Raw genomic sequence first — 72,089 nt, forward strand, 5'->3', positions numbered from 1 at the left:
TTTGTTAAATGTTTCATGTCACACTGCATATTCTACAGAACTTCAAAGTGCTGCACCACTGTAACTTATAATCTGGAAGAGCAGCACTCAAAGGCAGGCACATTCAAGTGGAGTGATGGCAGCTGAGTACCACAACATAAAATGAATCAAGCCTTAGCAAAGGGCCAAATATGACAGTAAGGCAAGTGTGAAGTGATGCTGTGCCTATTTAGAAGAGGACTTTGATTTTGACAGTCCCTTCTGCAACCTGGCTCCACTGCAGATTATAGAAGGCTGGAAAAATGTATAAGGAAAGTTATCACATTCTTTAAAGCACCCACCACATGCCTCTCACTCTTTTTATTATCTTGATCCATCCTGCACCAATCTTCTGCCACTGACAACAGCCGGTATTGCATGCTTTCAGAAGCTATAACGACAGAGCAGATAAATGGTTTTCCCTTCAGTGATACACCTGTCCAGGAGGTAATTTGTCAGGCAAACTGCAAAGTTGATATGTTTATGAGCTGCTATGTGTTTTGGAGGAGGGGAGGATGGTGGGAATTTATTTGTTTGTTCGTTGGTTGGTTTTGGTGTGGATTTTGTTTGTTTGTTTGTTTGTTTATTTATTTATGATCTAGCTGCCTGAAATCATGAGACTCTTCTGCAGCGCACTTTTAGACTGACTGCCTTGAGTAGTTTTGATCTATCAACAAGTTTTTTCTTGCCATTATTAACTGACTTTTTTGTTAACTTATGAGTGTGTTGACCACTACAAGTCTCAAAACAGATCCTTGTAGGATTTGTGGCAGAAAAATGTTTCCTCTCTTGTGAAAACTGAATATTTAGCCCATTTCCTATGTTTAAATAGTGATTATTACACAAGCAGATGCTCTTCTTTTTCCTTTCACATGGAGCAACACAAATGTGGGATCTTGTCTAAGATTTTCTATACCACTTTCTTCCAGCCTGGGGAAAGTAAATTACCTAGTTGCTGAGGATTATAGTTTCCCACATGGTTAAGAAATGTCACACATGATCTATATCGAATTTTTTCCTGTGAGCATGTCCAAAACACACCAAATACTTAGGTCTGGCTTTTTCAAGTCTTTGCTCTTGGTGCGGTGTTCAACTACAGAGGCATTATTCCAGGCATAGCAGAGTTAGTAGGCTCAAAAGTCTCACAACAAACACATTATTCTGAAGTAAGTTTGTTACAAAATCACACTGTCTTCAATGCTGACAGAGGCTATTTCATTTTTGCTGAACAGTGTGCAAAGTAATGAATCCAGCAAAGTTACATTATACAGTCACCCAAGGGGGTTCTCCTTGTCCTTGCTGTGCATACAGAAATGTGCAGTCTAGCAAGTAACTTGTATGTGGCTGCATATTTTATTTTTCCTCTAAACACTGTGCTGTCAAAACGTATCTATCCTGTCACATGGAGCAACTGTGTGTCAAGTTATAACTAAATCCCTTTGCATAATATGAATATGAATATGGTACCTTAATTGCATCCTCTTTGAGTTTCTTTTTTTTTTTTTTTTTTTAATTGTCTTGATCACTTTTGGTAGCATGTGATATCTTACAGGCTCATCCCACAACTTGAAGCTTAGACAGGCTCATCTAGCTGGATGCTTTTATAACCGGTGGCAGCTGTGTTCATTTGTAAGCTGGCATGCCTGCATTGCTGGGCCTGATAGTTGGCAACTTCCATGAGAAATCCAGTTGTTTTTATAAACCTGGCATTTCTGTACTGTCGTCCATAAGCTATAGTATGTTTCTCCTTGTCAATAATCACAGCCGATCTGCACCTTATTCTTTGGGTGTCATTTCCATTTAATGTCACTGTCTTTAAAATATTTCTAGTTTTTTAATTGTGGTTTCCCTTAGAGTTATTTTCATGATGGACACATTACAGAAGCTGCATTTTTACTGTATGAGCATCTTTGTCTTGGTGATCCCTCGAACAGTGATAACACAGAGGCTGAGGAAACAAGTTGTCAGCAGATGTGAAATTTTACAATGTGAATAGATTCAGTTCCCTGTCCTTGTTATATTTCTGATACAGTCAGAAGCAAGACACTACAAAATTACTACAATGAAATATACATAGATGAAAGAGGTAGGTAATAAGGAAATACACATCTGTTCCAACTTCCGATTTAAAACAAAAATCTAGAGGTGATTAGCTATAGCTCTTCATTTTTAGCATTCTGATGTCTTATCGGCTCTGTTTTCTCAAATCTATAAATAGTGCTTCTACCTTCTCTAAATTTTAGACAAATTTACTGTAATTGTTGATGTTATCTCAGAGGATTAGGCAGACAAAGTGCTTTGACTTTCAATATAGCAGGAATCCTTAGGGACACCTATTCACTACTGCATTATCAGACTCTTCTTTTCTGTCTTCCACCATTCCCTCTGATACACCCAAGTACATGTCAGCAACAAATAATATTAATAATGTCATCAAGTCTGACAAGCTTGTCTCGATTTTGCTCCTGTTTGTGCTTTTTCACATTGCAGTACTGAGGCATGTTAAAATAGCAAGTTATTAGTAATCCTCTAGTTGCTTCCCGCAAATCCTCCTTTTCCTGCTATGTCCCCAGAAGGATAGCTTGGGGACGAAGCAGAATGCAGCTGAGCTTTACAACATGCAGGAGAGATGTCCTCAGAAATTTAGTGACTTACCCTCAGGAGTGCAGCACCAGAACACAGAAGCATGAAGATGGCTTTAGAAAGGGACTGTGAACATCTGTTGCTAAGCTAACCCAGATGCTCAGGCCCCAGTGTCAATTATCCGAGTTTATGCTATAGTCCAGGCATGTCACAGATCCCCTTTGAAAAGGGGCCTTCAGTTACTAAGTGATGTCAGAGTATTAGTAACTTTATGATCTCAGCCTACTAACTTTTGCCCAAATCTGGAAGAATCGCTGTAGATTGATGAACGAAGAAACACTGGTTTAGGCAGAGAAAGCTGTAAAATCTTTGTATTACTTCTACTATAAGCTCTATTTTAAAATGGTTATAAAATAGGGAAGCTAGGAACACTGTAATATGTGTATGTATTATCTTATAAATTTCCTGATTCTCAAAGGTTGTGCAAAAAATATTGCCACTTGCAGATGCGTCCCACTAGAATGTTTAACTGGAAATTGCATGCTGTTTTATCAAACTCTGGTTGTTGTACCTCCATAATTAGGGCAGGTAATAGCATTTTTGCTTCTTATTTATGAATCCTCCTGTGAGAACTCAAATAGGAGAGATCCCTTCTAATAACACATTTGGCACAGTTCTGAGGAAAAAGATGCCAGAAAAGCCTCACTAAAAAATTAAAATATTTCTTCTCCACCAAAGCTCTACCACCATGCACAAAAACACAGAAAAGAGGGCAGAATGAAATAGATGTGAAATGGGAGTGTCCTTCAGAAGGCATTCTCAAGAAATAAAAGAACACATTTATATTTTATAATGTAGGCCCCAATCACCAAAGAAAAAGCATAAAATTAAACAATTCCCTATAGACATTCTGTATGATAGCACTGCTTTAATAATTAAAACAGAAGTCTTTTTTAAAAGAGCTCAATGTACGGTTCCCTCCTTCCTTCTGAATTCATTACCCTGACTGACTGGGAGAATTCTACATAAAGCAGTTCAACGATATAGTAGCAGCTATATTTTTTTCTTTAACTTCAGCTTTCTTCCTTTATTCATGCTCTTATCACCCTGGATTTCACAAGATGATCTGACTGACCGCCTTTGAAAGGCACAGTCCAAGTAACATGGCATTTTCCAGAAGTGCACACATAGGCGGAAGGGAAGCCAAGTGGAAGATCCCAGGATTTCTTTAGACAACTGCTGTCTTTTTATAGTTTTGTTAGGTCACATGGAAAACTGGGCACCTTAAAACACATTTTTTGCACATGAGACTTCATGCATTTAGATCTGATTATGATTTACAGGAACAGTGCATGTGGCTCTGATATCCCATTTTAAAAGGTATGCTTTCTACATGGACTGGATTTAAAAAGCCAGCACAGCAAGTTTCTCTGCTACAAATGGGTCTGCTGGTCTGGCATAGTCTGGATTTTTGGAAATACCTATTATCACTTGGGTGGTTATGAATTCTTTCTACATCAGTTTGAAAGCTGTCTCCTTTGTGTTCTCCTGTGCCCAGATGTGGGAACTGGCGCCATGGGTGCTGCAGAGAGCGCATGCAGCCGTTTGGTTGCTGCTGTTGCTAGTGTGTGCCTCCTGGTTATGACCAACAAGAAACCCCCTCCAGATGCAAAATGCCCCAAGCCCACCTATCAAGAGGTTCCACTCTAGTTCCCTGACACAGAGGTCCCCACCACCATGTCCAGCTTCTTGAGAGTGAGGAAACATACCAAAACTGCATCCCTGTAAGTAGAGGGAGGTGCTAACTTCTGCAGCCATTGCAGTCATTTTGGATTAGGAGTTTGGGGCCTCTGGTAAATCAGAAAGTTTATTTCTCAGAAGGACTATGGGAAAAATTGTCACTTTGTGTGTCAGAGAGGGATTGGTTAAGGGTAGGGATTATTTTGGTTTGTTTTGTTACTTAATCTAGCAAGCACTGATGGATACATTTGGCAGTGAAAATATTTTCTGAGGTTGGTTTGAGAGCCACCTTTGGTGACTGTTTTGTTTTCCTGGTAGTGGCACAAACAGAAGTGCTGTATATCCCGTCAAAGCACAGGTTAGTAGGAATACGCAAAGAATATGAGTTTTTTTATCACCTCTAATTAAGTAATTATGATCTCACCAGAAAAGGATACTTACAAGAATGTGACAAATGTTATAATACATAGAAAGGAACTAATTTTCTCAGTGAAAATAAATAGATCTTGTTAAGAACATAAACACCTTTTGGTCTTTGTACTCCTATGCCAGGAATGTTATTTCTCAGATGACATTTTTACACAGCGGCTTTGCTGTAGAGCAAAAAAGTAACTTTGGGGATAGATACTCCCTTTAGTTATTACGTAGGTGGGAAAGCAAGCTTCCTGAATTTGAGGAGGTGAAGGAGTCACCTCCACAGCCCATTTGCCTTTTTAAAACACTGTCTCTGGGTAACTGGGACAGTACCAAGTATCCTCATATGTTTGCTGTTAGACTTGCTACATTGCTAAAGAAGGAGCCTTGGGAGCTGATACGGAATGTGAAGTGCAGAAATTCATACCGTTCCCTATTATTTATATAATGCAAAAGCCAGGATCGTGTAAGCAGACTAAATAGATTGCCACTCAGACTGCTTGCTAGTATAATACATTGGCACAGCCACAAATGGAAAACTGTGATGAAGAAAAGCAGAATCATGTCTCCTTTTCAATGCTACCTGGAAAAAGCAGATGTTATCTGTTTTCTCTTTTCTTTTTGCTGATTCCATTTTCTATCTAAGCAATACAACAATGCATCTGAATTCCTTGTCATGCCCAACTACAGTTCTTGGGATTTATTTTTCATGTATTGGAAAACCCAGATTTGGCCATAGGTTTCCAAAATAGCCTTCTGCCTTCCCACCAATACGCAAGTTATTATACTACCCTTAGTGTATTGGAGAAGCCATGGTAATGAATATATAATTTAGTAGAGATATTCTAAATATTTTTTCCTCTGTGACCTTTCCTTAAACTCACTTTCTCCTCTGTTCATCTCTTGTGAATGTGAAACACGATGCAGTGAGAAAGAATTCAGTATGAAGTAGTTTGATAACATTACCAGCCAGTGTACTAGCTATTTTTAGATGTATTCTTTCATATTTCACTGCCTCTATCACTTTTGTCTGCCTTGAACTCCACAAATTGGTCCTGGTTATATCCAAAAATCACACACTAGAAATGTGATCCATTTAGTAATGAACAAATAAAGGAAGGGGAAGCCATAGGAAAATTCTCAGAACAAATCCACTTTTCTGTTTTCTATTAAGTATTTTCTTGTGTCACATGGAATACTAGGCACCTAAATTCGTATTGTGAAGTAATAGAATTTGAGTGTGAATCTCCAGTGTCCTCATATGACTATTTACACCCCCTGTTGCCTGAAGAAAACGGCATGCATCGTGGTACAGTTGACCCCAGCTGTGCCATGTGATCACTGTAACTTTCCAAGAGGGCTGGCAAGCCTCACAGTTCTGTTCTCATTGCCTCCCATTTAAAGAAAACCCTTGCTGGTCAGAAAAGCTTCTCTTACACAGGAATTAAAAAAAAAAAGGGGGGGCAAAAAAACCCCACCAAAAACAACAACCCAACAAGCAGCTGCTGAAACCTTTTTATTTTCCTTATAGTACTGATTATTTTGCATTTAGGAGTATCAGTGTTCATTTTGTATGTGATAGTATATTTCCTTTTGCTTATGTGTTGATAGGGTGTGATTTTGTATTTCTTTTATTAAGAATCATTATTTTTCAATAATGATTTTAGCATGTAGCTCTTTCTAAAAGACTCAAGGTAGACAAGATGATGTCTGAGGAGCCCACAATGCAAGTTACATTATAAGTCAATGCAGTAGCTTTTCAGGTTTTGATTTTGCACAAAAAACTGTCTCAAAGGGTTTATGATTAGTAAGGGAAGTAGTGTAAGGGGTGAATAAGTTAAGACATGGGTGACATTTTGTCTCTCCAGAGAATGTGTTAAGAGGCACAGCAGTTGTTATATAGGTATGGCATATTGAAGGTTTATATCATTGGACAACAGCCACCCTTTGTAAACCACTGTGATGATCAAGAAAATACACAACCTGTTCCTGAAGCCAAGGAAGAAAAGCCTACAACTCTTTTTCTTCCCTAAGCATCCTTCCACATACATATTCTGTGGCTGCATAATATAAACAGAAATGGATCTTGACTAATCTCAATTTTCAAACATTTAAAACTCTTTTTATTTGAATTTAGCAAACAGCAAGCAAAACATAAATAATTCTTAGATAGAGCTTAAAAAGGGATGAAAAACAGAAGCCTCAGAAAAGCAGTGTTTTCAAACTCCTGTATGCAGAAGCCAGAGTGATCATAGGCCACCACTGCTGAGGTGGGTGGTGCTTTCAATACCAGGCTCTTTTAGAACCACCTCTACAGAGACATAGAAGAAGAGAGGAGGAAATGCAGTTCTGGCAGGTGATTATCACAAAGCAAGCCCAAATATGAGGTTGCTGTGCTTCATTTCAGCTATCCTGCTTCTGTCAAGTCAATTTTTTTTTTTTTTTAATTGTGGCTATAATTTTAGGAAGGAGAAATAAAATAATGAGTCCACATACCTGGAACATTAGAAAGACTGGAAGCCAACCAAGAGGAAACAGTACCACATATTCAGCTTTAGCTTACCGAATCATCCTCAGTACACTATTTTGTGATAAGTCTGAAGCCACAGAGGCTTTCTTTTGCTAAGACCAGATCCTCCTCAGTGAGAAAAGTTCCAAAGCCATTTGACTTCGTATGCACTGAAGAATCATTGAGTTAAATTGGATTGCTATTCTCTGGGATACACAAAGGTATGACGAGTCTCTTTTTTTTTTTTTTTTTTTTTTTTTTTTTTTAAAGAGGTCAGGCATTCAGAGGTAAATGCTCTCCTTCTGGTTCTGTGAAGGGCTTTTACATTTCAGCGGTCATACCATTGTAGTGAGTGAAACCAACAGACCATCTGGTCCTGTATTTGATCTTTGGTAATGGCCAGTACCAGATGCTTCAGATGACGGAGCAGCACAATCCACTGCCGAATAACCAGTAAACAAGAGGAGGTTTTTTTCAGCTCATGTCAATTAGTGACTCGTTGATGCCTTATAAAATGAGTAATTTTTATTTTTTGTATTTTTTATATTATCAAATAATCTTAATCTTATAATTGTTCAATACTATTTTGGTTTTGGATTCTTGGAATACTGATGGTGGAAATATATTTATTATCTGCCTCCACCTTTTTCAGGAGTACATTTTATTTTTCTAGTTGACAATAGAGATGATCACAGGATTTTACATTTTGTGACATAAAGACAATTTTCAACACAGCATAACTATTCCAAATACATTAGTAGAGATACAGTTAATTCATTATTCGTTCCATTGGCCATCCTGTTCTTCACCTCAGACTTGTTGTTTCACTCCAGTTCAGTAGGAATTTGCTTTTATAATGATTAGAGTAGCAGCTGGAACAAAACTTAGTAAATACCATATCCAGAAGTAAAAGAGGACTATGGTTGGATGGGTCTCGTTTTGATGTGGGCCAGACATAATAATTTTGAAGCCTAAGTTAAAATTCAGGATTATTGAGCCCAATTAGTATTTCAGATCCCCAAAGCTTTGCTGATTCATTAGTGCATGCTCCTGCAACCTTTGCCACAACAAAGTGCTACCTTCATTAGTAGCTCTTGGTACCATTGCAGTACAAACTATTTCATAATAATTTTTAGTTTGCAGGGTTGTTTTTTTTTCAGGAATAAATAATAACAAGCACAAATTGAGTACATTTTAGGCTGTTACTTCCAGCTAATGTCTTACAATGCACTGTTGTTGGCCACGCAGTGGGATGTTCTTGGTCAGTAATGGTTTATGTATTTTATCTTGCTATTTTTAGTTTTTTAATCATATCACTGATCTTTTGTTTTTATTTTCGTGACAGAATAGTGAACCCTTCTATCTCATGAGATGAAATTTTATATGCTGATTGTCTCAGAACTGAAAGAATGAGTCAGAACTTTAGACCAGAGTCTCTGTATCATGCATGTATGGTGGGAAGAGCTGTGCACACTCACCTTTCTAACCAAGCTGTATGTGAATGAGGTTCAATGATCAGAAATGGAGACAATGGTTCACTGGTTTTGGTGGGGATACAGCTGATTGTCTTCATAGCAGCTCTTAAGATGCTGTGTGTTGGATTTGTGACCAAAACTGTTTTGATAACACAGTGATGTTTTAGCTATCACGGAACAGTTCTTGCAAAGGGTCAAGGCCTCTTCTGTTGCTCAGGCTGTGACAGCAGTGAGTGGTCTGTGAGTGCACAAAAAGCTGTGAGGGGACACAGCTGGAACAGCTGACCCTGAGTGACCAAAGGGATAGCCCAGACCATATGATGTTGTGCTCAGTGATAAAAGGAAGAGGAACAGGGGACATCTGGAGTTATGGCTTCTGTCTTCCCAAGTAGCCATTACATGTGATGAAAATGGCTAAACACATACATGCCAATGGGAAATAATGAATTAATTGTGCTTTACTTGCATATGTAGCTTTTGCTTTACCTGTTGAACTTTCTTTATCTTGACCCACAAATTTCTTCCCTTTTGCTCTTGTTCCTTCTCCCATCCTGCTTAGGGGGTAGTGAACAAGTGGCTGTGTGGGGCTGAGCTGCCTGTTGGGCTTACCCCCCAACAAATGTCTAAAATCTCAAGCGTCATTTCAAAAGAGCTATTGGCTTCCTTTACTTGCTTTTAAAAAGTTCCTTGGAGTCCCAATTTCCAGAGATCTTTCAGAGTCTGCTAATTTCTCAGATGTTTTGATCTGCTTTTTCCTACCTTTCCTGTACTTTACAATTTTCTCAGCTCATTTTGTTATTCAAAAATAAATCTAACAGTGAAAAGGACAGGGTTTTTTTCTAACATGGTTATCGGAAAAAGGTTCACAAATCAGATCTGCCACCTTGCCAGAAAAGGACTGCAAAGAATTAATTAATATATGGAAGGAGCATGCACCAGAACATGATTTTACTTACAGTGCACAGAACCAGCACATTTATGACAGAATTGCTTTGCAGCTACCTTGGGAACACAATTTTAAAAGTAACCTTATGTGCAGAATGAGCAATAGTGGAAAAGACTGCATGTTATCAAAAGTTCACTGCAAAGTCCTGAAGAGTAATTTTGTCAAGCGTGTAGGAAAGCTAATGAAGTCAAATAGCTGTGAAGTCTCACTGCTGTTTCATGGCAGATACACAATTGATTTGGCTTCATATAGAATCACACATGTCAGTAGATTAAAAATTCATATAGGCTCCTAGAAAATCATCAGCCTTTTGGACAGGCTCAATGTGCAATATGCTGTATTTATATGGATGCAAATTTATCAAGTTTGGGATGCTTGTGGTGTACAAGTGTGATACAGATTGGTTCTTACAGGTAGCATTTGCATGTTCAGTTATGTGATAGCTGAATTGTAAGGTAGTCTCTAGGTGCGTTTCTTTTGAACCCTGCATAACATGGTTATTTCAGTGTACCTGTCACTTTGCAAAACTTTTCCTGACTACACTGAAATGCTACTGTAACGAGTTATTTCTCTCTTTGCTAAAGACAAAGTTATCCTTGTTTTCAGCTCAGTTTGGTGAAAATGTATCAACAGCTTTTACAAATCACTGCAAGTAGTAAAGAAGAGGGAGAAATGAGTAAAAAATAATCTCTTTCCAGTATGAATATTTACTGTGGCATGAAAAGACAATTGATTCTTACCATGATTAACTACAAGAAATCCTAACACAGCAAAAAAAGCCAATGATAAATTGACATAGGGAAGGGAACTGAATGAAAGGAATAGGTTTTCAGTATAAGTATAATCTAAAGCAAGGCCTCAAGTCACCAGATGGTTTAAGGGATTAGCCATCTTTCACCTTTCTCCTCTGTCCCCTCCCCTTCAAGTAACAGGTTCAAATGTTCAAGTAACATAAGCATCCAGACAGACACAGCTTAAAGGGTCTTTGTCTGCAACAGGCAGCATGGTAAAAGGTGTCACTAACTAGTAGTGTTATCTCTGTGGGAAGAATTATATGATGGAGTTGTGTGAATGTTTCTTTGCTGTTGAAAAGACATTCATTTGGGTTAAATGGAAATCTTCTCTTTGAAAAATTTCAGTTTATATTCAGTTTCTTTTAAAGGACATAATGTTTATGTTCCTTTTGTAAACTTTGAAACAAATACCATTCTGTACTGAAAGCAGTGTGGTTTAAAAGCTTTTACAAATCTCATATTTGTTTACTCCGATTAGGAGGAAATGGTTAGATGTAAAACATAGTTTTGAATTTGCAGAAGGGATTTTATTATTAATTTTCATTATACAGAATGTTCTGTCGGAGATGTTTTCCTGAAGTTTACTTCTGGTCATACTATTTTCTTAGGGGAACACATGCACATACCATCAAAATATGATCATGACTGTTAGTAAGCGAAAATCATTTAGGAAATCTTAGTAGACTACATACTACTTAAGACAACTTTTTAAGTCACCCTACAAGGAAATGTGGAGTAAAAGGTGTTGAGGAGTTATCTTGCTCAATATTTGTAGTGCTTGATTAGTAGATAAATAAAGGACTTTAATCCTTCTTGTGAGGGCTATTGGCTATGCTTTGATAGCATCAAAATCAATAACTAAACTCATAAATCATATTCTACATTTAACAATACTGATTATAGTAAAAAATACTGAAGAGGGCAAAGAAAGGTAAGGCAAAAAGCCAATGAAGCCTGTGTATAACTATAATTCATAATACTGTGCCATTTATTCTTGTGCGTTACTTCTTTAGTTCAGAAAATATAAACATAGTTTGGATTTTCAGCTGGTTGTACTCTGCTGACTTTTAGCTATAGACTTAAATTACTCTCTTTTTTCTTCAACAGAAGTAGCATTTCAACCTCTGCGCAAGACAAACGCAGAAGAATAAAAAAAAGCTAGTTGAGTTTAATGACTTGATTTTATGCTACAGCTTTGATAAAAATTTATTTTCTTTCTTTTGCTCCGTTATTTGCCTTCTAAATCAGGCAGCTACAGTACAGTGCATGATTTATACTTGAGATGCTAAAATATTTACTTTCTTATATATTCAGACAAGCTCTTAATGTTATATCAAAGTTTCTATTGTAAATCTTGACCTTTCAAGGTAATATATTGGCCCCACTGAAATCACAGGCAAAGATTTTTGGGACTGAAACAGGGCGGAGGTTACCATCAAGGATGTCATTGTGGCAAGGCTGTAATGCTCATAGGGAACTCTTATATTCAGAGTAGATTCTTACTATGATTTCACTCTGTATGTTTTCTTGTCTGACCTAATACCTGCTGTTATTCTCCTGAATGACATCTCAGATAACAGTATATAATCAACAGCTGTGCTGTGATGTTTGGGTACAACGGTACATGTGAAGGATGACGTTTGTGATGTACATCTATATTGACTGTTTAAGTCACAAATTAATATGGTTCAATTGACAGCTTGGTGCCATCCAGCACCCTCTTTTCTTATTTCCAATGATATAGGTGGTGTGGTTGCAGATTATGGAGAAGACAAACATTGGTTTGAAATGGGCACAGTCTAACAAGCCCCTAGGACCCTTTGACAGACCCTCTCTACTTAACCATGGTGCATGTTCTCTAGAATCAAGGAGCTCCTTGTTTCTTGCACCATATAGGAACATGAGGAACAAGAAAGGGGATGTACCTGTCCTTTACTCATTTACTTTTAGGCCTCTCGATTATAAAAATAGAATACAAAGAATAGTTGGACTATTGGACTAGTTGGACAGTTGAACTAGTTGATCATCGTAGGTCACTTCCAACTGAAATATTTTTTGCAAATTTTGCAATTTTTTCAGTTGGAAGTGACCTACGATGATCAACTAGTCCAACTATCAGACCAGTTCAGGTCTGACCAAGTCAGAGCATGTTATTAAGGGCATTGTCCAAATGCCTCTTCAACACCGACAAGCTTGGTGCATCAATCACCTCTCTAGGAATCCTGTTCCGGTGCTTCACCACCCTCTCAGTAAAGAAATGCTTCCTAATATCCAGTCCAAAGCTCCCTGGTGCAGCTTTGAACCATTCCTATGTGTCTATCACTGGCTATCAGGGAGGACATCTCAGCACATCCCTCTCCCCTTCCCCTTCTCAAGAAGCTGTAGAGAGCAATGAGGTTGCACCTCAGCCTCCTTAGCCCAAAGTCTTTAGCTGCTCATCACAGGACATGCCTTCCACCCCTTTCACCAGCTTTGTTGCTCCCTCTGGATACATTCAAGGACCTTTGACTTGTTAAATTTCATCCCATTCATAATAGTCAAATATTTCAATCCGTCTAGAACCCTCTCAGTCTGAAAGTTGCAGGACTGGTATCTAAACACATCGACATTTATAGCAGCCACAGTATTTCTACACAAATTACTCAACAAAACACAGAATTTAAAGCTGTGGACTCTAAACATGGTTGTATGTAAGACAAAAATGCTTCCTGGTAAAATCTACTTTCTAGTCCTTCTCTGAGTGCCGTTAGTGTCATTTCAAAAATATTTGAGCCATAAAGTTATTTTCACAGGAAAAAGTCCTTAAAAACATACATAGCTAAAAGACTACGTGCAAAATTCAGCCCCACAAGTTCAGTGTCAATGTCCCATGTGCTAGACTTATTTTGAAACCAAGTAGTTCGGGACAATTTTACAGTTGTTCTCAGATTACAGTAAAATCCAAACCAGACTATAGCAACGTGCAAACGTTATTGTTAGTCTGTCTTTCAGCTCTGGTCTCGTAAAATAAATTTGAAACTGCAGCTTTCCAGCCGAAAAGCTTTCAGACCGCTGGCCATTCAAGATGATGTGAGATCAAATGGGGGGTGGGAGGACCACCCTTTTCAGAGGTGGGCACAGGCCATGTAAACAGATGTGGCTGCGCTGAATGGGCCAGTCTGAATGGCGGCTTTGTTCCTCGCCTTCCCCAGCCTCCCTCCTTCCCTCCCTCCTTCCCTCCTGCCAAACAGGGACCCGGCACAAGCCACACTAGCTGAGGAGAGCTTAAATTGTGCCTGTTACAATTTAAGAAACCCCAACTGCACTGATTTGATTAAGTCTGTCAAACAGCACAAAGGTTAGTTTACCTCCCCAGAGCCATTTCAGAGGCTTCCCAAGCAGTGTTTACAATATATATTTTTTCAATGTAGTTAATTTAAAAAAGTTACTGTCAAATGATTTTGAGCAGAACTTTTACATTTCTAAATTAACTGTAGTTTATTTTCCAAACTAACTCATCTTCAGTTGTCTGTGACTCAAGATGAACCTATGAATAGTAGCTTTAATGTATACATACATATATACACTATTCAATAGCTTTACATTAAACAGATTCCAAGAAGGAAGCCTCATGAAATACTATAAACATATTTTATACAATTACATATGCTATGCATTCAGTAAAATCTTATAAACTGATCGATTGTAGAGGCATGATTCAACAGTGTTGATACAAATTCACCTTGAAACTTCCATGCCACTGCTGAGTTACTATACACATGTTCATTGATTTATTTCATAGGGAACGGTTATTGTTGAATACTTGTAAAGGTTGCATATACCAGCATTTGGAAGCCTGCCCAGGTTCCTTTAGATAACCCCAGGGACACAGAGTTTTGTGATTTCTGAGGCCTTTCTGGGGAAGAAACAGCAATAGTAATGCAGTTGTAGTTTAACAGTTTAACCAGCACTTCATTTTACTGAAGTAAAGCGGCACCATTTTCTCCATTTAAGTTCAGTCACAAATTTATTCATAAAATACACGCTGTTGCATTCTGCTGCACAGGAGTGGTGTTTTTTCCACTCCCCTAGTAGTGAAAAAAAGTTTGTAATGAATATATTTCAGATGCGTATATTTTATCATTTTGTTAACTTTGTGTGTAAAGGTCATGAATGTATTTTGTAGACAGTTCTGGGGACGGAAGCATGCCAAATATCACCAAGACAGAAAAAAAGGAAGCAAATCAGGAGGGAAAGGAGGGCAAAGGAACGCACACTTTGTAAGTGCCAGTCTGCATTTCTCTCATATTAAAAAAATACAGTGTGGTTCTTCCGCAACAGCTGAATGTGCACACTTGATGATTGGTCTCGTTAATTTTCCATCCTCTAAGTCCTTTGTTTGTATCAACAACACCTTGAGGAAGCTGAGAAAGCAAAATAAACCCAACAGCATATTTTAAATAGTATTTCAGGGTCGCCCTGCAAGCATTCAGTTTGCAGCTCTGCTGCAAATCTGCAGCCGTGAGCCATGGACGGCAGTGTGCACAATCCCTTCGAGGGGGGATAGGGCTTGTTTATTTATTCTTAGGCATGTTATTAAAGTCTGTTTTATTTATTTTTTTCTTTTAGTAGTATGAATCTATCTCAAAAACAGTGGTAGTGAGTAAATAAGGTGGCCTGATTTAATTTCTTGTTCTGCCACACACTCTGACTTTGTGTCTCATGTCATTAATAGATCTAATAGGATTTTGGCGTGAAACCAGAGGGGGAGGGAGGAGGGGATGAGCTGCAGAGAGAGCTGCTGCCTTTCTCAACTCGAAAGCGATGTCAGGCCTATCAGCCTTCTCTTTAGTCCTCCCTGACAGAGCTGGAGGCATTTTTCTATACATGAATGTGTCTCATGCATTCATGAGGCTTTTTGACACCGCAGTCTCTTTTGTGAGGAGCTCGACCACGGCTCTGCCCTTCTCCCAGCTGCCATATGGTGCAGTGGAAAGAGGCTTTCAAAGGGAGAGCGGGACAGAGGGGCTGAGGCAGGGCGAAGAAAGAAATGGAGCTGCGGCAGATGAAATTGATTTATTTTCAGAGCAAAAGGGGCAAGCGACTATGACTGGTGGAGAGAGGGGGATGCTTTGCAATATAAAACCGTCTCCGGAGCCGGCAGCCAGGCTGTCCGGCTGACAGCCGTGCTGGGCTTGCTCTCCAGGCGCAGTGCTTGAAAATAAGCATATACATTTTTGTTATCTTAGTAATGCTATCTGAGAAAGACTTATAGCCCTGGTGCCTCAGTGCTGGCCTTCAGCAACTCCATTTTGGCTTGAAATTTTACTGGTTTTTGGAGAACAAAATCTCTCTGCCCTACCATGTGTGTGTAACTGTCAAGTATTAGTCTGGCAATGTTAGAAGTTTCCAAAAAATGTCTGTCTCCAGCATGACATATAGAGAATGACTGTTTAAAAGAAAATATCAGGTGATAAATTCGTCTCTCTGTTGAATGAGTGCAAATCCACTAAAATCAATTCAGTTTGTTTATACTTATAGGTCATTACCTTGTTTTACCAAAGTGACCTACTTTATTTAAACAGAATATTAAAACCAAGTCAGACTTACTTGTTACTTTCCCTGCCTTACACTTCATTCAGCTTCAAAAGGAAGCCTGTTTCACATCTTCTGGCAGTTTGACTTCCAGATTTGGTAGCAAAGTATTACAAGTTGAAAAAAAAAAAAAAAAAGGAAAATAATGTGTAAATAATGTGTACGTGTCTTAATTAAGAGAGTTTCTTATGTACATTATTTAAATTTTGTGGCAAATTGAACTTTAATCTGAATATCAATATGGATCAGAAAAATATATACAAGAACAAATTCATCAACTCTGGTTAGGAAAAAGTTCTGGTTAGACTGAAATTGCAATTCTTATTCCCAGAAAAAAATAATATTAAATCCGTGTAACTACTTTCATACCTCTCTGGGACTGACCAGAAGTGTGCAGAAAGCATAGGAAGGGAATCAATAATATTATTTAGAAATTTTGAAATGTTTTGTTTTCAGTTAATTTAGTGGTGTTTTGTGTCCCCTGAACTGCTTCAAGAAACTAGAGGAATTGAGGTTTAAGGGATGTGTTGAGAGGACTGGGCAGATCAAAGATATGGACCATTTTTACAGGAAGAGAAGATACAAAGACAGGAGAGACGATGAGAGGGATATGGTAGAAGTTTGAAAAACCACGATTAGCGTGGTAGATAGGGAATCACTTTTCAGTCTTTCTCAGTGAAAAGACAGGCTGACACCCAACACTAATTTAAAATAAAAGTTATAAAATTAGTCAAGGCAATCCTTTCTTCCCACTACGCATAATTAATTTGAAGTCCTCATTCTTGCAGGAAGTTATGAAGTTCAAAATTATAAATGGATTTAAAAAAACAGATTGAAATATTCATTTGAAGAAGCATAAAGCAGATTATTACGCATTGTGCTTTGGATGCAGTCTCTTGCTTAGGAAGTCCCTAAAATGTTGCATTTTTGAAGTGGGGACAACATGTGAGAAGAAGCAATTAATTTCTCATTTGTTTGTTTCTTCATACCTCTTCTACTGACCAGTGTAAAAATGCAACTGTATACTAGAGACTTGTTTTATCTGCCCCTGTATAACTATTATTTTGTTCTTATAAAATATTTGTCACTTCTTGTAAGCTGGGCTCTGTCCTTACTCCATTTATCCTGCAGGTACTAGTCATCTATTTACTTCTGTACTTCACTTTTGAGGTTTAACTGGAGGGAAGATATTGAAGCACTTGGGAGGTATATCAGACAGGGAAAGCTAGCTCACAGGGGAAAACTCCAGTCCACTTCCCATGAGACAGTGTTGGAAACTCAAGTGGCTACTGAAAGAAATTGAACTGACTCTAAACAAAATACTAGTTTTCTGAAAAATCAACTGTGTGGCTTGGATTTGACCCAACACAATTTTTATAACAGATTCATTTGGAATAAAAAAATTACAGATTTTGTAACAGAAAAAGCTCTTTTATAGAGATTGGACTTTCCATTTCCCAAAACATGCTGGGTAGTTCACTTTATTGATCATTGCAAATGGCTTTCTCTAGGAATGCTAAACAGTAACCTAGGTTACTAATCATCTAAAGATGATTCTCACACACTGCTTCTGAAACAGCATTCCATATGTTTGGCTTGTTTCAACCTGGAGGTGGATCTTCCCTGTCAAGGTTTAGGACCATATGGCAGAACTGACAAAGGAGGAAGACAGTCGAAGGAAGAATAGGAGGCAGAGCCCTTGGAAAACCCAGAAGCTGCGGAGAGGGCACAGAGCAAATCTGAATGACTGTGAGGGACAAGGGCTTCTGCTGCCTTTCCTTGCTGGAGAACAAGCTGCTGTCCACACAGATACATTCCCATGCCCTCAGCTAATGCTGTCACTCTGGGAGCTGATGTGACCACCCTGTGGTTTCTGTTTCTCCCAGAAGAAAATGAAATCCCTTTCTCATGTACACAGCACAGGTTTTATATGGTGTAACTGCAGTGTTGTTCACCCTGTGAGGGACTGACAAAAAAAAGAAGAGACTTGCTGAAGTGTTGGTAGGATCTTGCTGTGGTAGTAGAGCTAAGGAAGCACAGTCCCAGCTGTTCACCATCTCTTCCATCCCTCTCTCTCTTTGAGCACCCTTAGCTGGCAGCAGCACAAGAAAGGAAGGTCACTTTTAAAACATCCCACGTTGCAGAGCAGAAGTGTTGGGACAGATCACGTAGGTCCACTGAAACCCTGTAATAGTTGGTGCAGTGAAATGGGATCATCCTTTCAGCCTGTTCACTGATCAGAGTACATGGAGAAATGCCAGTCTGAATTCCTTTGTCTTGCATTCAGCAATGCCTTTGAGTAAGAGTCAGCAAAGCTTGTTTTAAGTTAATGATTGTGCTACACGCAGTCCTCATGGAGAACATGTGCAAGAGATCATGTTCCCCTTTTATGCATGTCAGCCCTTGAGAAAAGTAGAATGAGATTAATAAAACCACTTCATCAAGATTATTTCTGAGAATTTTCCACTGAGTCTTCCAAGTTTCATATCTTTCAGAATTTAAATGATCCATATAGTCATGTTTTGCTGTCTGCAAACAAATACATGAAGGAAGGAAAGGAAAATAATATTTTTGTGAGTTGGTGGTGGTCACAAAAGAACTATTGTGTTGCTTGTTGTTGCATTTTTCTTCTTTATTTGTACACAGTAGGAATAATTCGTATTGTCAAATGAAAAGATGCTGCAATTACTAATTGCCTTAAAAAATGCTGCTGCTTTTTGAAAACAGAAAAGCAGCATTTGGGCTAAATTCTGACTTTGCATTATAAATCACTGTTAGTCACAAGCACACTTATTCAGTATTCTTCTCTACCTATTATCACAGTAGAAAGAGAAAGACAAGATTACACAAAACAACAGATAGATAAGGGGTTTTTTTTGTTTGTTTTGTTGTTGTTGCTATTATTATTTACACTTAAGAAAGGAATAAATGCTCTGCTGGGCCAAACAGTGGCCCATCTAAGGACTATTGTTTGGAAGTGTGATAGTGTTTGGCATATGAGACTCTGTACTTCTGTGAGCCCAGTCCCCTCCGCTTCTTGATATCCAGAATTGTGTCATTAGCTGTTTTAGAACTAGGCAGGAATGTTCCCCCTTTTAGTCCACTTGATGACCGGTTGACCATGAGCTTGTCTAATCACTAACCTGCTGATTCCTCCAGACAGGAAATTGGAAATATAAATAACAACTTATGTGAGAGAATGTATTCTTATTGTATGTTTTAAAACAATGCTTTATAATGTTATGGAAACTCCTTAGTAAAACATGGCATTTAAACAATTTTAGAATATTTAGTAGAATCATGGAATTTGACCAAATAACTATTTATTTACACATAAGATCTAAACTGACTGTGGCTTAGTTTGCAATACTCAGATTTACAGATTTACAATTTATTTTAAAATATAACAGTTATAGCTATAGGTTTAATCCTCTCAAAAATACCAGGTATGAGAAAGCAATCTTAAAATTAACTGTTTATAATCTTAACTGAAAAGAGTGGAAGTTCTTAGCACCTTGCCTTATTCTAAGTAAACTGTTCATGCAGTTTCGCACGGTCAACAACTGTGACTTGCAAGTGAAGTTAAATTATTTAACAATCTGATTTTTGTAAGGACTTGGTCTCAGTATAGATCAGAAGCATGAAAAGAAATTACAACACCTTTTGGCAGATATCTTTGTTTTCTGAAAATTGTTTTCCCAGTATAATTTTTGAGCTACCCAGTAAAATGTCCTTATTCTTAAAGGCAGAGTGAGTGCTAGATACTCACTGCTTCAAAGGTAGGTAAAACACACTAACACAAGAAACACCTCAGCAGCCCCCACAGTATTTCCAGTATGGCTTGCTTCTGAATCCCTATTACAAAGCCACGGCAGTTATATTGCATGTGGGTAGTTCTGCCCTGTTTTTCAAAGAGGGTGCTAAAGCAATGAGGATAGCTTACTTCAGGTACTGCAGCTAGAGAGAGTCCCCGAGGCCATGGCATCTGAACTAATGTTTGTCACTTCATACAGATATGGCATCCATCTTGATTTTCATTGAATATAGAGTTTTGGAAAATAATTTGACAGGACATTAGACAAGCACTGCTCTACTCAGACATCTCAGTTCATGATTCTGGGTAGCACAGAAGTGCCAGAATGAATTGGTTTTCAGATGCTGTTACTCATATAAGGTTTTGACAATGAAGGCGTTACTGTATCAGATTCATTTGAGTATCTTAATTAGGTGCCTCAGCACTTTACAATAATTATGTCCTAGCAATAGCTTTAATGACAGTAAGATTTCATATGGGATATCTGTAGAAAGATATGCGTATCTGATGTTTAAATATAATCTGATACATTTACAGCCTGTGATAATTACTGTTATGCTGTTTTTTTTGAGGGGAAGTAACTGACAGCCTTCACTGTACCATGATTGTCCTGCAGACTCCAGGTAGGTCCTTGCTGTAGTCTGACAACTGAGCTGTTCTTAAGTCTTGCCTAGCACAGGGGGATTTTTAGAGGAAAGTTTCTCATTGACTATACTCTCAGAAAATTGCTGTTCAGAATGGAGCAGGAAACTACTAATTTGTCAGAGAAACTTTTGAAAGCTATGAGTAACAATACTGAAAACTTACATTTAGAGACACATAGATGAGAAAGTTGCAAGTTGATTTTATATTCCATGGAAGATTTTTATGGAGCACTCCATGTAGCACCTATTACTACATGTTCTCCTCTTCATTTTAGCTGCGTTAAATCAGCAAGGCTACAGCATATAGCTCAGATACAGTCTATCTAAACTGGTACAGTAAATTCCTGGGCAGCAATATGCCAGTACTTGACACTAGCCAATCATATGGCTATCAGGCAAACATCCTTCTCATTTCACACTCAAAATCTCCAATAGCAAGAAGCAGCCAACTTACAGGTACAGCAAAAAATTGCGAGAAATAATTGCTCATAAAGGCTGAGTAGAACTCTGCTTTCCTTTAAAATAAATTGTTATCATTTTAAATATAATGAACCTGTGTTAGTAATGAAAATAGATCAACAAAATATAAGCTGACTGCTTAAAAGAATCTTATGGATTCTTTCTGCACATGTGGGAAAGAAAACATTCTTATGCAAAAGTTATGAAAATGAAAAGCGGCATTAACGGAACCGAGCAGTCTAGGTTATACTTAGAATTGAAGCAGAAGAAATCAGTAGAAATCATGATACTCAAAAATGGTTTAGCATCCACGGAATAAGTCATTCTTAAAAATAATTTTTCTTTTAAGACACTGTGTAGAACTGACATGGATATGGGACAGTTTCGATCACTTTAAATCGAACATATTTTGTACCATATGAAGAAAGCTGAACTAAATAGGCCCTGCATCTCTTCTGCACACAAATTCCTGTGAATCAAAGCCTTGACTAATGCTTTTTGTGGAGATTAGAATTCAAAAATCCAAGTAAGTTCAAAAGCTTGATACCTTTTCAGTGTCATTTCTCATTTTGTTCTTTTTTTTTGTTTATAAGTTATGTTTATATGTTTTCTCACATCTACCTGAAATTACAGACTACATTTTTCTACTGCTGTATTCTTTATATAGTCTGTATTCTTTAGGGGTTTAAATACTAGGAGCTAGAAATGGGAACATAAAAGAAGCATATGGAGCCTAGGAATCTGTGTTTACTCTGGTAGCATCAAAATCTTTTCAAAAAATTCAATGGTGGTGAACCCAGAACATATCAATTATGAAATATATATCATATTTCTACATGTACTATTTCTATAGATGGTAACTTTAGAAGGTGTATGTGCTATCAATGTCTTAGAAGTTGTATTTGCCATTAAAATGGAGCCACAATAGTAAATTTTTTCACAAATTGTTGTTAGGTTCTTGAATCCTGATAAGAAAGGGAAATGCAGGAAGTTAGTTAATTTTTAAAAGCTCTGCAGATTTACTGATTTTTACTGATTTCACTATGATACAAGCATTCATAGACATTTATATTTCCAGAGATAACACCACTCTAGGAAAAGCTGTATGCTTTGTACCCTGTAAAGGAAGGAAATCAGGAGCTTTGCTGAGAAGCCAGAATTTTTGCTGAAAAACAGCCTCTTAAGTTTGTTTACTTAAGTTACAAAAATTTGCTGTGTACAAACTTCCATAACTACATTGGTGTTGCAGCTCATTAAAAAAGATGATGATCTGTGTTCCTCACATATAGAAGCGTCCAATGATTTTACCTATTCAAGGAAACTGGTACTGGTTTTGTCCATGGCATTGCACATGCTGGGATATATGGTATAACAAACTGTGTGGGTTGAGAAGGAAAAAAGAAGCCTGGCCTGCTTTTGATGCTTAGTGCCCAGTAAGTGTTTATATTATAGAATTGCTTTTTGTCCAGTTTCCTTAGTCATTCTGCTCTCTGCATCATATATGGTTGATTTTTCTTAAGCTATAAGTGTACTTTGCTCAGCAGCCAGAGGTTTGCTACTAAGGATTTTTAACTTTCTGCCAGATGGTTTCTGCTAAATTCTGGAAAAAAACAAACAAACAAAAAAAATAAGCCTACATACAGGTTTAACCTTAAACACAAGTCACCTTATTTTATCCCCAAGTTAAGCATAGGTCAGTGGCATACATTTCTGTAGTCTTGACAGATGCAGTAGGTGATTCCTTAAACAAACACAAACCTAAGTAGAGGCAATATTTGCACAGATAGCTTTCAAGTTAAACAAAATAAGCCCCCATTTCATTACTGAACACAGTGCAATAAGCACATCCAGCCTCTGAACAGAAACACATTTTTTCTGGTATTTCAGCCCTAGAACATATTGAAGGATCCCTGTGGCCAAATAAAGTAAGTTAAAAAAACATGTGTCATGAGAAGCAGGATATTATCCTGCTCGCCACTTTTATGGGGTCACATGCCTTCTAATGTTAAAGCTCAATCATACAGCACTTTAGTCACACAATAAGTAAGTACACACTGAATCGCCCCTCTTCCTGTCCTTGCCCCTTCCTCCTTGACCCTCAAAGGAACTGTGGAAAAAGTGAAAGAAAGGGAAAAAAAGATGACTTACATTTGTTAGGATTTAGCTTCTGGCAAGAGACATTATAAGGAATTAATTTCCGGGCACATAATTTACATGCCCAGTCCTCCCTCCCACTCCTTTTTTTTCTCCCACCCTTCCCCCATATTCCTCCTCCAAACTGTCTTCTCCCTCGCAGCGTTCACCACAGCTTCCTGCCGTATGTTTGCTTTCTATTTTCATATCCATGGGAAAGGAATCTGCTCTAGCAAAAGGCTTCTATCCTGCCGGTGCCGGCTGCTGCTGCCACCTTCTTCTTAGGCCACAGGTATTTGGACTTCATTAAGTGACAGCGAAGCGTTGAGCAAGTGACAGTCATTAAATTTTAGCACAGTCAGCTGGAAAAATCTCCTCTCCTCTTTGAGGCTTTTTTGCTTTTTGCTGGCAAGCTCCAGAAAAAATAAAATAGTTTTCAATTTTAAATATTTAATCTAAATCCTGTTTTAGGGTTTTATTTTGGGGAAAAGACAGTCATGTCCCTCTTGCTCATTAAAAGGCTCTCTGTTGTGTATCTTTGATGCTGCTTTGGGCAGCTCTGCTACTTTGATCCTCTTAGAAATAGGCTCATTACAACATCCACCTCGCAGAGTAACACTTCAAAGAGCTTTGTGAAGGACAAAGGGAGGAATTTAGAAACAGAGCCAAGTGGCTCTCAAGTATCTTGACTAAATTAACTTTGTATTAAGAGTTACTGGCCCAGTTGCAATTTTGAGAGGAAGAAACAAAGCACTAACTCTGTGTGCTTCTTTCATGCCTTTTATATCAAATTAATAAACACACTTGAAATCTTCTAGGACTCATTGCCATAACTTCTGCTAAATGAAGCAGGCACCACAGTTGTCATATCAAAATTAAAGTTGCTTTGGAGTTGTTAAAAAGGCTAATTGACTTTACTACTTGATTTAAACTGTCAGAATGATAGAGCCAACATTAATCAACCAGTGAGATTAACAGAGAAAACAGGCAGTTCTCAAAGTCACTATCTCCAGAAACAGCAGTAACCATGTACATTTTCAACACTCTCAGATCTATCACGTCTGCAATGATTAGATGGTTGGTCATTCTCCAACTACTTTCATTACTTGTGACATGTTTGACCTAGGACTTCAGTTTGGAAGTCATTACCATGACAATATATTATTTGTACTGCACGCTTTCAGCACACATCACAGGACTGGGTGCTGTACATCAGAGGGTACTTAAGCATCCTTGTCCCAGAGAAACTACAATGTCATTGAAAGAGCTTAGCCAAAACCCTAAGTGCCACAGTTATGCTGCTGATCAGGAATGGGCAAAACAGTCCAGCCCTTGTGCATGACTGTGAGCTTAGATCCTCAGCTCCTACTGCCATAATCCCTGGCGTGAGAAGGGTTTTTAACTTGTGAGTTATCAGATGACCCAGTTTAGGTAGTAATAATTCTTGATGTAAACCCTTTGTATGTGTTGTACGTTAAACGTCATTCATTACTGGAACAGCCTTTGAAAACAGGTATGATGGTCTCTTCTAAAGAGAGCACAAGGACAAGACAAATTCACGTAAAAGTTCTGACTTTATTATTTAACCTATACATTCTGCCTTGTGGACATATTCACCAGAAGGTTTTCGGAACATACCAGAGTACCATTTGTCTGGGGTTTGAGTAACATAATCTAATCCTCACAATACTTAGTTTAGGCTTGAGCCATCCTTAGTTTAGAAAATTCCTCTTTAACTAGCAGGTGTTTTACAGCATCTAGTATTACAATACAAGTTGTGCCTACTACTGTGAAAGCATAATATGCATGAAATAAACAGAGAACACCACCAGGGTGCAGATGGCTGTCATTCATCAGGCCTAGACTGTGTTCATTATGTGATTTATTGCTCCACAATAACTGTCAGTCCCTTGCCTACACATATTTCCACTGTATCTTCCTAGTAATCCTTAAAATGTACTTCTTAAAATCATTAATTTACTTCTTGCAGAGAGGTATCAGTGACTTTAATCAGTGAGCTATGATTTTACTGGGGGTGAGGGGCGGGAAGAGATAGAGATGTATAAACTTTTGCTAATATATCTTTCTTTCAAAATAAAGAAATTCAGAGTTTACATACATTTGGTTTACCCACAAGTATCTCTTTGTGAAGTGTGAATTCAGTATTAATACCATTTCAATTTTTTCTTCATCTGGGTTTGACAGGGCCCCTGGGATTGTACATCTGGTAAAGAAAGTAGAGAAGGAAAACATTACTTGGACTGACCCCTAATGTGACTAAATTTGGGGTAGAGCATTTGGGGATCAGCGAAGAAGCTATTCATCGACTTATTCCCCTTATTGAGGACGCTACTTCCCAGCCACTCCAACCCATGTCAGTCTATCTAACTGAAAGGTATGGTGATCAATCATTTCAATTTTGTGAACAATTTGTTCTCTGCTGTTAAATGTGTTAAATTGGAGATTAAGCATTAACCATTTTACTGTTAATATACCCTTTAGCTGCAGCATTCTCCTCAGCAACAACTTTCATTCTCTGGCTCCCATTTTCTAAGCTATTATTTAAAACTTTAATATGAAATTCTGAGGAAAAGATCAACACTCTGCGTAGTTCATTTGCAACTTGTATTGCAAAATTCACCTAACTCCATAAGGCCCTTCTTTCATATTTTCTGCTGGTCTTTCTGCACATTTTTATTTTTTTTTTTCCCTCATAGAATTTTTTTGCAATAAATAATGTGAGATAGCCATCTCCATAGCTATATCACATTACTTATACACTTCTTGTGGTAGTTAAAGTAAATACATAGTGATTGCTAAGCTGAGATGTCTGTTCTTAGAAGTAAATTCTGGGATATATGTAATCAGTCTGCTCTTTGCTCTTTAAATTTTATCTGTGCAACCCAAATACGCTTTGCAAAATTGCCTTAATTCTGCTAAATTCTGCTCAGCCCTGATGATCCTGAGGAGCGTATTTTTTTTTTTTTTTTCCCCCACACAGTGCAATAGGTAGTGTCCACTTGTTCACTTATCATTACATCACAGTACATCATTCTTTTATAAGAGTTTGGACTTCTCTGAGCCCTTTGAATCAGGCACAAATATCAGATTTATTTCTTCCCAGTGTGACTGATATGTGGTGCTTTTAGCTCATCCTAAAGTTTTCCCTATTACAGCTTCAGCAATGAAACAGAAGTTCTTTCCAGTGTTGTCTGATTTGAGAGTTCAGTCAACATCCAATGACTAAACCATAGTTAGTTTAGTAAGAGAGAGGAGGAAATCCCATCCATTTCATATATAAGGAAGCTACAGTTAAGAGGGTGGAAAGTCAGTCTCCACTGTTGGACTGCGCAGACTACATAAAGTTTACTCTAGGGCAGAGTTAGAGAGCTGTTGCTGGTTTGGGATCTTGGAGGGCTACTTTCTGTCTTGAATGCATACCTCAACATGATACTTTTATCTTTCTCTTTAATACAAATCCTACTAAATTCAGCCTTGCTTCTGATCAGTCACAGCCTTCCACTCAGAAGGCTGCTTAACCTTTACACATGGGCAACAAGTCTGGCATAGGCAGAGCCAGTACTAGAACTTAGGAGTGTAAGAGTACAGACACCTGCAGTGTAACCTAGTTATGTCTGTAGATACATGCAGTTTAGGTCCCCGCATGCTGAGTAAACAAGAAAACCCTGATTTGTCCATGTCAGTCTTGCTTTGAACATCGATTACTGCTTTGTCTGGGAGATAAGTCAGCTGTATAAAGAGACAAATCTTCTTTCCTCAAATACCGGAAATGTCTACCACATGCTGCGTGGACTCTGGGATCAAGTCAGCCCTTCAGGAGAATAGTTTTTAAGTAGAGTAGCAGTCCCCCATTTCTAATGCACCTGATCTCTGAAAGAATTCCTCAAAGCAAAGACCAGGTTATAATGCAATTTCCTAAAACTTTCCCACTTTTATTGTCACTGGCCAGAGAGGTTACAGGCACTGACATCAAGTCTCAGCAGAAATATTTTCTCCACCAGTATTTCACTGTCAGAGCCAAGTGGCCCAAGCAGTGACAAATAGAGCCCTTTCAGAAATGCAGTTATTCCTCGCATTTCTATCGGCATGGGGATGCTGTCAACATTGTGGTTTTGATAGAGCATGGCACTTACACAGTGGTTGTTATGACCTCCTTTTATGTAGAGAGGTATTCCTTTCTCTGACTGCACTAAGCAAAGCCAGAAAGCTCGAGATATTCAGAGAGTTTCTCCTATTCTTGAACTGACCTTTGTCATTTCTGTCTCTAAATCTATGGTGCATCTTTTCACAAGAAACTCAGATGTGTTTGAACAGAATACTTGCTGACAACTTGCCTTGAGGAAATAAACTTTTGTAGCTAAAAAGGTCTTTCAGGGCAATTGGAGGTTTACTGTCCTAATGGACTACATACTGACTTGAGGGCAATTCTTTCAAAGTTAGCTTTTCCTCTAAACTTCTCACCATTTTTAACACAGTTGACGGTTAGTCAGTGAAATACTGGTTTTAAGTCACATCTTAGGTCTTCTGAGTTCTTCTCCAAAAAGTAGACCCTAATCTATATTTCAGCTTCCTTTAATATCCATTTTAGGTGTCACCTCATGGTGAAATAGACTGAATTTTATACTACGAAGTTGTTAACATACCCAAAGCAACATTCATGCCCAGTGTATGAGGAAACCCAGCTTTTACTGATTGCTTTAGTCAGCTTGTAATGTTCAAAATCTTTCTGCCATGTTCAATCAAATAAGATTTTCCTTGGAAATACTAGGTCTCATATTTCACTATCTATTTCATTCTCCTGATTCTCTATCTATTTCGCTGTCAACTGAAGAAGATCCTGTTAGGAAAAATTTGCTTACTAGAAAGCTGAGTTTAGTGTTCTTACAACTTTATCCTATTTTGAGCAATGTAGCAACCTCTGTAACAGATCAAAAAGCAGCCAGTTGTGGCTCATATTGGATTATTAGCAAATCCTCTGATTTGCTGGGAATCTTGATCACTTATGAGTTTTTGAAAAAGTATGCTATTAAGAGCTGCTGTCCTTTGGACAACTTTTCTTCCCATTTCAGTCCCTCTCATAAAGATGGGTAGATTCTTCAGATATAGCTGCTTTAATTGTGAAGTACCCTTACCAGCACTATGAGTACATCTAATTCATCGTGTAGTGTCCTGGAATGTCATCCTTCTACAACATATAAATATGGTTCTATTTTTAGGACAACTTATCACTTCCATATAAGGAGAAATCAAATCCTGACACAGTCCTCAAAGTTGTGACATATCTCTGGGAAACTGTTGCCTAACTACACTGTTCAGTTCATTGTAAGTTTCTCTCTTAAAAGTCATAGGTTTATCAACTACAGTTTTCAAAAGCTCAAGGGAATTCATAGCAATAGGAATATATTTATAAACTTGGACTGCTTTCTCATGGGAATTTAGTTTATCTATTGTTTAGTTTCTGAAAAAATAATAAAAAAAAAATCACAACTCTTGTTTTTATTGGAGAAGCTAAGAAATCAGAGACAACTGTAAAATAAATATAATGGAAAGGGATGACAAAGTGGGACTGAAGGGAGAGGAATGTGCTAGGCTTTTTCCTGTCTTTAGTAACAGTTAGTCCTCATTTCACCACAAAACTACCAGTCATGTTTTCACGGGGCACTACACTCCCTTGTTCCTTTATAGCAGAAATAAAACCCAGTTATCTGAGTTCTTTTCTAAGAAAAAGATTAAAAGGTACATTCTAAAGGTTTTGAGGGAAATAGATATTTAAGCGACCTAATATTTATTGTATTATGTGCAAGCTAGTTTCTAAATGAACTAGATGATCAGTATAGGTCTCATCCAACCGAACTATTATAGTCTAAAATATCTTGAGCATTGATACCATACTACAGTATTTAAGTGATTGTGTTTACTCTAGACTTCTGTAGCAGTAGCAGATAGATTAGTCTCCAGTCCATACTTTTTACAGGTTTTCATAGTAGAAAGAGGTTGATTTTTTCACTTGTCTTAATTGTACACATTTACTAGGAAAAAAAAAAAAAGCTTTATTTTAAATACAACTTGCAATTTAAAACCAAACAAACCCAACAAATTAAGGTATTTGAACACCTATTAGTTTAATAAGAATCACATTGAAGTATTTATTTTCACTAACAACAAAGTAAAAATTAATCGTTTGGCAGGATGACAGATTCCACTTGCGAATGTGTTCTGAAACTTCCGTATATATTTTTCAAAGGTGTTTACTGACATTATTAGTTATATTTCCTAATCTATGGATCATTTGCACATCTAAGGCAAATGAACATAGACAGGTTATATACACAGAGTGAATGCACTGTGCTTAGCTGGCTATTTTGTCAATACAAGGACACAAGCACCTCATGGCTGATGTAAATCCCATGTATAAATACAGCATTCTCTAGTAATTAAAAATTAATTTTTGTCTATGAATTCATGATCTTTTTGTGTTCATGAAGCTCGGGACAGGCAGAGAGTTGTTAACCTGCTAAGATATGTGAAATTGGATATCTTACATAATCTGGGGTTACGGTGTTATTGGCATGGTCATTAAGAAATGGATGAGATAGTTGAGCTTGATGAGACTGTGTCCTCTGTGGCTGGTCCTGCTGCTGCCTGTGAGACCTCCAGGTTCCCCTGACTACTATGGGGTCAACAGAGCAATCCCGGTGCCAGGCACTAGACAAAAAGTCAGACAGCTTCTTTCTGCAAGATGAAAAATGAGATGGCAGAGTTCAGTGATTAAGGCACTGGTCAAAGAGATTAATGTCACCAAACTGAGACACTAAACTGACCAGACATAACTCACAAGGTAGTATTACTCCAGATAACATGACAAAGTGCTCTGTCCCAGGGAGATCTATTTTTGATGTACTGGCATCTGAAAAAGAAAGCTGGAATTAATAGTCACATAATTTGTTTCCCACTCCCACCTCTCTTAAATTATTGGACAGGACTCATGGGAGAGCACGGAGGCTTAATGCCAAGGTTGATGAAAACTGACCCATTTCATTTTGCATGTGACTGACAAGATGAATTTTAGAGAAACTGTGGCAAAAGCCTCATGTTTCCACTGATGAATGCTCTACAACAGATCTCTCAAAGACAGCAGATGGGAAATAGAGCAAAGCTTTTATAATACAGTGGAACAGAGAGTGACATTTCCAAATCAAATAAATAAAAAGATGAAAGCATAGCAAAGAGCACCTTTATAAATGTTGGTAATAAAGGGATATGAAATTAGCTATCAAAACAAAGCTTGCTTTCTCTGTCTTCTTGCAACCATGAGGATTTTTGTCAGCCAGACATAGCCTCACTAAAATTCATGCCTGACTGCAAGTACATTGGTAGAACAAGAAATAAGATTTTTTTTTTTTATCAATTTAATGAGCATGAGGTAAATATATCAGGTTTGAGATATAGATATATTCTTTTTTCTAAGATTGTGTAGAAGGTAAATTGAACTTATCCATGTTAAAAGGTGTGATTTAGAGTCGCCTCTGAACAATGTGTATATAGCTGCCTCTTTGCAGCTTCAGTCTCAAAACTAGATAATCATTATCGCTGAAGGCTGGGCACAAGCTAATATGCTCTGCCTCCACAATTTCTGGACTGAAACTGTTGCTGAGGGAACAGATACGTCTTTTTATATCTGCAAAAATCTGATTAAAAGTAATTATGTTGGGTTTTACATCAGCTTAGCTAAATTGATTCGTAATTTAACTCAATGCAAGATGATAGAAGTGGTCCTAGGTTTCAGAAACAAAGTTTTCTTACAGTGCTTGTTCATGGTTGTGGAGCAGTAGTCTAGGTATGGAAGGCCGCTATACTTGTAAGTGACCATTGTGAATTAAACTCAAGTGAGAGCAACTAAAAAATGCTGTCCATTTTTTCCTGAAGTGGTACCATGTTCCTACTATATTGTTTGTTGCCAGACAGCAAATATTTTGTTGCTTTTTTTTTTTCCTTCCTAAAAAAGCAGGTTTTTAATGGTGGTTTCTGCCTGGAATTACTTGTCCTTTAGATAAAATGATGTCTTCTTTCTCTCCTTAGCAGGTACAGCTGCAACCACTGTTCACTAACTAAACTAAAATGTTATCCAAGCAAGATCACAGGTATGTAGAACGGTACAAGCTGGCAGTTTGCAGGTATTAGCTGGCAGTACCTGAAGTGGTTGTTAAATAATTTGCAGGCCAGTGACTTCCCTGTATGTATATCTGTCTATATGATATTTTCTTTCTGATAGACACATTTTTCTGCCCATTTTGTGCAGCTGCATTTACAAGATGCAATGCAATATTCCATTTCTCACCAGTTTAAACGTGGGATCAGCCCCACATTGATCATGGCAATGTAGCTCCCAGACAGGCTGAACTCAAGCTATTTCAGAGCCCAGTCAGGCAGCACTCACATGGGTCTGCAAAACTCTATATAGGATTTAACCTTCATTATGTCAAAGGGGTCTTTGAATATTCATTTCTTTTCAGAAATAATGGTTCTGAAAGTTCCCAGCATTGGTTATATGGTAACATTTTGCTCCCCCTAATCTCACCTATAAAGATGAAGGTCAGGATCGAGCGGATGAGTTGATTGTAGCACAATGTAATGTCTACTGGCCTATTTTTACCCTCAGAAGAAGCTAGAACCCTCTGTTCACATTTTATATTCATTTATGCCTATTTGCTAAGTAATTCTTTTCTTCTTCATCTTTCTATACCCTGACACCTCAATCTTCCTGACATCTTACAATAGTTAATGAAAAACAGCTCCCTGTCTTTTCGTTGCTTGCTTTCTGTCTCTTAATACTAATGCATCAGATGATAGTTTACTTTGCAAGACTTGAAAATGTTGTGTTGTACTTCTCTTTTGAAGAATACATATATATTAACAGGGCTCAAACCACGAGCAATAATGACAGCCTTATAAACATGATTACTAGCTGAGACACAAGTACAGGCACTCTCTTGAATATATCACCCAGGAATTATTTTCAGCTCCAGATCTGAAAGCAATTTTCATATTTTATAGACAAAAACATGACACCTAACTCTAGGAGAAGCATAACCACTCTAATATATTTGGAAACACAATACGTCTTCTAAATAACGCTGTTTCAGGGATATCTACACACTCTCTATTATGAGGGTTTTTCACTAATTCCAGCTCCTTTAAAGTCCATCATCTACTTAAGACATGCAGATGCTTTTAACAAGCAGGATCTCTGGCTTCTCAAGAGACAAAGTGTTCTGAGAATACAAACAATTAAACTCTTTTAAGCTAGTGTTCAAGACCTAATGTAATTAACATTGAAAGTAAAACACACCGAATCCAACAAGGGGTTGAATTTGTTCTTAATGTATTTTCAAAAATCTGGATAAGAAAATTGAGATGGCTGAAAATGGACACAGCACAAACTAATGTTTATGCTATTAATGTGAAAGAGTTATCAAGTGGGCAGGCTGCACTCATGGCACTCTCAGCAGAAATGGTTGTGTAGGTCTCCTCCTTCTTTTTTCTCTGTGAGCTGAAATCACAACAGGAGTATCAGAGGAACTATGGAGCCAGCCACCGCTGTGCTGAAAAGATGTTACCTGCACACCAGGTACACCTTGTATTTTCACATCAGGTTAACTGTTTTATGACTGAAATAAAGAATGTTTTGTTAAAAGAAATCTAAACTCTACACAGGTAAAGGGAACTGTTGGCTTACGCAGTGTGTCATATACAAGACTGCCAACCTCTTCCAGATAGGAATCATGACCAAAGGCATCCATTCTTCTAGGGTAACATCCAGGTTGTGAATTAAACAGCTGTTCTATGCATACCACTTTTTCAAGTCCAGTTGAAACTTTGACTGCAATCTGCCAACTCTACACCTTTGTAATACCAGTGTCTATGGCAAAAAGTAAATCTGTCCAGACTCAGGGTTTACACCAGTGAGACACCTCCTTGATCTAATTCAGATCTCACAGCCGGCTAAATTAAGGACAGATTAGTCAAAATTACCATAGACAGTTGCTTCTTAGGTTTGGATGGGAACTGTATCATTCTAATTCATTGTTTTTCAGAAATTGATGGGAAGTGCTTTCCTGGTGCTGATTGTTGGAGAAACTTTCTCTAAATCTCATTTATTTATTTCACTGCCTCCTCTCTCACAGTATTACAGCGTGGACAAACTTTTCTCAGCAGTACTGTTCTCACTCGTGTTGTCCACAAGACGTTTAGGCTGTCTGGAAACGCACAGCTTTTACAATGTCATTTAAAGCTTCATCAATTAGAAAAATCAGTTTTTCAATGAAAATCGGGTAGTTTCTTCTAAATTTAAATGTTATCTCTGATATTCTAGTAATTGTTTTGTGCACTGTTTCATTTATCTGTAAGTCAGGGGAAATGGGTAATGCTGGACACATTACCAGATCTGGTAACACAGGTGTCAAACGAGTTAAGATGGGAAAATACAGCATTTGGAAGAAGAAATTGAATAGTAGGAGGCATAAAGCTTGTTATTCTGGTGGTTTGAGTTAGGGCTTTTGCAGTGCTCTTCTGTTTGCATCTGTTCTAGTTCAAAGCAATAATGTATTTTATGTACCTGTGTCTGTCTGATTCCCAGTTGAGTTTCTCTCACTGTTCTTGAGAAAATGAACCATTAAAAAAGATCTTTGATAACATGAACCTCTGACTGATCTGTTGTTCCAAACACAAACAGCTTCGGAATATCTTAAACTACCCTACCTTCATTTCCTCCTCAGCAATGGGCTTTACGACGATAAAGTATTCCTACTCTAATCCATTTTTCTGTTTGTGTTTGTTTTTTCCAAGTCACTGGCTTACAAGTCATAAAGTGTCCTAAAACAGTGGGAATTACCCAAGACATAGTAGAAGCTCTGCTATCCCAGGGATGGCTAGTAATTCTTCTTTGCAGAAATTCAGAGTTTACCTCAAAGCTGGGTAGTATAAGACAGTGACTGTCACGAGTCCATGCAAAGCTGATCACTGGTAAAACTCATCTACTTTTATGTTTACTCATACGTTTCAGATAATTTTCATGGCTCCATAAAATAGGTAAAATAAAAGTCTTTGGTAAGGATGAAGTGCTGTCTGAATTACTAGCATGCCAGTATGGCTGACTTCAGAACAAATTCCCATTGAATACTTCGTCTACTGAGAAATTTTCTCAAACCTGGCCTAGAACACAATGTTTTGTGAGCTTCAAATTCCAGGAGAAGCTGTGCTGTGGATTAGGACTAATTCAAAGCCTCCTTAAAATTCTCTTTTGCTTTTACCCACAGGCTAACCCAATTCTTCTTCCCTCTGGCCAGAATGCATGCCAGTGAAGGAAAAATTTATTTCCTGAAACCATGCTGCCTTCAGCAATTTCAAATAGCTCTAAATTATGTGTGGGTATCTCATTTCTTATTGATATTTCTCCTTTAATGTTACTGAGTGCATAGGTCTGCACTACTCGTTCAGGATTTTTTTCATAAATATCAGTTCTAAATCACTAACCCTGTTTGGGCACTTACCATTATTCAGACTATCGAGGATTTAAACAAGTATTCAAAAGTTCTTGTGTTCTTTTCTCCTCAATCCTGGCTTGTAATTTACTTGAACTTATAAAGCTTTACAAACTTCAGATACTTTTAATGGCCTGTCTGCTTTAGCGTTATCATAAAACCTTTAAACATTTCACCTTTGCATTCATCAGGATGTGACATTTAGCTTTCTCTGGAAGTACTAAGACAAAAATTAATTCTGCCTCTACAATAATATCAAATTTCTCTGTCACCAGCATCTTCCTTTTGTTCCATAATGGTCCTATTAATGTCTGTCTTGATAGTTTGCTTATCTACATGCAGAATCTCAGAGTGTATAAGAGGACCTGGGAACAACTCCACATATGCATTTGGGTCTAACAGTACGAGGTGCACTGTGTAACCCATAGTGCATATGCAAGCTTTTGCACACTTCTGCTATTCATATAAATGCAACATGTCTCTGTTGCATGGTATACATCATCATTTGGGGTTTTATTACTAAGCATGAAAGCGATTTCAATCAGCCATTCTTGCCCCTTGACTAATGTCTTGCATTTGTTTCATCTACATTTTTCCCATTAGCTTGGGACTGTCACCTTCAGATCTTCCTTTTCAACTGTAAGAAAAGAATAGTGCCAATATTGAACCAAATCTAAACATAATTCAGTGTTTGACTCTCACCCTTATTCCTTGAATTAAAGTTCTTCGGGCCAAGATTTAGAGTTTGATAATGTTCGTGAGTTAAAAATGAAGACATTACAAGTGTCCTCTTTAATGTAACACTTAATGAAACATAACTGTAGCTCTTCTAAAATTCACTTCTTTATTGTTAAATTCAGCTTGTAATTTCTTTTATATATTATATCCTGATAAAAAAACCCTAATGTGTAAGTTTTCAAAGATTTCTGGCTCACTTGTTCATTCTTTACATACTGATTTTCCAGAAAGAAAATAGCTGACCAGCTGATTACACAAATTAAAAACAAGCAAAGAAACAAATCCACTATATGAAATATTGTTAAAGAAAATATGCTCTGTAAAAGAGAAGTTCCTCATAACTTCTCCCTTATGCTTCTTATCCCTTTTTTCCTGTCTCCAGAATCATCCTTTAATCCTACTTTTACATTTTCCTGAAATAAAAGCCTCAAAAGTTGCTGTAATATGGGAAAGTGTCAGTCTAATAACACATCTGCTTGGGATACAGTAGTCTTTCATTCTCTTCAGAAGAATATAATCTAGTCTTTTATTAATAATACAAGTTATCTTTAGAAAGAGATGCTAAGGAGAACATAACTTTCTTCTCTGTTTTGAATTCACTTTGTTAAAGAATATAAATTCCAGGATTATGTCTGTCATCAAAATCTCACTTTCTCTGCTTCACCACAATATCATCTACAGCTGGATTTGCTTGCCCCCATCTTATATAAATTTTATGTTTCTTACTCATGCATTATTCCTATGGCCTGGACTGATTCATTTGTAGTTTTTCCTGGAATACTAAGGTTTTCTTGCATCAATCCTTTAAGAATCTTGGGGTTTTCCAGTTATGCCTATTATAATTGAGCATGTACAATTCTGAGTGTATCCTTTTTGGATGCAGTCATATTTGTCTTCCAGCTACTCATTTGCATTAGCCATCCTCACTTTGTCCTTATATTTAAAGAATTTGACCCCATACCGAAGTCGACTGGGAGGACTGGAGTTCTGACATAGCACATCACAGTAGACCAATAACATGTGCTTTCTGTCCACCACTCATCAATTTACTCAGAAATTAATCTGATTCTGTTACAGTATGTAAACTTAATCAAAAACATGTGCATGATTTAGGAGTCTAATTTGTATTTGCATAACTGACGGACCTGTCAGGTCCAGAGTTTTTTAAAAGTATTAAGTACCAGGCCAGCTAAATATATGGGTATTATATTTTGATTGTGTCTAGGTGCCAAACTCATTATTTCAGTGTACTTTCAAAGTTTCCTGCAGTGATCATTCAGATTATTCGACATTTAATTGTCTTTCAAAAATCTTGCCTTTGAAAGCTGGAATTTTAGAGTTGTCTAAGGCATTTATGATTCTACCAGTTCTCTTTGATTAATGAGAAATCACTGCACGGTAAAATTACTTAATTTACCTCTGCCAAGGAACGTAATTAATTCCCATTTCTTTTAAGAAACATGTAAAAAATAAAATGTTAATAATTCCATACAACTTAACATCAGGTTTTACCTAAAAAATTTCCTCTTAAACGCATCTTCCTGTGATCCATGCCTCTCTTCTTAATATTGAGTACAATATTTTCAGATTAAAAAAAAAAATCTAGCACACATATTGTTATACAGCTTATATCAAGAATACCCTCTCTGACTGAATGTTAATAGGAAATCAACCATCAAAGCAATAAATGATAGCAGGCACAGCAGTGAAATTCTCAGAATAAAAAGAAGAAAATTATACATGAAAATAAAGCTTCAACGAGCCCCACAAACCAGGTGAAGGAGTAAGGGCCACAGTTTTTTTCTCTTTTCCCTCTAAGAGAGGTTAATTGTTTTTCAGCTTTGGCAGAAAAGGTACTACTGAATGTAAGTGCATGTCTAGGGAAATGGGGTTAGTGATAGCCAAATGAATATTACGTACTGGTAAATCAAGATGAAAATGAATTACAGAAGCTCTTCCATAATTGTAAAGTCTTTCAAAAGTCTACTTCAAGTTTATACACACTTTATTACGTCTTTCACCTGAAGTCAGGAGAGTCACCATGTTTTCAACACTACTTTCTGTGACTCATTTACCCACGTGTTGACTGATGCCTACACAGTGCTGATCTACACAGACACTTTTCCTGGCATTGGAATGGAGAAAACAGATTAGAATAAACCAGGATTTTTAAAGTTAGTCTTCATGACCTGGGAAGTGGATTTGTTTTGGTTTTCTTCACAAATTCTTATTTGTGAAAGTTTTGAGAATTGTGATTTACTTCCATTTGGTAAGCAAATGAAATCAAAACAAAATATTTCAAATGTTTTGAGAAATGGGGCAGAACAGAAGCAGATAATCTTTCTCTGGCCAAAATTTACTGGATGACCTTGGTTTTCAGACAAGTTTTCATTTAAAGTTTTGTTAAGAGAAAAAGGTTCCAGTAAATGTCTTAATTTAGGTGAAATAGCATATTTTGCTAAAAATATAAGAAGTTGAAAATATCCTGGCCAGCTCTAGCAGGAAGACAGAAATTAAGCCATGTTGTTAGCCTGGTTTGCAGCCCGCTGACTTCAGTATGCTTTAATGTTGTTTGGGCATGTGCAAAAGAATTGTGCTGCTGCTTGGAGCTCAGATCATCAGGAAAGGAAAGGAAGAAGCTGCAGCTTCTCATCAGGTCCTTTCTTCCCCTGCCCTGCCAGGTGGCTGGCTCTGTTCAGCTGCTTCCAGGGATTTCTCTCTCTCTTTCCTGTATCACCAGCTGCTAACTGATCTTCCCAGCAGCATCACTCCTCCTAGCTTCCGCTCCTGTCTTTTCACCGGTGTCAAGTGTTGATCCTAGGACCCCTTTCTGCTGGTCGCCTGAAGCATCCACTGCCTGCTTCTCCTGTGCCCCTTGCCCCACAACTGTCTTCGTCTAAAACGGACATTCTGGAGGTGTCCAACAGCTCAGTGAAGGCTCGTCTCTTTCCCATACCTTCTCTTGTTTTTGAGCTCAGTCACTGTTAATCCCCTGGACTGCACCCACTGTTCCTTTCCAGCTGGCAAGGAATTTCTCCCTCTCTTCATCTGTTTATATGGTGTTCTCAAAAGACACAGCTGGAGCTTGAAAGTGATAATTCAGTCCACATGTCCAACAGAAGAAGGTAAATGAATAGCCAGAGGTCCTCAATATGATTTTGAAAATCACAGCACTTAGGGTACCCTGAATATAGCCACAATTTAACCCAGAAGCTTGCAGAAATCTGCCATTAATATTACAGGACCCGGTGGGATCAAGGTATCATTTCTTCTCAAAGCTGCAGGAAAAAAAAAAAAAAGCAACACTTTCAACTGAAATGCCTAATTGTGAACATTCAAAGCATTAAGTATTTTGACAGCTGGAGAGGAAAACATGTCCTGGAAATGTCCAGGACTGTTATTCATAATGTGATACAATAGAGTAGAAAATCTAGTTACTTTCATATATAAAAAAGGGAAACTTTGCATTTCCTGACAGAATCTAAATAACATCTTCCCTTGGAAGAGAAAAAAGTCAAGTGAAAGAAATCCTTTCTAGATGATCATTATGTAATGACAAACACTCAGCCTCTCTGTTAGACTGATCTGAATAACACTCAAGCCAGACAAGACCTCCCCTGTCTTTAAGGGTCTTTGGGTGAGGCTTTTAACTATATAGAAAAGATAGCTTGACGTTTGCAGTAAATTACCCACTCTTGACTTTATGCTGTTCCACTCTTAAACAACTTCCCTTATAAACACCCACAAAAAGTGCTTGCACTGACTGCCTTCATAAAGACGTTGGTCTGTATCAGGTCCTGCTTTCTTCTCCCTGTTCCAATACAAAAGGCAATTGAATAGGAGCATACGCCAGTTTTAACCCAACAATGATCTCAAGAAAAAGAAGTTATGCATTCAAGACATACCGAGAAATAAATTTACTACAACCAGCTGTCTAAGTAGAGTAAGTATAACACCGACCTACTAAAGAGGATGTTTAAACTTTGAGCATCTGGCACTATGCCTTTAACTTACTTAGCTCTGCTGCTTTGCTGAGTGGAAAATCTAGTTACTTGAATGTATAAAGAAAATGAAGACTTATATTTCATGACAGAATCTAAATAACATCTTATCTGTCCAAGTGAAAATCATGTCCATTACACTAGAATGGTTATGTACATCATCCTTCTAGTTTACATTGTTAGAGTTCTTTTACATCAAAGATGTCATTTTATCTTCCATCAGACATCCAGAGGTTTCTTGTGCAGCCTCTCTCTCCTCCTGCTCTGCCCTCACTGCTCATTGTTTTACTACCAGAAACTATGAAATTGTAGGTATTTTTTTCTGAGCTGTTTTTCACAGGTTGAAGTAAAATATATTTATAACATCAGTAAATTCCTCATTTTAAAACGTATAAAAGGTATTTCTTTATTCAGAAAACTGTCTGAACTTAGAGCAGACAGTGTATTGTTAGAAGCAATTTCACCATAAAAGCTTCAAATGGTGTCTTAAAGCTTTTCAAATATAGTGTGTTGTCTTTGTGGCTCTGTAAATCACTAGCCTGTTAGAGGTCAAAAGATTATCATTTAGAGAAAGGTTTCATTCTTTTTGAAGGAAACTGGTAAACCAAAGCTATATAAATAAGCTGTCTGCCCTGAGACTTAGTCATGTGGCAAAATATATCTTTGCTGTCAAATGCAGAGATGCTAATATGAGGACAGTATCTATTGTTCTCACGCAGTGCTCATGGATTGCAGGATTTGTGAGGCTAGTGGATCATATATCTTTTCAGTGTTCCTAACTTTTTATCCAGAAAAGATCAGGAATTTACAGCAGGCTACCTACGGTGATGAGGTACATGTAAGAAGGGGGCATTTCTCAGTCAATAAACACCCACACTACTCAATCAAAACTTCCTTGGTTTATATGTTTGACCTTGGGATAAGTACAGCATTCCAATATTGTGATTGAAGTATTATTTTATTTCTATTTCTTATATATGTTCTCAATCTTTATTTCATCATAACATAGGTTTATAGTAAAATTACCGGTATACCTGGAGAAATGCATATATGTACACATATCTTTTTAAGAACTTGGTTGTGAAATATGATGCTCAAGTGGAAGGTATATAGTGCTACCATTATGCTTCTATGTTAGCCTCTGACAAATTTGGAATGAATTAACCTAAATAATGCTTAAACAGGGCAACTTGGTTCCTTGACTGTCCAACAGTTTTGCCAGTCAGTAACACTATAATTAGGATTTAAGAATATGGAAAAGTTAATTGGCTGCAATTTGTAACGCAGAATTCCTGATGGTTTTAAAACTCCCTTTAAAACCCCGGAACTGGGATGAATGCAAACACCTGACTCCTATGAAGATGTAGGCACATGAGAAGGAAGCCTTTCCCAGGCAAAACATGCAGACATTCATTTATATTTTTAGTCTTTTTTTCATATGCTGAGGGCTTGATGCTGAAAGTAAGTTTTCATTATCTGAGTTGATAGCTAACAGTCAAAGCTGTTGTCTTGTCTCCATATCATTCAGTGACTGGGAAACCGATTTATAACAATACATGGATGTACTGAATTAGAAAAGACAGTTTTAGAGCACTGACATGTCTTTTTTTTCCTATAGTACACACTCCACTAAGACAAGCCCAATGCTCTAGGAGAGCTGTATGTACTTGGAAAGGTCTTCCTTCCTTCCTTCCTTCCTTCCTTCCTTCCTTCCTGCCTCCCTCCCTCCCTTCCTCCCTCCCTTCCTCCCTCCCTTCCTCCCTCCCTTCCTTCCTCCCTTCCTCCCTCCCTCCCTTCCTTCCTTCCTTCCTCCCTTCCTTCCTCCCTTCCTCCCTCCCTCCCTCCCTCCCTCCCTTCCTTCCTTCCTTCCTTCCTTCCTTCCTTCCTTCCTTCCTTCCTTCCTTCCTTCCTTCCTTCCTTCCTTCCTTCCTTCCTTCCTTCCTTCCTTCCTTCCTTCCTTCCTTCCTTCCTTCCTTCCTCCCTCCCTCCCTCCCTCCCTCCCTCCCTCCCTCCCTTCCTCCCTCCCTCCATCCCTTCCTTCCTCCCTCCCTCCCTTTCTCCCTCCCTTCCTCCCTCCCTCCCTTCCTCCCTCCCTCCCGTCCTCCTTCCCTCCCGCCCTCCTTCCCTCCCTTCCTTCCCTCCCTTCCTTCCCTCCCTTCCTTCCTCCCTCCCTCCCTCCCTCCCTCCCTCCCTTCCTCCCTCCCTTCCTCCCTCCCTTCCTCCCTCCCTCCCTTCCTTCCTCCCTCCCTCCCTTCCTTCCTCCCTCCCTCCCTCCCTCCCTCCCTTCCTCCCTTCCTCCCTTCCTCCCTTCCTCCCTTCCTTCCTCCCTTCCTTCCTCCCTCCCTCCCTCCCTTCCTTCCTCCCTCCCTCCCTCCCTCCCTCCCTTCCTCCCTCCCTCTCTTCCACCCTCCCTTCCTCCCTCCCTCCCTCCCTTCCTGCCTCCCTTCCTCCCTCCCTCCCTCCCTCCCTGCCTCCCTCGCTTTCTTCCTCCCTTCCCTTCCTCCCTCCCTTCCTCCTTCTCTCCCTCCTTCCCTCCCTCCTTCCCTCCCTCCCTTCCTCCCTTCCTTCCTTCCTCCCTCCCTCCCTCCCTTCCTTCCTTCCTCCCTCCCTCCCTTCCTTCCCTCCTTCCCTCTTTCCTTCTTTCCCTTTTCCACTTGTCCTTTTGCCTCCTTTGATTGCACCCCTGGAACTGCTCTGCCAGCTGGAGGACCAAGGGGAACGGGCAAAAGTCTCACACCATATCCTGCCACTTCATGGCCCACGGTTAAAAATGTTGCAACAACTGGTGAGCTGAAATTCCAGTTCCTGAATGGAACCGAGCCCAGCGGCACCAACAGCTTGCACTGCTTTGCAGCTTGGTGGTTCCAGATCTTATCCAAATTTCACCCTAAACCAGTTTGAACAGGCTGTAAAAGCTTTGAACTTACAACCAAACTAGCTTTTACTTCTGAAATTTCCAGGAGGGCTCCAATACTTAAGTGTCCTATACTGCTATTTCAAAGATTGTTTCTTTAACAAAATATGCACGTGTATTTATAAATCTAACACGAGTTTTGTAGGCTGAGGTAAGGCCATTTGCAAACTAGATTATATGCCATTTTCATGACTGTATTTAATGAAATTTCAGAGATACTGTTTAATAGCACTAAGCCATGTATTTTATTTGATTTGTAGATTTAGTATAATATTCCTTTCCTGCCTAACTGTACCTGTATACAAGAAGAACATCATCTGTGGCTTAGGATACTAAACATGTCCCTACCACTGAAACATTTTACCTAGCTCTTCCACTGTGTCCAGAATGTAAAAAGGAAATTTCTTTTATACTTTTATAAAATTTCAAATCCCACGAGCAGTGTATAACTTTCTAGCCTTTTTTTTTTTCTTAACTTTTGTTAAACAGCAAAGAAATAACAAGAAAAAATTTCTGTAAGATGTCACAATATTCATCTACCTGTATAAAAGTGAGTCCAAACTGAATATAAAATGGCTGCTCCCTCCAAAAGGCCCTAATACAGTTCAATGTGCAAAACCCACTTTTTCTACATATATGTATACATATATATAACTATGCATATATATGGGTATGTGTATTTATGTAGGTATACATATATATGTATATCTATATGCAGAAGTTTCTGACATAGCCAAAATTGTTACATTCAGGACAGATTTTGTCACAAACATGCACCTGTCTGCATGAATGAATGTAGCCTTTTAATGTACAAATACAGGCACAATAATGCCTAAGAAAATATAATAGCCCTTGGATCTGATCTGCAGTTGAGGTCACATCCTTTCATCATTGTTTGGAAACTGTATCCATTGCTGGGGACTGCTATAAGAAAATGATAAGATTTTTGAGCAAAATTTGGGCATAAGTATTTGAAAAGATAGATGACAGTTTCTTTTGTTTGCCAATGACAAAACTGGAGTTCCATAAAGAGCCATGAAAATTAGCTTGCAAAACAAATGTAATTTCATTGGCTTCATTGTGACTTATAAATGTAATTTTTTTAGATTAATTTAAATATAGTGTTGATTATATGTGTGTGTGCATATATACATATATTCATACCTACAAAAAGGGTAATTACAATGGATTATCTTTTTGTTACCAAATTTGCAAAATCACAGAACCAAAAATAAGTGTGGTTTAGGTGAGGGAAAGTATGCAATGTTCAGAAATAACATTTATGTTCAGTCAAGTGACTATGTCTGAATTTTTCATGGGTATAATAGAAATTCTCATGTCACTCAATATCACATTTTTTGATATAATGAAACCACCAAAATATATTATCATTATCATCATCACTGGCATTTGTTTTGATTTTCCACAATAATGAAAATAATTCATCATGAAATTTGAGCTATCAAGGTTTCACTAAGAAGTTTTATAGTGCAACACAAAGAGTTAAGATCACGTTTACTAATAGATTTACTGGAGTGGCTCCAACCAAATGTAACAACTTCAAATGCAAACAATTCCAGAAATATATTTCAAGTCCTAGTTTTTGTTCATATCTATTACATCTTTTTATTTGCTCATAAATTCTATCTTTTTCTTCTAGGAAGTAAAATAAAGGTCTTCAAACCTACAAGAAGCTCTCCACTCACTGTGTTTTTCTCCAAGGAAATTATTGCTTTTTAATCTGCCATTCATCTCATCCACACAGGAACAAAGTGGATTTTCAGGTCAGATACTTCTCTTGCAAATCAATAAGATGTTGTTGAAAAGTTGAGTTTGGAAAGTATAGTAAAAATATATGTATGTGGCTCCCATATAAAAGAGGTACTTAAAACTGTACAATATTGAGAGATGTTCGACTCTCTTGCCACCACTGCAACCAAAGTGTGTTCCTGTACAAGTGATGGAAATGAAGTCTTACTGAATTCACATTGTTGTCAAGGAGGTGTGCAGGGTGTTTTTCTTCCAGGCAACTTTTTCTTTGAGGTTAAATACACTTACATATGTAGATAAATTGTTTCATACAATACTAGCTTTGACATAAATATAACTAGCAAAAAGTAGACTTTCTAAAAGGCTATAAAAGTGGCACTTTGGGTACCTGGGCAGGATCAACAAGATTCAGCTGTGTTGTGGGGGTTAGTTATGAATCATGATAATGAAAATGGTTTTTGCAATTGATCTGGAATATAAGTAATCAATTTTTCAAAAGTAAAGCTTTTATAAATGGCAAGAAAAAGAAAACAAAAACAAAGCAAAACATGAACTCCAGTTTTAACTTTATAAGGAGTCAATTATCATAATAGAGCTGCTAGGACTGACCTGGTATTTAAATAATGGGAGTTTTCAGAAGCAGGTCACTCCAAAGACAAACATCACGCTGGCAAAGAAGGCACTGGGCCACCTTGAGGATATTTTTCCCTATGCAGTAATAAGCTTTATAAAACAACTGTCCATGGCCAAATTTGACTGTTATGTGGACTAAAGAGATGGGAACTGGCTAGTGATGCTAAAGCATTCACTGTCCTTCAATTCTCCTGGTCACTTGTACTTGCTCGCCTGTAACCAGCTTGGGAGGCATTTTGGCACTGAGCCTGTTTCCACATTGTGGCATTTGTTTCCATTCAGATCTGAACTTGCCCCAATTAAAGCTCGTTTCCTGGTTTCTGCAGTGATTCAGAAATGGTTAAATTATATATATTTTTAAAAAACACTGATTTATCAAGTCTAATTTTGTTTTTGTGTCCATGTGTTGATTCTGAAAAAGTTTTCTTATCAAAACTCAACTCCATACTAAAGCATTTAAGTAGCTGTATTTCCATTAATATATTAATTTCATTACTTTACTCATCATTTCTGAGAAGAGGACCTGAAATGTGTGTCTTCCACTAAAAGACAAATTTTATTTGTATGGATGGATGTATTAATAATATACATATGTATACATGTATACAAACGTATACATACATACTTATACACATATGTTTTCCCATGCAAATGAGAGATGAGCCTTGATACATTCTGCAGCAAATTTTTGTCATGGGCAGACCCCTGTAGAAGAAATATGACACAATTCACACGCTTTAATAGATTTCACCTCCAAGTAGCGCAGATTCTTTAATCTTCCAAAGGCAAATTTCATGCTGTTAGCAAAACACATTTAGACTAGGTAAACTTACTTCCTGACTTGCTTTTCCTGTCATTGCAATACAAAGTGACAAAACACAAAGCTTTAGAACAAAATATTCTCTTGGCTTGTGGGCTCTTCCCAAACATTTCACCCCTCAAGTCTCACTCTTTCCGGTTTTAAACTTTCATAACTTGTTTGGGAGTTAATGATCCCCACATGTCTTGCCTCCCAGCACAAGCTCCTCTGCGTCAGCTGAACCACCCTGCTCCTCGATGCAGGGTCATGAAAAATAACATTATTTCTCAGTACCTCTGCAAGTATTTTTTTTTCCTCCTTGTTTATACTCTGAGGATTATATTTGCCTCTCAAGTGTCCCTAAATATGGTAGCTGAATTTAGAACACAGCAAATTTCCTGTGTAGCTAGAAAGACAGCAGACAAAATAGTATTGCAGCACTCCATTCTCTCTTCACTTCCTATGAAATATGATACTGAGATCAAAGTTTTGGAATTGATGAAGCCCCCCACAGAAATTACCCATTTTACCAAATGATGTCTCTCCCTTTCCCTAACAAAATCACCAGAGAGAAAGCCCCAAGAGTGAGACCATTCTGAATGGAAGTGATTCTGTGGAAAAATCAAGAATCTGTTTAAAGATCTATGTGTATATGTCTATGTATACACATATATAAACTACTTTTAAGTTGTCTCAGAAAACAAATCACAATGAGCAGTGGCGAAGCAGCAAAAGCAACTCATATTTGATAAAGAAGACAATAGAATAAGGCATCTAGATCAAATACAGTGACAGCCATGGTAAAAGGAAAAAAAAAAAATTCCACAAATGTCAAAGACAAGACTGATATATATTTTTTTTTCATATGGATTTTCCATATCAAAGTATTTCTATATCAAGATGTTTGTACCTAGCTGTGTAGGTATTCTTATTACTAATTGCTTGTAGCATTTGTGTGCCATAATAACCCTATAATTCACATAACAGTCTGTGATTCAATGAAGTAATTTAGCAAATGAGATTGGCTGAGGGAATGGTCAGTAGCTTTCAGTTTTGAACTATGTTGAATTACTAATGGATCACCTGATTTTCATGGTTGAGTGCTGTTGGACCTGAGTGGATATCAGAAAGACGATATGAACAAAACTTAGTTAAGAGGATATATAACTTCCAAAATTAAATTCTTAAGCTGTTATTGGCTGCAGATATGAGACATCCATACAATCTAGGAGTTTCCTTTCAACCTCATCTAGATTCAGCGATACACACTTTGGCTGAAATTAAACCATGAACTCAATCATGCACATAGATATCCAGGTCAACAGACTTCATTCATCCTTCTTATGTTCAGATCAACAAACAGATTTGAGTCAGTCTTCATTAGCTGGTGTTAAAGTTGTTAAGAAAAAGGTTCTTCAACATACATAAATGAGCTGATATGATCCCTAATAAAAATGATAATTTAAGAAAAAGTTTTCTACAATTGAAAAAGAAAGCACCCTGTTTTATTTTCAAGTCACAGCAGGCCTGGGGAAATACATGCTGTTAGCTTTCATAGCACATATGACAGATTACATATTACTTAACTGGTTTAAAACCAGTGCAGGTATTTTGTCTAAAGTGATCATAAAACAAAGCTAACAACAAAAAAACATCAAACTTGTCAAAACACTGAGGTTTTTTTAATACCACTTTGTAGATTTATCACTGTTTTTTTATAGCTTTTAGAATTCAAGTGACAAATTGTGGGGGATTTTTATTGCTAGCTGTTGAACCATTTCTTTACCAAGGTACTCAGAAAAAACATTTGAACTATGTCATAGAACATGTTATAGAAGCTATATTAAAAAAAAGGCATTTAAACAATGCAGGATGGCTAGGACAATTCCTAGCAATAATACTAAACATTGTCATGGGGCTTAACTTGTGTAACACTGAATAGCAATATACCAACTTCAAATAGACTCTGCCATTTATTTGTATCAAGTTTTCCTTTTGATCTATATATTGAAGTTTTAATGGAAATTATCTATATGCCATCCTCTGTGTGCTTGATTTATCCTGCATTTACTTAATAGGTTCATTTTGTGATAGAAGTCTGTGGAAGGACAAAGCAAAAGACCAATATCTTAATAGCAAGGATGCCCTAAGAAAAGACACCCAAAACCAACAATTTTAAGTATTTGAAAACTGCAAAAGTAGTCTATAGAGATTCATTACAAAGTTATTTTAATTGAACTTTTTGTGCTCTAAAAACATTTTATATACATGAAAATACATATATACACATATCTTTGTGTAAACCCTACAACTTATTTCAATGAAAAGTCAACACTGCTGTATTTTGAAAGTATTTCAGTTTATGCTCTCAGTTCCAGTCAATGTAGTATTATTATTTACTGTTTTAGTGAATTTCTGAAAAAAAAATGCCAGCTGCCTCATTACATCAAGTTGAAGTGTTCCAGGTTCTGACATAGCTGTTTTGGACCACAGAATGAGGAAAAAATGTGGGTGTACCCGTATTTATCTAGCCTGGTGAGAGAATGCATTCCAGTAAGTTAAGGTTGTTTTGGAATAGTCTTGCGTATTTATTTTAATTGATATCTGATCAAAACAAATTTTTTTCTGATGGATGAAAACTTTACTTAAATGGCTCCATAAAAAATAGAGCACATTTTTAAAAATATATTTCCTATACAGTTTATACCTTTTTTCTGGCTGTAAAAATGTTATAGTTTATGGTATGATAGCAACAGAACACTCATTTGAACTAACGGGTTTCTAATGAATTTTATGAATACTAATATGTACACAATACATTCCATACAGTTAAGACATAATGCACTACTTCTAAAATGGGTCTACGCAAATTAACTTTGAAGGGTGTCTGTGCTGGTCTTCCACCCGTTAATTGCATGATGTGAACCCCTACAGCAACTGATTTAGAGAGTTCACCCTGGTTGATTCTTGCTGGTGGAAATTTGCCAAAATGATTACATCAACTTTCAACAAACCACATGTACATGACAACAGTCAGCAAACAATTACTTAAAACCCTATAATATAATTTGTAATTTGACATAATAGACTCCTCTTTCAGGGTTCACATTTCCATGACAAAGCCAGGGGAACTGGGGCAGTTCTGCAAACAAGTGTGGGCTCTGGACATCAGGGCAGGAGATGGCTCTCATCCCTCCTCTCCTCTGGGCTTGCACAACAACCATGCTGCTTGCAATCTGAGATTAAAACCCTGACAGTCATCATTTTGGGAAGCTCACTAAAACACCAGCATTTCTTTCTTTTTAGCTCTGAGCGATGGCTATACCCAGCTTATGTTTTGACTAACAAGGCAGTGAGGGGGTTGATGAAAATAAACCTGTAGTAATGAGTTATGGAAACAATAACACTTCCTTGAGTTTTAAAAACATCTGAAAGCAAATGTCATGCCCCTGCCTCATCCCCAGCTCTATGTGATATTTTCCATCCTCCTGTGTTACAAAGCCCCCATAAAGGCTGAGTCTCGGGAAAGACACGTTGTGGTAAATGTATTTCTGCTTAATATTCTTCAGTAAGGTCACAAATCACTATCTATGCAACATACAAAAACTGCAAGATTATCACAGATTCAGGCCTTGAAGCCCTTCTGTTTTCTTTGTTCAAAGGCAAAGATCCTTGACATATATTCAGGAGACAGATTGGTTTAAATTCTCTCTCTCTCCTTCCCCTCCTCTCTGCTTTCAGCTGAGTGATTTATTTGAAAAATGTGTGACATCTCTAATTTTCCATTTAGGGGCTAGGAGTTCTTTGTAGCAATAAAAGGACATAAGGCTAGCAAGGAGGAATTAAGCAGCATCTCTTGTAAGAAACGTAAAATATTTGCAGTTATATGTGGGATGAGGACATGTAGAGGAATGTGAAATCTTTATCTGCAGATGAGTGTTAACATTTTGTTTAGGCTGTGGCTGCCAGAGGAAGATTTCAATTAGTTCCTGCTAAGAGCAAAATTCTCACTTTTTAGTCTGGTTTCCAAATTAACTCAAAGGTAGAAAATGGACTTTTTCTCCAAATAATGATAAATTTAAAAAAATAAAAAAAAAATAATAAAAAAAAAAAAGGTTTGTCAGAACTTCAAAAGTGGTTGGAAGCATGGAAGAACAATGGTAATGCCATGTAATATCTCCTGAATCAGTGAAAAAGGTTATCAGCTACTTACACGAAGCATAAAACCAAAGAGTATGATTTTTCAGGAATAACATAACTTATACAGAAGGAAAAAGAGCCATTACTATGAATACTGAAAGTTTCTTGGTGGTGCTGGATTAGGCAGTTGATTTTAGCCTGTTAGTAGCTATTATGTCAATTTGCTCTTCCTTCCCTGAGTGTTTCTCCGTGTGATCTGTTTTCACAGCCTCTTGGCCTGGACTCGGAGGCAGAGGAACCCGTACGTTCAGATGAATGGTAATGAGCATTGTCAGAGAGGCAAGAAAATTGAGTCCTTGCTCTGGCTGCTGGGGCTGAGAGCTGCAGGAGCTAATTGTGTCAATGGTAATGAGACTGAGCAGGCAGCAGATGCTCACGTGCCTTTACAATCCAAATACCACCAACAAATTCCTCCCACAGAAACTTTGAGGGATGTCTTGGCACCCTGGAGATGGTGATAGACCCGGGCTCAGCCACATGCCACCTGCTAAAGCCATTGTTTAAAAAAAGAAGGAGAAAGAAAAGAAAAAAGCCTGTTATGACAACAAAGTTGTTTGCTGTCTCCTGCAATGACTTTATGGCACCAGTTTTAAGATACTGCAGCTATTGAAAAAAAAAAAAAAAAAGAGGAACATCTGATTCTTTAAAGAGAAACATTTGTATTGAGCACTGTTAACAACTTACTTGGGAAGCCGGATGTTCAGTATGTGTTATAATACATATTCTGCTGATAAACCATGCCTGCCTTTTTCCCATTACAGCTCCCACTGTGCCTGCTTCCTACAGCAGGTTTACATTTCCACATGTTTTCCCATGACATCGAAGCAGAGAGCATTTTTTTCCCTTTTTTTCCCAGAAAAATCAAGAATAAAAAAATGCAGATAGCATGTGGAGTGCTGTATAAATATTTACTGTAGAATAAATTAAACAACATATTTGGTCCTTATTCACAAAGCAAGCTGGGTGGTGAATTGTGCCTGAGGTTTTGAAGAGAGGAAGGCCATTAAGGGTCCCTTAATGACAGTCCTTTGTAGCACAAGCTGGTTAAATGCGGCAGTAGAGAGAGGTTCAGACCCTTCCAGGAAACATTTGTCCCAAGAACATCTATTTCTGGAGAAGTCTGGTCAAATGTCCTTTCTCACCACAAGACTTTGTGTCTAGCTTTGCGCTCCTGCAAGGCTCACACTCTTCAAGCCAATTTAAACTGACCGTATAGCTGTTTGAAATTTTTTTGTGGATTGGTTTGGTTCTCACCAGTCCCAGAGTCAGAAGAAGACAAAATTGTCCTAAAAACACTGAAGTAGGCTCTGGCTCCAACGTGGGTGCACACAGCTGAGCTCTGGCTCTGCTGAAGGTGATGGACCCTTTCCCTTCATAAGTGTCCAGCATCCTTAGTGTCTGTTGGTCACAAACAGCTGCTGGCAGTAGGTAGATGACTGGATGTGGATCATTTGGCTTCAGCTGTCAGTGGAAGATTGACCACATGCTTTGTCTGGTCTGAAGACACTTCAAGCAGCAATTATGCTCCTTTTTTAAACTCCCAGGGGCAACAGAGAAAGTTATAGCTCCTCAAAAGCTTGGGTTGAGCTGGTAATTTGACAAGTATGCATTGCAGCCCTGACTAAATTCACATCTGCACCAAACTTCAAACCTTTCCTTTACAGAAACCCCACTCCTGTGAAGAAAAGTAGTATCACAAATGCAGCTGCTCCTTCTGCTCTGTATAAAGAGTGGCCATGGGAACATCACCACAGGCTAGTTAGTGTGTTGCAGGGTACAAGAGCAAGGCGTTTGTCAAAGCAGAGTAGCAGTAGTAGTGTAAGAGACAGAAAGCCTTTTAGATGTATGGATGTAAGGTATTTCGAATTGTAGTGCATTCAATACATTAATGTGTTAACACCTGGAATAAAAACAGATGTGGGAAATCCAGTGCAAGCACACTAGTGTGCCAGGCTGAAAACTGGTAAGCATTCCTCAGGCAAACAGCACAGGTGCTGACAGTACTTTCCCCATCAGGAAGAAGAGGTCTTTGGTCTCCATCCTGGTGACCACTCCAGCCTCACGGTGGCTGCATCATCAGGAGACAGGAGGTGACAGAGCACCTCCGTTCCTTGAGCTCCACTTTGCATGCACTGAAGGTTATAACCACTGTCCTCTGAAGCATCTGGCTTCCCTGATTATTTGTATTCATAGAGATGGACAGGAGGGAAAAATGATGCATTAAGAAATGAACAGTTATGTCTGCTGTGCATAACAGGATCCACAGTTGGCTTGTGAGAAACTGGAGCAGTGATAAACAATGTTACCCTTTTATTCCTCAGGTGTGGTGGGAAAGAAGTGTACCATAGTTCTGACCAGATGCCTTTTATCCCATGCATACATAATATTTGAAACCTCATTTCACTGGGGTGCATATATTGCTCTTAAAGGCAGTTTTAGGTAAACAGCTATCAAATAGAGATACTCTACTTCATGCTTCACAAGGAAATAGCTAAACAAAATTAGAAATGCATTAGTGTGATCAAACAATGGAATCTCCATTATATACTGTGCCATATTAACTAAGTCTCAAAATAACTCAAAAGCATCCGGTGATATATTACAGGCAGTTGTTTTTAATAGAGATTTAGTAAACCGTAAGTCTCAAATATTTTTCTCTCTTGCACTTGGTAAAACTTTGAGAGATAAATGTTTTATTGGCTCAGAAAGAGACTGAATATCTATGTACAGTACTTACCATGCATGGAACATGTACAAATTCAACTCGCTATTTATATACACAATGCTGCATTGCAAAACTGCCACGGAAATTTACTCACGTAGCAGAAAATGTGCTCCCCTGCCCTTTGCCACTATGATTGATGATAATGTAAAATCTAATTTTGAACTCATAAAAAAAAAATCCTCACCCATCAGCAGGTATATAGAATTTTGTGGTTTGATGTATTTTAATGAATGATCAGATTATTTTTTTTAAACAACTTGAAAAAGCTAGAATTCTAGATTGGGGTGTAAACTAAATTTTTCTGGTCTTTCCTACTTCTGGATACCTAGTCTTTTGTTCCAGGGCTTCAACTGGCTGTTTATTGGGGCAGGAAGATACTTTTTCCTGATATAGCTGTTACCTTTACCGAATGATTCCCAAGTGTCTCAGAGGTGACAGAGAGTGGCCTTTGAGACTGCTTGTGTTGGATGTTGCATAGAAGGGGTAGTGACTGGGAACAGAGACTTGTTAGGTGAGGTATCTTCAGCAGGACTGCTTTAAGGTATAGGTATATGTGTACATAGCTAAGATATAGATTTTGTGGAGGTCAGGATTGATATTATCAAGTGGATTTTTTGCTTTTCTGATTTTCCTGTCCTCTGACCCCATTTTAGATCATTAATTCACTGCCTTTTCAGATGAAACACATAACAGATACTGAATTGAGGTACGCTGTTTAGTATTTCACAGGCTAAAATATATGCCCTTCCTAATGCATTTGGGCTTAATTAAGAAGACTGTGATGAAGGGGTCACATCTGATAATCCAATAACCCATTCTGCCTTTAACATCTCTCAAAGTAACCCAGCCTCTGATGTACCTCAGTTCTGAAAAAGCTATCGGGTATAAACGTGACTGATGAGAGAGTTAGTAGGCTGGACAGCATTAATTTGTGATGAGTTCTATAATATGCTTGTCTGTGCAAAAAATCAGACTGAAACGTCAGCCTCCTTTCACCCACTCCACTGAACAGCATATTGACCTTTGATCAGCTCACTTGTGGGTCCAAGACTGAGTATGAAATGGTAACACTCCTTTGCCTACAAGGATACTCTTCACTCAAGTTGCACTTGTGCTGCAACAGATGGAAATGTTAAGTACAAAGACCAGGGAGAGCTTTGTCCTTAGTTTTACTCTGGGAAACAAGCTTGTTGAAGAGGGATAGATGGAGAGGTAGAGGGAGAGACAAAGAGAGGGAGGAAGAAAGAGAAGAGAGAGGGGAAGCCCCCCAATTTTGTCATTCATTGTGATGGAAAAGGTGTTTTAAAATACACTTCTGACTTAGGAAGACTTGTCTTTCACATTCATTACACAGGTGTCAAATCAAATTTTGTCTTGCTATGTCTTGTGCACTGGAGCATAGTGTATATGACATTTTGTAACATGATGCAGCATAAGGCAATAAATCATACTGAAAGTGAATAAAACCTCATTTTCGTGTGTGTGCAGGAAGGGGAATGAACTAAATGGCACTGTGTTAATTTCACTGTGCTTCAGTCATTGTTAAGAAATTTATTTTCTTTCTCCCCTGTCCCTGCAGGGGGACTATTTCTCAAAACAGTTCTTCAAAGTAAAATTCTCTGTCACCTAAGTTTTGCATATATACTGTGCATCTATGGGATCATTAACTTTTAGAAGAAAATATGGGCTTGAGAGCTCTATAAAACTCCTCTGAGAAACAAGATGGACTTTAAAGTATATCGACCACAGAAATAAATCTACTTTCAGCTAAATCAAAGATTAATTAATCTGCTGTGCAGCTGTTGTTTCTGAAGTAGCACTGTAGGCAAATGGAAGTGCTATTCAGATTCAGTTTGTTTTTCCTCCTCAGGTACATCACCAGCGAATTCTGAATGCAGCTTTTGAGGAGAATGTGGTGGTGGACGGATCCGTACAAGGTGGGAATAAGGGAGCTTACTCTCCAGGAGGCCAGCAACACTTGGCTCACGAGCGCTCACAATACCGCTCTCTCTAAGAACTGTCTGCTGGCTGCACATGGGACTCTCCCTTCTCTTTGCAAGAAACATCTCCCATGCCAAATGTGGACTGGAGTTTAAGAGACTTTCAGACAAAACTCTTTTCCTGACTACGTGAGGAATCAGCCTTGGGAGTGCTACGATTGCTCACAAACACCCCATAAAAGTATCAACTCTAGAAGTGCCACGTGCTTAAATATTGTTGTACCTAAACAACCAACCACAAGGTGTGTTCTTCCTCACTTGTAGGTTCAAATTAATGCCAAAAAAAAAAACAAAAACAAAACCAAACAAACAACAACCAACACAATGCTTTTTCATTACTTTAGTTCAGAAATCAGATAAGGATTATTGTGCCAATGACATTGTATTGTCATTACAAGTGTAAATGGTTAGTTGCAAGACTGTGGACTTAAGCGATAATATTACAAATAACCTGACTGGTGAACTTGCAAAATCCAAAAAAAAAAAAAAAGAAAGAGGTGCTGTACTTCCTGCGGTCTGTCACTATACAGAGTATGCCTCTGAGAAAGACCGATGTGATGAAGTGGAAAGTGATCAAAATTGCATAAAGCAAATTCTGCATGTCTAAATGTACTAAACAGGTACTTGTAAGATTTTTATAATTTAAATATATATATAATATTTTAGTATTTAATCAGTAAAATTATTTTTACTATGAATTATTCATCTCCTGCATTCACCATGTATAGGGGCAGTGACTTTTTTTTTATCAAAAAAATACTTTTTATTGGCACTAAGAGCAGCATTTAATTGAGCCTATTTCCCCAATTATCGTCAGAAAAGAGTTTACACTGGTGTTACGGAAAAATACTTTAGGAAGATTTATCAGAGATGCAAAAAAAGCTGTCCATGAACTAATGGAATTAGATTATCTTTGAATTCTCTCCACCAGAACTTAGAATGGCCACTAATTCCTTTCTTTGCTCTTTTGGTGTTTGCAAAGGGGTTCACTAAAGCCTGAATTGATATAATTATTGGCTTGGATTGTTAGAGATTTAGGCCAGATGGCTATGGGTTTCCAAAGTCCCAGTTGCTTGTGTTAGCTTTTTTAGTTTGCCTATAGGGTTTGGGGATCAGCAATTTGAAAGGGCTGCAAACTTGTAAAACAGTATTATTCATGGGGGCAGAATGTTCATCGGCGTGACCCAGTACTAAATACATTCATTATGGGCATTTCTATTCTGCACAATTTGCCACACGGCACTGGTTTGTGAAAAAAAAAAAAAGAGACAACAGCTTATAAAATGCTTTTGAATGCTTAAAAAGAAGGAGAGATCACGCTGAGCCTCCTCTGCTTTCTTTTTGAACAGGAACCTTCTTGGTGACTTGTGCTGAGACTAAGTAAATTGGGTAAATGAGAGATTTACTTTTTGCATTTCTGGACATGGGAGGGAATATAAGTGACAAAACAGAGCAATAAAAGAGAGTGATGGTATGATTACGGGAATCACCAATAAGCAAGTGGACAAAGTTAGCAGAAAAACAATGAAAACCATGGCAAGACCTTGGCTGCAATGGTAAACTTAAAAAAGAAATGCAAAAAAGACAAAATATATATCACATCATAAATAGACACATTTTAAATGAGAACAACGTATCAGCTGCTGTGAGCTGGATGCAGCACAAAGCTCACAGAACAATCTGTAGCGTTTGTGGTGTACACAAACTAGAGAAGATTTTTTTTGCGGGGGGGGGGAGGGGATGGCAAATGTTTTGCAGGGTAAATGTGAAAACAGTTTCCAGCAAAAGCAGAGAGGCAAGGAAGCGGTCACCTTCCGAACACTTAGTCTATCTGGTGGCTTCTTTTTCTTTAAAACACTTGGCATGTAGAAGGTGTACTTAGCACTTATTGTCATGGTGAAGCATGAAGTCGTTTTTCAACTAGAATGAAAAAGACCTTCTGAAGAACCACTGGAACAGCAAGTAAAAATAAGCACCAGAAACACGCGGAGATGATTGTGTACACGCACATACAGAACCCAGCTCAGGCAAATGCAGTTGTGCTGGGAACAGAAATGCTGCAAAAGGGAAGCCAAGGGATGGAGAGGAGAGGGCAAAATGTTACTGACTTGGACAGAAGGAGGGAGAGATTTCAAGGCACGAAGGAGATCTCTCTGTGCTCCACGCAAGGAGCACAGATGTTGGGAAAACGCAGGTAATAGGTAAATAAGCAGCAAGAAGGCATGGTCACAGACACGTCAACCTCCGCTCCTTTACTAAGCAAATGCACTAAAAAGATCCCAGTTAGTTAAACAAGGGAACCTCAGAGCATGTAAATGAGGAGCGCGATCGCATTTTTCGTGGCAAGGAAAGGGAGGAATTAAAATCACAAAACCCGCTTGAAACTGCCCTGAAAATGCAGGGGCGGGAGGGGCAAGAAGTTGATTTAAACTTGCCTTTTAGTAATTTCTGCCCCCCTCCCTCCGTCCCCGCTTCCCTCCAGCTTCCCCCTCCCAGCTTCCCCCTCCTCTTCGGCGGCGGCGAGCGAGCGCTGCCGGCGGGGCCGCCCCCCGATCCCCCTTCACCCCGCCCGGGCGGGCGCGCAGGGCGGGGGGCGGTGGAGCTGCCGGCCCCGGCGGGGCGGGCGGCCTGATTGGCTGGAACGGGGCTGGGCACATGGCGGGCGAGAGCTTTGTCTGCCGAGTTGGAGCGAAGTTGCGGAGGTTTTAGGCTGGAGCCGGCGAGCGCGGGTGTTCAGTCTGCCGCCGAGCAGGAAGAGAGGGAGGAACGGAGCTGGGCGGGAGGCTGCGGATCCCCGAGCACCCCCGCCCCGCATCTTCCCGCCCCGGGATCCCTGGATGCTGGCTGGGGGAGAGGAGCACGCTGCCCTGGGCGATTTCATCCTGGAAGAAGAGCGAGGAGTCAAATGAGGAAGGGCGGATCGCGTACAGATTGTATCTGGATGTCCTGGCACGGTGTGTATGAAAAAAAAAAAAAGCAAACAAAAGTTTTCTGATCTGTTGAGATATTAATACTTGGCTGACTAGAAAAGGCGTTTTCAAGTTTTATAAAGGACCAGATGTGCGCTGGGTTTGAGGTACCGAAGGAAGTCGAGATAATTGCTTTTTAACTTGCTTGGAGAAATGAATTGCAAAACCTTACAAATGCACCGAATCGGCAGTAAAATGCACTTTATATTCATTTTTGCACTGATGATAATATCTTTCAATAAGGCTGTGCTGGGCAAGAATTTGAAATACAGGATTTATGAGGAGCAGAGAGTTGGGTCGGTAATTGCGAGACTATCGGAGGATGTAGCTGATGTTTTATTAAAAATGCCTAACCCGTCCTCGGTTCGTTTTCGAGCCATGCAGAGGGGGAATTCTCCCTTGCTTGTGGTCCGTGAGGATAATGGGGAAATCAGCATAGGAGCTAAAATTGACCGGGAACAACTCTGCCAGAAAAACTTAAACTGCTCCATAGAGTTTGATGTGATCACTCTGCCCACTGAACATCTGCAGCTTTTCCACGTTGAAGTTGAAGTGCTGGATATTAATGACAACTCTCCCCAGTTTTCCAGAGCACTTATCCCTATCGAAATATCCGAGAGTGCAGCTGTAGGAACCCGGATCCCTTTGGACAGCGCATTTGATCCAGATGTGGGGGACAACTCCCTTCACACTTACTCTCTCTCTGCAAATGATTTTTTTAGTATTGAGGTGCGAACCAGGACTGATGGTGCTAAGTATGCAGAGCTCATTGTGGTTAGAGAACTGGACCGGGAGTTGAAGTCAAGTTACGAACTCCAGCTCACTGCTTCAGATAAAGGGGTGCCTCAGAGGTCTGGATCATCCATCCTGAAAATAAGCATTTCTGATTCCAATGACAACAGTCCAGCTTTTGAGCAACAGTCATATATAATTCAACTCCTAGAAAATTCACCGATTGGGACATTGCTCATAGACCTCAATGCTACTGATCCAGATGAGGGCGCTAATGGAAAAGTCGTGTACTCTTTTAGTAGTCATGTGTCTTCCAAAATTATAGAGACTTTTAAGATAGATTCAGAAAAGGGGCATCTGACCCTGCTGAAGCAAGTGGACTATGAAGTAACCAAATCCTATGAAATTGATGCTCAGGCTCAAGATTTGGGGCCAAATTCTATTCCAGCTCACTGCAAAATTATAATTAAAATTGTGGATGTGAATGACAATAGACCGGAAATTAACTTAAACCTGATGTCCCCAGAGAAAGAAGAGGTAGCTTATATTTCTGAAGGGTCACCCCTGGACACTTTTGTTGCCTTGGTCAGAGTGCAAGACAAGGACTCTGGTGTGAATGGAGAGATAGTTTGCAAGCTCCATGGACATGGCCACTTTAAACTTCAAAAGACTTATGAAAATAACTATTTAATCTTGACTAATGCCACTCTAGATAGGGAAAAGAGATCTGAATACAGCTTGACTGTAATAGCGGAGGACAAGGGAACACCGAGTCTCTCCACAGTGAAACACTTTACTGTCCAAATCAGTGATGAAAATGACAACCCACCCCGCTTCCAGACAAACAGATATGAAGTTGTTATCTTAGAAAATAACTCTCCAGGAGCATACATCACATCAGTCACAGCCACAGACCCGGATCTAGGTGACAACGGGCAGGTGACCTACACTATTTTGGAGAGCTATATTTTGGGAAGTTCTATAACCACCTACGTGACCATTGATCCCTCCAATGGGGCGATCTATGCCCTGAGAACCTTTGATCATGAAGAGGTAAATCAAATTGCCTTTATCGTTCAAGCAAGGGATGGAGGGAGCCAGCAGCTTGTTAGCAATACCACAGTTGTACTAACCATCATTGACGAAAATGACAATGCTCCCGTCATCATAGGGCCAGCACTACGCAACAGCACAGCAGAAATCTCAATCCCTAAAGATGCTGGAATCGGCTTTCTTGTCACCAGGATAAGGGCTACAGATAGAGACTCTGGTATGAACTCTGAACTCAGCTGCTACATTGCAGCTGATAAGGAAAACAGCATCTTTGTGATGGATCCCAAAACTTGTGACATCTCTATCAATGTGAGTGTTGAATCAGTTCCAGCAAAACAATGGGAGTTTTTTGTGATCGTCCAGGATAAAGGCAGTCCTCAGCTTAGTACTAAAGCACTTCTGAAATGTACTATTTTTGAGTATGTTTATTCATTTTCAAGCACAGAAGCTACTTTGGTAAGCCAGCCCTCCCTGGATGTCTCCATGATAACAATTATATCTTTAGGATCAATATGTGCTGTGTTGTTGGTCATTATGGTTATCTTTGCTACGAGATGTAATCGAGAGAAAAAGGACAACAGGTCCTACAACTGTCGTGTGGCAGAATCGACCTACCAGCACCACCCAAAACGTCCCTCAAGACAGATCCACAAAGGAGACATTACGTTAGTGCCAACCATTAATGGCACTTTACCCATCAGATCTCACCACAGAGCTTCTCCATCATCATCTCCAACCCTAGAAAGGGGACAGATGAGCAGCCGGCAGAGCCACCACAGCCACCAATCGCTGAACAGCCTGGTGACCATCTCCTCTAACCACGTGCCCGAAAATTTCTCCCTGGAGCTCACCCATGCTACTCCGGCTGTTGAGGTAAGGTCCATACCTTGTTTTGCACATCCATTCACTCACATGTTCACTGGGGAAGTGTGGAGGTGCTCTGCAGGCCAGCTGTGAGAGCACAGGTTGATTGGATCAGTGCCCACTGAGAACACGTTATGGATTTCTCTTCAGATGTCACAGCTTTGCAGTTTTACTCCAGTACCAACTGAATCCATTACCATGGGGAACAGGATTAAATCTATTATTAACAGAATTATTTCTCAGTTCTTCCGTGTAAGGTCAAAACAATGGAGTGTTAACATAGACAGTATTCTGCTCTGGTTTACTGAGCTTTCTTTCTTCCTTGCCTTCCCTTCCCTTCCCCTCTGTATAGCTCCATTTAAGAAAGAGTGCCAGCATACTTATATAGGGAAATGATGCAGGGAATTCTTTCGTTAATGGGAATGGAGAACTAAGAGGTTAAACACTGACACAGTTTAAGTACAGCTGTTGTAGCAACATATGATCATAGTGTACCTGATATATGCACACACTGATGTCAGACTTTGGTACTAAGAGCTGTGTCCTCGTAACTCTTTACATGTAGTTCAATGAAAATTTCTTTTGAATTAGGATCCTGAAATGGTAAAGGGTTGATTTTTATCTATTAAAATGAAACTCCTCTGTTTAATTGCTTGGTTTACTTGTTAATGAATTAATTATTATGAGTTCAGAGGCTAATGAACAGCAATGCATTTCCTCATTGTACAAGGTCTTCAGATGTTTCCTGTGGCATGAACTGTAATAAAACATAGTGTGTTGTACTGCATTACATATACGTAGGAATTAGATTTACTTAAACTTCAAAGAAAAAAAAGGAACACAAAAGGGAATTAGTGGCTTTACAACTAGGGATTTGAGCTTTCATTTCAAGGAATCAGTCTTTTCCTCTTTTCTTTAGCAGGTTTCTCAACTTCTCTCGATGCTTCATCAGGGCCAGTATCAACCAAGGCCAAGTTTTCGAGGAAACAAGTATTCCAGAAGCTACAGGTAAAGATCTGGACTGTTCTGCTACATATGCTTGTACATGTCTCTGAAAATACAGACATGTATTTTGAATCAAAAAGTGGAATATAACATAATAATTTAATTCCAGCGTTACCACAATTCTCTTTGCAGATATGCCCTACAAGATATGGATAAATTCAGCTTGAAAGACAGTGGCCGGGGTGATAGTGAAGCTGGAGACAGTGATTATGATTTGGGTAGAGAGTCTCCAATTGACAGACTTCTTGGAGAAGGATTCAGTGACCTTTTCCTTACAGATGGGAGAATTCCTGCAGGTAAGAGCACAATGAAAGCTGAACAGTTTATTTACAGTGCTGCCTGGCTGTCACTTTGATAAAGCTACTACTAAGAAAGCAAAAATTCTTTAGCTTTCAACTGTTGTGTTTCCTTCCTTTTTACTCTGCTGCATGACAAACATTGAGCTGAAGCCTTCACCTATCTAGTAAAATGAAACAACTGAAAACTGGTCCAGAGCAATGTCTGCTTTTTCTGTTATTCACATCATCATGAGCTGGCTCCAAACTCCCCCACGAAAGCACAGTCTGTCCTTAGGTTTTTAATGACTGGGTGGATGTTTTTGCAAAGCCAGGCCGTTATGGTTTGTTAAAAATACACTGAACTGTAATTTAGGAGATGAATTTTCCACAGTGGATTTGATCCATAGGATACAAACTTCTGGAGTTCAGAAGTGGACTGTGAAGGTGTTCTAGAAATATGGATGTACAAGAAAGAAAAGTATATTTTTTCCCACTGAAAAATGAACTTGAGTGGCAAGGCAAGAATCTAAACGTACCCCAGATTTTAAATCTTGCAACCCTAATTTCTAGAAGAAAGATCTTAAGAAATACAATTCATGGACAGATGTCGGAATTACTTTAATAATTATGCAGCCACTGGTTTTACCCTACATCTAGTACCTATTTCAGCTCATATTTTGTTTTCTCTGTGTAACTGACAGGGCTGGATAATTTCAGTGGGTTCTAAATTTACACCAACAGTGTAAGCTTTAAAAGCTTAGTAAAATATTTTTATACAGAGGGGCACATTGCTTTCCGAGGTGGTGCAGCACATGTTCCTTCCCCAGGTGTTGCCCAGAGCTGCAGCTCTTCCCTCTGCTGCCACAGGCAACACCGATGTGGGGAATTGTACCTGACCTCAGTGCGTTTTGCTTAGAGAAATATGCTCTTATGCTAGACAGGAGTAAACCCCAAAAGTTTATAATTTGTTCTTTTTACACATTTTAACTTTAATATTTTCTTTGTGATTTTTTTTCTTGAGACTAGGTTTTTTATCACGTACCCAGGCATTCAGCTATCTCCTCAACCTAGTCTTACATACCCAATGTTTCAGAACCAGAGACCTTGAAAAGTTACTATTTTTTCAGAATCTTTAACCTAAATCTGGAGCCCTTATCTATTTTTTTATCCTCATCTCCCCTAGATCCTACTATTTATTCCTCTGCCATCTAGCATGAGACTTGTCTCATTCTCTCCTGTAGTTAGTAAGGACACAGGGAGGGATCCGCTGGAGCTCTCAGTTGCCAGGGGAACTTCGGCTGCCGTGGTGTTTGCTCTGGCATCTATCCCCAATGCTGCCAGGGAATAGCTGTCCCCTTCCTAGTGGGCAGCAGGAGCGGTTACCCTCATGGCTAGCCAAAATGCCCATGGCTCATTTTCAGCTCTTGCAATTCAGTCTCTAAACAGGAAGCCAAAGGGTTGGTTTTCCAAAAGTGCCCGGCCTTCGCCCAACACTAATTGCATTCAAAGTAAGGGAAACTCCTGCTGAGTACAGACAGAACTGGGTTGGGCTATCAAGATGGGCATTTAGTCTTACCCAGATGTCCATTTGCTGCCATGTGTGGTATTAGTCCGTTAGCTAAATATTCTGAACCCCTCCAGATGAGACCTGAATGGGTCTACAATTCAAACAAATAAAAAGGAAAGGAAAAACTTCCTGGAGTTTTTCCTGTTCTCCATTTTGAAAGGTTTCTGCATTGTCAGTCTGGACACAGGCAAAATGCTGTGGGAAGGTTCTTGCAGTTTGTCCCTTTAAGGTGGAACTGGAAAGGAATGGAGCCAATCTACTGAAACTTCAAAAACGATGTGATCAGAAAGTTCAATAACTGTCCTTGAAAGACCAGTTTATTTCTCTTTCTCTTTTTAAATCTTCACCAATAAGCCTTAAGTTCTGGGGAAAAAAAACAAAACAAAACAACCAACAAAACTGTTGTGTATCTGTTTTTTGTTTATTTATTGCTGATTTAAGGACAGACTGTAACACAATTCCATTTCCTCAGAGTATCTTTTGATCTTATTTTCAAGAATGTCAGAATTGATTATTTTATATGAAAACTAATCCTGAGTTACAAAACTCACAATGAGACAATCCTCACTTTTAATAAAATGCTAGACCATTGAAAGTCTACTACTAAATTACAGGAGCCTTCTTAATTAGAACAGTAATCTTCACCTTCTGGGTGAGGATTGAGAGTTGGTTCAGACCCCATGGACCGCTTAACTGTCTTTTCTCCTTTCTAACTCTTAGGCATTTCCTGCACAGTGGCACACATATGCTTTTCATACATGGGAGCAAAGCACTTCAAGGCATTTCAGTCATATCAAGGCTTCAAGCACTGATATTTTCTAGGTTGCTTTTGTTTTGTTTGAAGCTCACCGATCATCAGGCCATTTGCAATAGCTTGAGCAATACCCAGCCTGCAGCCTAAACCTGTACTCTTGAAGAAATTCATGCTCTCACATGTAACAGACAGAGAGAGTTTATGCTCAGAGGACTGGAAAGGGCACTAGGAAAGCAAACGTGATGGTCTGTGTAAAGCTCAGAGATAAATAATGCTGACACCATCAGAGTAGGACTTTATCAATAACTGGTGTGTTCTAAGCTGAAATACTCTGTTCAGTTCGCTTACACCATTGCAAAATGTTTTTTTGATAAACTCAGTGGATCCAGAGCCAGACAGAAAACGTGATGAGAAAGCGAGGAAATCTTACAGGCCATGACTGCAAACGTTTTGTTTTAGAAGTGGCATTTCTCATATATTCAGTATACAAAGAGAAAAGGAAAAGAAACTCTGTTCTGCATGTGATAATCTAACCCTTAATTGGTAGAGGATTAGGGCAAAAGTTTGTTGTGGTCAAAATATGTGTAATGCAAACAGTCTGGCATTTCTGAAAACTTCTTTTTGAAGTATGTGATTCAAATTCAAGACAGTGGCCCCTGCAGCACCTACGTCTTTTCCAGCAGGTCTTTCAGGCACCCAGGCAGCACCCAGCCCATGCTGAGGCGTCGTGTCCCACAGAGTCGGTTCCCTTTTGGAGAGGAAAATTTGAGCTCTCTCCTGGCACATCCCTCTTTGCAGCCCTGCCAAATAGCCCTCCTCACTGGCTTGGATGCCCACCTTTTGGGTTAGAGCCCCCCTTGTGCCAACACCTGAGCCAGTGTGGTCCAGCACCCTGAGCTACAGAGACGCAGGTGCTCCTCAGAGCAGGTCCAGTATAAACACTGGAGTCACACAGGGTGTGAATTAAGCCCTGGGTATGCTGATACTGGATTAAAATTTAACTGATCCAGTTAAAAAGTTAAGATGGCAGTGGATCACCTAGTATTCGAAGTACACCTCACTGTCAGATCAAGAGAAGATGTGTTAATGAAGAGGGAGATCCTTCTGTACAGTTTTGTTCTCCTTTCTGTCCTCTGTCCATCTATTGCCATGTTCTTACTCTGATATGCTTCTCTAATTGCATGTGGAAGATTTCACTAAAAATTAAGTAAAAGCTTAGAGGTAGAAACACCTTTTTGTTTGTTTGTTTTTTTGTTTTGTTTAAATGAAATAGCGTTGTACAAAGGGAACAAATGTCTTTAAGTCCCATGTGGGATGTACATGTTTATCTTCAACCCTAGTTTAAGAGATAGCATTGCTGTCTTACATGTTCTGCATTTATCGTTCTCCTGTTATATGACACTTCAGAAATGGAAGTACGTTTAGATCTGGACCACTTGCATTTGCCATCTTCATGCACACAGAACAAGAATCCAAACGCCAGATCTGAACATCTTTGGAGACATTCAGTCCTTGTGTGTTAGTCCCTGTGAATGTAAGTGGTAATTGCAGCAGAGGGAAGGCGCTCACTCTCCTCTTTTCTCTCTTGCAGCGATGCGGCTGTGCACGGAGGAGTGCAGAGTTCTGGGCCACTCGGACCAGTGCTGGATGCCACCGTTGCCATCTCCCTCCTCTGATTACAGGAGTAACATGTTCATCCCTGGGGAGGAGTTCCAGTCACCACAGCAGCAGCTGCAGCAGCAGCAGGGCGTCGAGGAAGACCCACAGCCTGCAGACGCCAGCGAGAAGAAGAAGAGCTTTTCAACGTTTGGTAAAGACTGCCAGAGCGAGGAGGAGTCTGGGGACACCTGCACCTCCTCTCTCCTCTCCGAAATGAGCAGCGTCTTCCAACGCCTGCTGCCTCCCTCGCTGGATGCCTACACGGAGTGCAATGAAATGGATCGCTCTAACTCGCTGGAGCGCAGGAAAGGACATTTGCCAGCCAAGACTGTGAATTATCCACAGGGGGTGGCAGCCTGGGCAGCCAGCACACATTTCCAAAATCCTGCCAGCAATGGGCCTGCTCTGGGGACTCACTCGAGCGCACAGCCGTCCTCTAAGTGGCTGCCAGCCATGGAGGAAATCCCAGAGAATTATGAAGAAGATGATTTTGACAATGTGCTCAACCACCTGAGTGATGGTAAACACGAACTCATGGATGCCAGTGAGCTGGTGGCAGAGATTAACAAGCTGTTGCAAGACGTCCGGCAGAACTAATTGTTTCAAAAGCCTATTTTTCCATGTTTATGGAAAACTAGAGGGGAAAAAAAAATAAAAAAAGAGAACAAAAAACAGACTGAGAAGAACTGGCATTGCCAACTAGTTGCATTTATCATAAATGTGTCTGTGTATGTTAAATATTAAAATACTGTATTTTCATATGTACACAATGCAAGTGTGATTATCTTTATCTGTATTTTAAAAATACATTTGTACCTTATATTTATGTGTAATTTAACAAATAAATTTTATTTTTGTACACCCACAGCAAGCATGTTTTCCCAAGTGTATATATATGGTACCACCTATGTCAAACTGCCAGCATTCTTGCCACACAGGCATGTTAAAAAAAAAAAAAGGAGGGATATTGTTTTCCCTTATTATTTCTTTTGTCTCAAATGTTACAAATATTAATTCAAACCACTGAAGAGTTATGCAAACATTAGTTTAAATAAACAATCCAACACCTTGTTGCAATGTTCCATTGTTATAATAAAGAGTTGTCAACTCCCATGAAGCCTAAAATGTCCTTTTTATTTTTATGCTTTTGGTCTGTAGATTCATTTTCTCATGTAATTAATGTATTATTGCAGTGTTTTCCCAAGTGAACAAATCATGGAATTCAGTGGTGGGATTTCCAGTTGACTCTGCAAAAAAAAAGGTAAATTTTGTCTGCTGTTGTTATGCTGCAAAACCAGTTGAAGTGAGCAGTGTATACTTGAAAGACAGCAATAAAATAAACTTTTCTGACCTCAAGCTGAATTCTCAATTTATGTAAATAAAAATAGGCCAGACTGTTTTATACTTGTAAATGACACCAAAATAAAATGTTTCATCTCTCAGGAAAGCAGCTGATATAACTATATTCTTTAAGTGTGTCCATCTTTTATTTGCAAAGTAGTATAGCAATACTTGAACTTCCTAGAAAACGGCTATCTTGCTATTAGTGGTAGTTACCTGCAAGTACATTGGCTCTCACTGAATCCCATCTTATAGCAGGGCTTCTCCCTGTACTGAAGGCAGCTTAATGAAAACTGAGCAATTTATACTATGGTGCCATCACCTCTGCGGGATAACTAATATTTCTCAGATAACTGTCAGAGTCAACATGGTCCCTTTAGTAGTTCCTTTTTTTTTTTTTTTTTTTAAAAAAAAAAAAAATATATATATATATATATATATATATATATATATAGGTTAGCCTGTCATCTGCAGGGAGATTTTTGTAACACTTGAAAAAACTCAAGTGAAGCTGTGCATATAAACTGACACGTACCTTTACTCTGGAGAATTGCACTTGTAAAGTACCCTATAGTGTATTTTTAATGGTGGATACAGAAAATTCCTTTAAAAAGTCAGAATTTTGTTGTCTGCATAAGCTTTATTTGCTTGTTCTGTAAGGAAGCTTTAATCTCATCTTTGGATTCCCAGTGCTGTATATGTGATGTTACACATAGATATTTGTTGGCATCTGAATAATGGAGAGATTCACACCTTGTTTACACTTCAGGAATATAGCTATGCTAGTTAGAAATACCATGACCTCAGATTTCTAACAGTATCCATGTTGGCAGAAATGATAATGCAGATGAAACTATTGTATCAAAATGTCATTTTGTGTATATGACACATCGAAGGCAATTGGCTTATCAGTGTTGGTACAAGAAGATCCTCTAACAGTGGAGGCTCTTTCTGTTTTGGAGAGTTATTACAGCACCTTTAAAATGCCAGAATGGCCTCAGTCTCATGGAACTATCTCCAGTTACTGAAGGGAAGAAGACATAACATCTCATTTACTAAATATTTCAAAGCCTCTTCCCTGTTTTACCTCTGCCTTCCCACTGAACCTCTCCTAGGTCTGTTGCCTGTGCCCAACCAGAGCCAGTCCACAATCTTAGATCTAACTTTTCTCACTCCTAATCCAGCTTTTAGCCATTTCCATCTCTCTGGAGACTCATCCCCCTTCCCAGCACCTGACACACAGACCATTTTTCTTGTTTGTACTTGTCAGGCCACTAATGGCCCCAATGAGGTTCACCTGGGTCCCACCTTCCCAAGGCCTCAGGAGCTCATTTAAGCTCAGCCTAGGGCATTCACCTGTTGTATGAGTGTTGGTTCCTACTTTTGTGTCCTGGATGGATGTAGGGTGTATTCATAGCAGTGTCTCCAACCCCTTCTCCTCCTTCTACTGCTGGCTGCAGTCCTCTGATAGATCCTGGTCTGTCCCCTTGCCATGGTGGAGGCTGTTGATGGATCCCATTACTAGCACCTGGCTCAACCTGCTGTATTCAGGTACTGTATGATGGCACTCTGTCAGTGATAGTACTGTCTGTGTCAGGATTGTGCTCAGCTCCTGGCCTGTTTACCCTTCCCTGAGCTGCCCTGCTCTTGGTGCTCCAATGCTGTAATGTTTATCCCAAGTCCTGTCTCTTTATCAGTAAGGCCAAGTTGACTCTGAAACCAGTCTAGATGCTGTAGCAGCCTTTCCAAAGCCTGAAGTTCACGAGGCTTCCTTCTTAGTTAGGTGGTTTCTGTCTCATCTTCCCCCTTTCAGTTTCCCTCTTTTTTTTTTTTTTTTTTTTTTCATCAGTATCCAGTTTTGGTCCCACCCTCCAAGTTCCCCCACCCTTACCTTGTTCTCCTGTCATCTCAGCCCTCTGACTGTGCTTCTCAGTCAGTTGTTACCCATGTACTAATCCTTCACAACCCATGGCTGTACTCTTGTGCTTACAGAGCATTTAGTTTCCCAATAACACTGTCTACAACTGAAATTCCCAGTTTTTACTTCTTCAGCTGGGTCTAGTTAACATATTAATCAAATCTTCTCTTGCCATAATTTTTCAGGTGTGATTGTGAACTCAGCTGGATTCCTGAATTCCTATGCACCTATGCCTCTTACTGGGTCACTGCAAGTGCTGGCAAGGGATGATGTGCCTGGCTGCACCTCCCTGCTACTCACTTTGCATGAGAGTTGAATGAGAAAGGGAGGCCCAGGCAGAGCAACTCTCAAGATGAAGTTCATACCTGCTCAGGAAATCACTGGTTATTTGACAGACACACAAGGTGTGTGAGGTCATATGAGTTACCTTAAAAATGTACAACATGGTAGTACAGTTAACAGCTATTAAACCTGGAAGTTATTTTAGGAGTTTTCTATTGACATGGATAAAACATTGCTGTCTGTTATGAAATCAATAGCTGAAAATGAAACTCCCCTTCATGTGATTTAGATTCTTCCTTCATAAATAAATGCAGATAGATATTGCTTTCTATTTCTAGAAGAGGCAATATTAGACTTTCAGGCTCAGATTGGCTTGTGCTGTCTACACACTTGAGGGGCAGCCTGATAAACTGCATTTTTACAGTTGCATCATCCACTAGGGATTACCAACCTGTTTTAAATTTAAAAATCCTTAAATTAGTTTATGCCCACTGGCCCATTTCACGTGGATAGTCTCTGTTTTGAAGAGTCATTGTTTGCAGAGGGGGCTTTCTAGCAAAAATAGATCCAAATGAATTTCTCTGGTAGCACTAGGCATCCACATATCATAAAATGCATAAGGTTTTTCTAGAGGGGTTTCTGTACCAACACACAGTATTTGATGCATGTGTTGCTGCAAGAATCTTATAATGTAAAGAGACTGGTTATACCAGTCTCCAGGAGCAAAAATGTTTACTTATATTATATCTGAAATGCATCAGAGTCTGAGCTGCGTTTACTATCAAGAGGAAGATTGCTAAAAATCCGTAGATTGTGGTAAGTGTGTGTGTGGGGAAATCTATCTTAATCCTACTCTGTTTAGACTTCCTCTTTTTCTCGGGCTTCTCTTATAAAGAGGTGAAATTATATATATTTGTATGTACACATGTATATAGATACTTAGAAATCCTAGCACCAAATCTCTTCTATGTCAAGAACAGTGGAAACCGATATGACACAAACACATTAAAAAAATTAAATTTTTATTTGCTACATTTTGATAGCTAATAGAGGGTTAGGGGTTGCTGTTGTATTTTAAGCATCAAACTTGCAGGATTACCCTTTCCTTTGCTGGATTGCTGCGCTTCTGTAAATGCTTGGCAGAATTTTATTCTTGAAGTCAAAAGGTTTTCCTTCTTGTTATCACAATGACAGAAAAGGTCATGAAAGTCAAATATTAATTACCAAAATACTGGTTATCACTATGTGCTGGTGGTTCTGTCATTGCTACCAAAGGTGAAATTAGTAAGACTTTTGAACAAAAAAAAAGCTTGATTAATGGATGTTAAACCACTGTTTTTCTCTGGACTCCATGTATGTTGATGTATGTTGTTGTGGTTTTTTTTTTTTTTTAGTCACTTCTGAAAGGAGGAAACTCAAAAATGCATCGAATGATCAGAGCTAGTGAGTTTGACCACTTAATTTGTGTTTAAAGTATTTCTGTAACCACTGCATGGCATTTTACTATTCGATGTCCATTAAGATGAACACATCGAGAGGATGTGGGGGATGTGGCTCTCAGTAATGTCTTTGTTGCATTCTACACCCTGGTCATGTTTATAGTTACTTGGTTTAAGAACAGCAATAAAAAGCAAACAAAAGCTACCACAAAATATTTAACCTTTAAGGTTTCCTATCTTTTTTAATGAAAAATTGAAATTCATAGAAAATGCCAGGAAACTTAATTTCCTCCTCTTCTCTGCAACCTGCAGAGAATGTCAGATGTTTCCAAAGATTAGAAGACTTGAAAACCTCGATTGTCAGCTGCATATATGAAACATAAACTTTCCATGCTGCAGCACCTGCACTAGGGTAAGCAGCCAAAGTTTGCCTGCAAGCTGTAAAAAAGGCTGGATTTATGCAGAAAAATCTTGTGTTTAAATCTGGCCAGGAAAGACAACACACAAAGATTAGTGTGGGTTGCTTTAAAGTACAAACACAGAAAGAGCTGCCTCTTGTTCAGTGCAACTGGAGAATATCAGCATAGTATCTAAATTGAGATCCCTAGGAACTATGGCAAACATAAGTTTCCTTTCAACAGCGCAGACTGTTACAGAAAGGAGTGAAGTTGTACGTGAAATTATATCTCAAGGTCAGACTCAGTTTTCACATAAAACTCGTCCTGCAACATTTTCTGTAATGCAGTTTATACAAACAAGAAAAGGAAGTGTTACTATTGTAATGTCAATCAATAAAACATCATAATTAGCAGTCCTGTCTCACTTTACATTCTCAGAGCTGTAGAGCCATAAATGACTGAGGGCTTTAAAAACAAACAAACAAACCAACCCCCTCGCCCCGCTTCCCCGGCTCCCCAAACAAAACAAAACAAAAAAAACCTGGGTCATTTAACCCACTACTGAAAAAAGAGCATCTCTGAAGAGATGCATAGGAACAACTTAAAACATACTTTATTTAATTAAAACTCAAGGGAGACTCAAAGAGAAATGGGCAATAACCTAAGCTGAAATTTGACCAGTGCGCACGTTCTCCCACCACTTGCACAAATAGCACTGTGGGAAATATGGTAAGAAATGACCATGCAAACTGTTTTACCGCTTTCATGAAGCATTTAAAGCAATCACCATGCATCCGGTTTCATTGCATGACTTTGCTTTAGTACCGACTCAAGAAAAGAAACACTATATAATGAATCTGCACCCCTTATACATAGCCTAGGTACTCCCTGAAAGGCTTTTATTTTTGTAATGACCACATGCAATAAATGTCAGGTAAGCTTCAGAAGTTCACAGAGTCACAGAAGAAAGCTACTTGATTCAAGTGAGATGACTTCTTACATATTTGTGAAGAAAAATATTTTTATGCAGACTGAGGGACAGAGCTAGAAAATCTCTTAAGTAAACCATAAGTTTATCTAACATAATTTTAGTCTAAATCCTAAATGTAAAATCTCAAATTCTTGTTGATTGAATTTATGTCTATGAGTTATAAAATTGCCAATGACTCTTGATGTATAGGTGACTATGTATGTTCCCATGTAAATACTACGTTAAATATCTGTGCCTGCTGACAGCATGGCCTGAGCATGTGAAGGGGTAAGTGATCCATCGCCTGGGTGATGTCAGGGCCTCAGTGCTGTGGAGGTTTGTCTGTCTCAAGACAGTTGCAAAACCAGACTACAGAGAAAATATAGGGAGAGGAAGAAGAGGGCTGCATGCTGTGA

At 38.7% G+C, this 72,089-nt stretch overlaps 1 protein-coding gene and 1 long non-coding RNA gene across 3 annotated transcripts; both read left to right on the top strand.

The window, feature by feature from the left end:
• The first annotated feature begins 23,248 nt into the window (after positions 1-23,248).
• LOC135579389 (uncharacterized) lies at positions 23,249-54,277 on the top strand. The gene is made up of 5 exons (XR_010472388.1): positions 23,249-23,395; positions 25,309-25,498; positions 31,204-31,265; positions 43,978-44,101; positions 49,928-54,277. It is a non-coding gene; the product is annotated as an uncharacterized LOC135579389 (long non-coding RNA).
• Positions 54,278-57,033: 2,756 nt separating this feature from the next.
• Positions 57,034-66,681, top strand: PCDH18 (protocadherin 18). 2 transcript variants are annotated; one of them, XM_005499887.4, is made up of 4 exons: positions 57,034-60,071; positions 60,985-61,070; positions 61,200-61,363; positions 65,258-66,681. In XM_005499887.4, the coding sequence occupies exons 1-4, from the start codon at positions 57,567-57,569 to the stop codon at positions 65,920-65,922; spliced, it is 3,420 nt and encodes a 1,139-aa protein (XP_005499944.1). In that variant the 5' UTR covers positions 57,034-57,566; the 3' UTR covers positions 65,923-66,681. The 2 variants fall into 2 exon arrangements, with proteins under 2 accessions (XP_005499944.1, XP_005499943.1); XM_005499886.4 differs by having other exon boundaries at positions 57,053-60,071; positions 60,982-61,070.
• The last annotated feature ends 5,408 nt before the right edge of the window (positions 66,682-72,089 follow it).

Source organism: Columba livia, chromosome 4, assembly GCF_036013475.1.
Source record: "Columba livia isolate bColLiv1 breed racing homer chromosome 4, bColLiv1.pat.W.v2, whole genome shotgun sequence".
In the NCBI taxonomy this organism is placed as follows: domain Eukaryota; kingdom Metazoa; phylum Chordata; class Aves; order Columbiformes; family Columbidae; genus Columba; species Columba livia.

Excerpts from the sequence above, each read along its gene's own strand:
- PCDH18 (XM_005499886.4), top strand. The coding sequence starts at position 57,567 with ATGAATTGCAAAACCTTACAAATGCACCGAATCGGCAGTAAAATGCAC. Across the intron at positions 61,071-61,199 it reads AAGTATTCCAGAAGCTACAG|ATATGCCCTACAAGATATGG; the intron begins GTAAAGATCTGG and ends TTCTCTTTGCAG. Across the intron at positions 61,364-65,257 it reads AGATGGGAGAATTCCTGCAG|CGATGCGGCTGTGCACGGAG; the intron begins GTAAGAGCACAA and ends TCTCTCTTGCAG.